The following is a 72089-nucleotide window of genomic DNA, read 5'->3' as shown; positions in this document are numbered from 1 at the left end:
CATCTGAATCCAGCTCCATCACACTCAGGAGCACAAATTCCAAAGTAGGGCCCACTTGCATTGAACTCCAGAACCATCTGACATGACCATAGAACATGTGTGTCTCCATAACCCTCAGGACCACCAGTATCTGAGGTTGTATCTACTTTGGCTGTCTCTGGGATCCTGCTGAGGCATGCATAATTGTAACCCTTCTGATGATCTTCCAACTCATTTTGAAGTTTCTTAGCCATGTAAACTCATTTATCTTTACTATTTCCCCCTTTTATTCAAGGTCTTTTTCTAGTTGCATCACCAACTGGGGCTTGGTAGTAATCCCTCAGCACCAGGGAGTCTCATCCCTGGGAGCCATGTCCCATGCTGGGGGGAGGTAATACATTTATCTGCTGAGTTTGGCTTAGAGAGTGGCCACATTTGAGCAACATGGAGGCTCTCAGGAGGTAACTCTTAGGCACCCTGCAGCTCTAGGCCTAGTGCATATTTCAGGCACACAGGCTCATAAGCATTGTCATCAGTATAAAGGGCTCTTTATTGGACCATCCTACCTTGTTGGTCTTTGCCATTGCACCTGGGAGATTATTGCTGTTCCATTGGGGAATGTGACAGAGCTCCCCTGGGTAGGAACTCAGCACTACCTCAGTTGACATTTGTAACTGTAACTACTTTGAAAATACCCAACATATATCAGAACATTTTTATGTCCCCTATATACATGCCCTGGAGAACTCCCTGACAACCATGTGTTGCCCATCAATGACACCCCACACCAGCGCTCCTCCCCTCTGTGATCCAAAACTTCTTAAAAAATGAAGTCTAATGTATTGCCAAATTCAATTAGTAGGAAAATGAAATAGTATTGATAGGTTTAAAGATTACAAATAGAATACATTATGTATTAGTCAGTCAAAGGGGTGCTGATGCAAAATACCAAAAATTGGTTAGTTTTTATAAAGGATATTTATTTGGAGTAAGAGGTTACAGATACCAGGCCATAATGCATAAGTTACTTCCCTCACCAAAGTCTATTTTCATGAGTTGTAGCAAGATGGCTGCCAATGTCTGTGAGGGTTCAGGCTTTCTGGGTTCCTCCCTTCTAGGATCTTGCTTCTCTCTGGATTTAAGTTTCCTTTCTTCCTGAGGCTTGCTTCTCTCTCCTCTATGTGCTTACTTCCCAGGGCATCAGTTTAAGACTTCAGCATAATACTCCAACATCAAAACTCCGGCATTACGAATCCTCAATACTGTCCTTTGTCATGCCTTTTATCTGTGAGTCCCCACCCACCATGGGGCAGTGACTCAATGCCCTAATGACATTGCCCAATCAAAGCCCCAATCATAACTCAAAAATGCCCAGGTACAGATCAGATCACAAACATAATTCAATATCTATTTTTGGAATTCATAATCATATCAAACTGCCACACATAATAATTTAGAAAAGAAAAAGAAAGTAAAAAATTAATAGGGGTAATAAAAAATGAAATATATCATAAAACTTTGTTTTTGACCTTTTGCCTTTCATCACTGTAATAGATGTTGTCCTGTATGTACAGAGGCAAGACAATCTCTTCCATTCCTTCCTCAATGTCTACATCCTTTTTTTTTAACTTTTAATTTTGTCTTCAGAAAAGCTTCAGATCACAGTAAAGTCACATATACAATATAGGGGACTTCCGTATACTCAACATCAAACCCTTTTCCCCTGTCCCCAGTGGTGATCTTTTTATATGTGGGTATTATAGTCACTACAGCTGATGTATAGATATTGAAACATGATACCATCATTCCTTTATGGGTTACATTATGTTTTACATTTTAGACTGTATACTTCACTAAATTTTAGTTACATTATGGTTTACATTATCATTTTCATTTTAGACTATACACTTTTATAAATTTTTTGTGAAATTTTACATGGCCTGTATCCATTGCTGCATGATCTTGTGGAACACTTCCATTGCCCTCCAGTTACCCCTCTTCCATCTATTCTATTCCTTTCTCCCCCTCCCCTTGTGGTCCACAGTGACAACCAAGCTTCACTGCTTGAAGGACAGGATTCAGATACTCACAACAATGCTGAGGGTTTGACACACTATTCTGCCCTCCCCCATTGGGGGCCACCCATGCTCTCAAGAGACACCCTCCCCTCTGTTTGAGAACATCATACCCCCTCAGGATTGGGGTACAACACCTTCCCTCTCATTTTATGGGTCTCCAGCCACTGATATAACACAGTGTGACAAGATGAGCACTCACACACTCCCAAGAAGCCTTCAGCAGGTGCACCCACTGCCCGATGTCCTTCATCAAACACCTGAAACAAGTAACCCATCCTTACTATGTTTCCTAAATAGTTTTCTCAACATTATAATTTCAACCATGTACTTGACAATCTCCATGTTCACCTGCTCCCCCAAACCCTCCCCCCAATTCCATGGACCATCTGACCCATCCTCCCAACCCTAGCCCTTCTCAAGCCTGGAAAGCCCAACTCAATAGGATCCCTATGCACCCGTCTTACCCATTCACAGCCCAACTACTTCCCTCCGCTTTATGATAGATTTTGCCCATGTAGGTATCAACTCACAACCTTCCTCTTGCCCCCTCCCCCATTTTCCTGTAAGCCTATCATCCAGTCTTTAGCTCTCTGAGACAGCTTGATTTGCTTAATTCATATCAGAGAGGTCATGTAATACTTGTTCTTCAATGCCTGACTTGCTTCACTCAACATAAGGTCCTCAGGATTCATCCATGTTATCCCATGTGTTAGTACTGCATTCCTTCTTACAGCTGAGTAGTAGTCCATTGTATGTATATATCACATTTTATTTATCCATTCATCTGTTGATGGGCATTTGGGTTGATTCCAACTTTTGGCAATTGTGCATAATTCCGCTATGAACATTGGTGTGTATATATCTGTTTGTGCCCTTGTTTTCAATTCTTCTGGATATATACCCAGCAGTGAAATTGCTGGGTCATAAGGCAAATCTATAGCTAGGTTTTGAGGAACTGCCAAACTGTCTTCCAGAATGGCTGGATCCTTATGCATTTCCACCAGCAGTGAATGGGGGTTCCCATTCCTCAACAACCTCTTCAACATTTGTAGTCTTCTGATTTTTTAATACCTGTCAGTCTAATGGGTATAAGATGGTATCTCATTGTAGTTTTGATTTGCATTTCCCTAATAGCTAGTGATGTTGAGCATCTTTTTATGTGCTTTTTAGCCATTTGTATTTCTTCTTTGGAGAAGCATCTGTTCAAATCTCTTGTCCATTTTTTAACTGGGTTGTTTATCTTTTTGTTTCTGATATATAGGATTCCTTTATATATACTGGATATTAGGCTCCTATCACATATATGGTTACCAAATATTTTTTCCCATTGGGTAGGCTGTCTTTTCACTTTCTTGATAAACTCCTTTAAGGTGCCCGCTTTCTCTTCTTATTACTTTGTCTCCCAGTGCAGCAGGACATGATAGTCTGTGTGATTGGATTCCTCTTCACCTCTCCTGGTCATGTTGAGTTCTCTGATGAAATTCAAATGGGACTCTGGTATCCAAACTCATGGTGGAGAAATAACTCTCAACCCTCTTCCAGTTGAAATTCTTAACTTAATTCCATATATAAAGGCTCTTTTTCCAAATAAGGTCCTATTTACAGGGACCAGGATTTAGGGTTTGAACATATCCTTTTTTCGGGAATATCATGAAACCCAGTACACCGAGCAAATCTCTCTTTTTGTGTGGACTTAGGGTCTCTCCAGATCAACTAGTTTTGGTTTCATCACAGTCAGTACAATATTCTCTGGGAAGTCAGACTTCTTCTACTAGGGTTGAAGCTTCAAAAGTCTTCCATCAAAAAGGTGGAAGTTATATTGTCTTTCACAACCTAACCCCAGAAATCACTAATGTAACTTCTGTGTATGCTACTGATAGATTTAGTCAAAAAGGCCTGTCCACTTTCAAGGGTAGAGGACACAGACCCCATCTTGCAATGGGAAGAGTATCAAAGTCACATTGTACTATGGGCATGTGCAATACTAGATAGTGCTATGGTCATCATTGAAAAATACGATCTCCTATACAATGTACCCTCATGGACTCCAGATGCAAGTGAGTGGGGACAAATTATCCACAGCCACAATTCCTACATGGTGTTGGTATGTGTGTGAGAGGAAGATAAAAAATTAGGTAGTCTGTGATGGAGCTGAGAACAGAAAATCTGCAAAATAGCTAGAAGGCATTCACTAGAAAACACAGCAGGTAGATTTCAGAACAGCAGCTGAAATAGGGAGGGATTTTGTCTTTTCCAAGAGTAGGGGAATGTGAATCATCTATCATAAGAAAAAAGGGGTTAGCTCTTATGAACTCTCAAAGCTGAGCTGCTGGTGCTCTCTTCTAGGAAGGAGCCTATACTGGGTGGGGGGTGGGTAGAATTTGCTGTAAGTGAAAACAAAGTTGAGTAGGAGAGTGGCATTAAAAATAGGGGAAAGAGATGAGAGAAGATAAAAGTCAGAGGGGGGACCAGAGGATGTCTCAGGAAGCAAGTTGACATAATTTAGTACAACACAAACATAGGACTTTGGTGATCAAAGACGCATACTAAGCCTAAACATGCACTAGATTCAAGAACTTGGCAGCTTAGGTCAGCACCTTGGTTGACAAAGCCTGGAAGAGAGTCTTAAAAACACACACAGATCCAACAGGCACAGACTGGGCTGTGCGTTTTGGCTCAGGAAGACCAAGACTTAAGAGAAACACCCAGAGGCAATGAGTGATCTTCTTTTGTTTATTTGCTTGTTTCCATTTTGTGTTTATGGATATGACATAACCATGTGGATAATGTCCTCTCTGGAAATAACAATCCCATTTTTAGCCAGACCAACAACTCTGATTCGTTTGTTTTGCACTCATTCATTCATTCATCAAATATTTATTGAGCCTGTATTATGTCCAGGGACTGAGACAGGAGTTGGAAATACAGCATCTTTGATTCTTTCTTCTCCTGTACCCTCCTCATTCATTCACAGTCTAATCTTGTTTTGATCCTAACTCAGACCAACTCTAATTACTTTGACTGCCACCTGGTCTCTAATTCTTTTGCTATCAAAGCTTGGATTTGGTTTCCCTGGAGTTTGACTTTTTGTTCTCCTTAGTGTTTTTTGTCTGGCTAACCCTATTGCCATCTTGCTCTATATTGTGGGAGATCTCGCCACCCAAGAGTAGGACTTTCAGTCTCTGGAGAAGTCAGTGTTGGTCTCTTTCCAGAAGAGGTAGTAAGAAGTTTTGTGTAGACACCATGGGGAGGAGATTTTTATATGAGAAACAATGATTAGGGATCTACTAATGTGTTTGGCAAAAAGGCAACATCAGACCCAGAGAAGAAATATAATTCTCAGATTTTAATAATAGATATACCTTACAGAGCCTAAAAGCATAGAGAGTTAATATATCCCTATTGTATTTCTTAATATCATGTCTCAAGAGAGGTTTTTTAAAATCCTAGAAGACAACACCTATTTGATTTTTTATGAGTACTTGAAGTGTTAACAGTCTGTGTTGTTGACTGAAGAGAGAACCACCATATGCTTCAGTTATCAGATATGTGAGTGACAGAGTTGGTAATTGTGACTATTAAGGAGCCTAATTAATATTCTTGCCTGAAATTAATGCCATTTCATTTTCATGTGGAAGTGGGTTTGATGATTACCAGGGAATAGGACCTATATTTATTTTACTTAAAAAGTAAATTTTAATCTGTTCTGAAACGTAAGATAAGCATATATTTCTATGCCATATTACATTTGAAATATTGATTTTTATATTAGAAATTGAAAAGAAAATGCTAGCAAGCAATAGCCTCACTGAAAATAAGTCTTAGAATATCCCTCATAGACCTGCTAATTTTGAATGGAACTTAGTATAATTCTCCTGACACTGCTGAGTTAATCACAATAAATTGACTCCATGCAGAACCATTTAACACTGCCCTTTTAAAATTTGGAGGATGAAAATATAGTTTCAGCAATTCATGCTAAGTTGTTCTTTCTGACAATATTTAGCTAAAAGGTTTAATTGCTTCTTAAAGCAGCACCTTTTAATAGCACTTAAACAATGCAGTCAGTATAGATACAGGACATACAGGTGACAGCAACAAATCACCCATTCGACTCATTGAATGAATCATCTGTCACTTAAATGCATATGTGGGAGAAGGGGAGGCAAGCTAGAGGGGATTCTATTCCTCAAAACATTACTTACTCATTCTGAATCTTGCTGAAGAGTTGTATCACTGTACAGGATTTCAGATATCATGAATATATTCAAACTTTCATTGGAATTATAAAATTTACCCTAAAGACAATTTCTGATCAATAAAAAAATATTAAAATATTTTCCTCAGTGAGATGAAAAGGAGTAGAGTTTCGTGTGGCCCTCGTGGGGTATTCTGTGAAGCCCTTGGGCATCTGACCTCTAGTATGGAGGTACTGTTTTTTCATTTGTAAGATGCAGTGGAGACTTAAGGACTGCTATTTTCCAAGGCCATAGAAATTTTTAGAAACCAGGGCTTCTGAATTCTAGCCAAATCTGTTTCCATTAAAGGATATTATCTTAGTGTTTGATGGTCAAGTCCTTATGCTTTTCACATAAATAGTGAGTAAGGATGGAGTTCGCCTCTGGTCTAGGGTCCTTTTTACTGAGGATTGATGTCAGGCCCACAAACTTTACTTTGAGAAGTACAGATGCTTGTGTCAACCTCTTTCTCAAGAGGCTTCCAAATGTGTCATCAAAGTCAATCTTACCACCATTATCCTCTCCTCATACTGCTTCCACCCCCGCCTCATTTTTCGGAGGAGTGCAGTGTCTGCGAATAACTATAGCTAATAGCTAATATTGAGTGCCTACAAAGTGCCAGGCACTGCTCTGAAGGCCCAAGAAGGAAATTTGTTCCTTTTCTCCCCTCTCCAGTGGAAAGGAAGGCACCAGGACAATGACCTGTAATATTTACTAGTGACCATGAGGAGGTGGAAGAAGTATATTAGTTCCTGGTCTGGTGTTTGGTATCTCAAAGAGTGGTTGATTTGGCCTCAGCTAGCAAAAGTGGTGGACTGGGAAGTTTCAGAGGGATGGCAGGATGGGGCACTGATAAGCAGAAATGTACCAGTACCACCCTTGCTTTTCCTGTTCCCGAGGAAAACTGACCTGGATATACACCTAGGGGTATAGGATTTGGCTATTATTAGGGAAATCACAGACAACCATCAAGTAGCTATGGCCCAGATTTTAGCGACTCACACCTCCTTCTCTGGAGAAATCACAAACACATGCCAACAGGCCACCTCCTTTTCTACTGTGTGCCATTCCACAAGCTGGAGGGATGTTAAGTCTAATGAAAGGCCCAGGCAGACCTTAAACCCAAAACCTGGAAGGTGAAGCCCCCGATGCTTTTCAGAACAGGAATTCTCAGTGACTGGGCCCTCCTGCCCCCCAGGTGGATGAAATCCACACTGGAACAGTAAGATTGGTCTCTCTTTGCTGGCACAAAATGGGGGCTAAATCACTGCCATCTACTAACCCATACCCACCCTGTGAGACTGGCCATTGTAGGACTACTTCCCCTGCTCTTTTGGATACTTTGTGTTGAGTAAGTGACAAGGAGATTATTTTTCCTTTTTGGACTCTTTACTCCATGCGAGTAATAAAGGGATCATTTGCTGAGAGTTTCTCTAGGGCCCTGAACCTGTGTTTCCACGACACACCACTGTAGCATCTCTCCCCAAAGGTGTGGAGGTGAAATGGGCCTGGAAATTGTAGTTTAAGTAGCAGCAGTATAGCTTGAGGCAAAGTGGAAAGCACGTCAGAGAAATGTGGAGATGCAGCTAGCTGAAGTTGGGGGCCAGAGATGATGAACATGTCTTCCATGGGATGAGCAATGTCAAGAAAACATTTCTGGCATGAGTCTATCATCAGCAGAGCCTGCAAGAACCCATCTATAGAGGGGTGACAAACCCCCCTTCCAGGCTGAGTTCCTCTCTGACCTACAGCTAATTCAGCAGACATGACAGAGGTTCACAGCAGATGAGCAGGTTGACAGCTATCTTGAGGCAACACCATTCACAGAGTGATTGGCTGTACATGAGGGAACCAGATCGCATCTGCAAGCTATTAGAATCTCACCTCCTCTGGGGCTCCAGGGATACGAGGGTAGGAATGGGATGAGGAGAGGGGGCTTTAGTATCATGACAGACCAAAGACCATGAAGCAACTACTGCTTAAAGAGCAAAACTTACTGAAAAATTCTTGAAAATAGGCTGAAATTACTTTAATGTAGCTTGCTTTTAGGAAGGTGGCAGGGGATGATAGAGCACAACTGTCAGTTTTTAGGAAATATATAGTCATTATTTATATCACAGCTAATAAGATTCACCACTAAGTGCAAACTAATAGGATTAGAGGTCCTACAAAATATTACCTCATTTAATACTCAAACTCCACAATGTAAAACCTGCTTTCTCTATTTTAACAGATAAAGAAACTGAGTGTAACAAAACCAAGATCACACAGCTAAAGAGGCAGATTTGGGACTCCAGAGTATCTGAAGTTAAAATGATTTTTTTTTTCACATTTTAAAATATATGCCTATCCAATTGACAACTTTGTCATAAATGCAATTTGATTTGAGTGAGTCTCATGATGTCATCTGATATCAATTGCTTTCCATACATTTGACTCATTCTTTCATTAAATATTAAGAAGTGATTTTATTTGGCCACTGTTCATTTGAAACTGCAAATTTTTCTTTCTTCTGAGGAGATGCAAGAGTTGAATTTTGATTCTCAAAAGATTTGACAGATGTATTTGTGTATGCTCTAAGCAGCACTTTAATCTTTTGAGAAGAGCTTCGGAAGGGGAACATTTTTCTTGCTAGATTGTTCCAGTTTCATCCAGTTCTCTTGCTAAAATTATTTCAGCCCTCATTTTGTTAAAGGTTTTTTCTTTCTCTCCTCTATTACTTCTGTTAGACTATCTTTGATTAACCCTCAGGTTTCCTTCTCTTCTGTTACATTATATAAAAAGAATGATTGTTTGCACTTTAGTTTCCCATCTAAGAATTTGTGGTCCACCTGTAAAATTGTTATGTCCTGCAGCCAACAATAAACCCTATGAGAAGCACTGGGTTTTTAATGGGTGTTTTCTCTGGAAAATCATTTATGTTATCTCAGTTGTCAAGTTAGAAAATCACCTTTTTGCTTTTGCCTTGATCATGAATGGAAAAACCACTGGGTAAAATGTTGATGGAAATTTTACAATAAGAAGTCAGGCTTTACCAATCTGAAGCAACAGATATGTCTTATCTTTAGCAGTGCAATAGATATTCTATTCTTTTTTATTTTATTTTTTAAAGAAAGTTAGATTACATAAATGTTACATAAAAAATAAAGGGGATTATTGTATGTCCCGCTCCCTAGCTCTCCCACATTTTCCTGCATCAACAACATCCTTCATTAGTGTGGTACATTTACCACAGTTGATGAACATATCTTGGAGCATTGCCACGAAGTGTGGATTATAGTTTACATTGCAGCTGACACTCTCTCCCGCACAGTTGTAAGTTGTTAGAAGATATATAACGGCCTGTATCTATCATTGCAGTGTCTTTCAGGACAATTCCCAAGTCCCGAAAATGCCCCCAAATTACACCTATTTTTCCCTCCCACTTCCCTCAGAACCTCCAGTGCCCACGGCCTCTACATTAATGATGAGAGTTCTTCCATTGTTAGGATCACAATAAATCTATAGTAGAATAACAGTAAGTCTACTCTAGTCCATTGTTCATTCCCTAGTCCTGAGGATTCTGGGATGGTGATTTTATATCACATATAAAATATGCAGACACTCCTCTAAAAAGTTATTACACTAGAATCTAATGAAACTTATAGAACTCACTTCCCACTTATAGAAAATATAGAACTGAGGCGCAATTTAAACTAGACCATCAGGGAAAAAACAGATGAACCTGGACTAGGAAATATTCTAGAGAACAAGTGACCCAGTCCTTTCAAACAGTGAGTAGTGTGAATAGTAACGGAGGGTTAAGGGTCACTGTTTTAGATTAAAGAAGACTTAAAAGGCATAAGAAACAAACACAGAACATGGAATTTGCTTGGAACCTAATTGTAAAATAAAGCCATGGACATTTGAATATGGAGTGGCTATTTGCTGATATCAAGTATGGTAGGCAGAATTTTAAGATGGCCTCTGTGACCTTTGTTCCCTGTTGTTAGTCCCTGTCAATAAGATATGTTACATAGCAAAGATTAAATTCGTTGGGTGGAGTAATATCATCACATAAGTCTCTTTAAAAGCAGAGTTTTCTCTGCCTGGGAACATAAGAACTCAGAGATTTAGAGTGGGAGGGGGATTTGAGGACCAGGATCTTGCTATCACCTGAGAGGGCCTGGGAGAGAGGGCACATGGTGAGGAATGGCAAGGCACTCCCTGAAGATGACAGGGTCCCTCAGCTGGCAGTCAGGAAACGGGACCGCAGGCTTACAAACACAAAGAATTGAACTCCGTCAATTACAGGAGATGCCCTGAAGTATGAGCTCGGAAGTGGAGTCTTCCTTAGCGCCTCAGCCAAGGACACAGCCAGCTGTGTGAGCTCTGGATCTGAGAGTCTAGTTGAGCCATGCCAGGTTCTTGGCCTACAGAATCGCAGAGGTACTAAATGATGGTTGTTTTAAACCACTAATTGCACACAGCAATTATTATTAATTTTGTTAACAATAATGGCACTGTGATTTTATAAGCAAATTCTCTTATATATACAGATTCATACTTACATGTGTACAGGTAATCATGTCATTGATGATAATGAATTTGATTATGCTCACCATAAAAAAAGCTGTCTTTAGTGAAATACCATTTACTAATCTTGTTGGTCTAACACAAATCACACTTTTAGTTCTAAGGGTTCACAAACTCTCTGTGGCGGGTTGAATCATGTTTCCCACAAAGACATGTTCATGTCCCAACCCCTGGTTCTGTAGGTATGAACTAATTTGTAAATAGGGTCTTTTAATATGTTATTAGTTAAGGTATACCTTAAATACAATAAGGCTAAAGTCCTAATCTGAAAAGGACACAGAAGTAGGAATCAGAAGAGGAAACAGAAACCGAGACATGGCTCCATGTGAGAGAAGATCGCCAGAAAGCCAGCACCACAACACTCCAAAGTGGGAGGAAGCTGCTCCTTGAATTATGAATTTCTAGCCTCTAAAACTGTGAGTCAATAATTTCCTGTGGTTTAATCCAGCCAGTGCTATGTTTGTGATACCAGCCTTGGACAACTAAGACTCAATCCTTTATGTTCTTCACTTTACACAATAACCTGATAGGAAGATCAAGCCAATTAGCCATTTAACATTTTTAATCACTTCTCCAAAACTATATTGTTTGCCAGCTTATCTAGCTTTATATTGCTTCCTGGACAATCTCATTTACAGAGTCTCTCAGTACACAAGAATGCAACTCATTTAAGAAAAGAGATTTACACTCATTTAAATTAGGAAGAGTGTAGGGTGGTACCGTGTGGAAGCGCAGCGACAGCAAGGGTTGGCTCGTCTCCAGGCGCTGGTGCGAGTCGGAACCGGGTGGCGGGAATGGGCGTTAAGGCCCTCCGCTTGGGGTTCGGGCGTACTGCCCGCCCCTCTGCCCAGCTGCACCCGCTTCCCCCTCGGTGGCCTAACCCTGCCTCTCCCCCGAGGGCCACCGCCGCGCCATGACAACCCCGCCTCGCTGCTGCCGAGAACCCTGGCTACCCCGTCTTCTGCCCGCAACCAGTGATGCACCCCTGCAGGAACCTATCAGCCGTCTGCCGCCCCCGGCCACGCCCCCTGCCCCTCCCCCGTCTTTGCCCTATATTAACCGCTGTACTTCCTGAATAAATCAGACTTGCGCACAGATCCTGGTCTCCTTGGTAGTCTTCTTCCTACCGCGCGTCCTCCGCACCTTGCCGGCCCCGGAGCGCCTTCTCGGAAGGCCCCTCCGTGTGTTGCAGCCCTCCGCCCGAGCCCACACCGCCCCTGCAGCGGCCCTCCGGGTGAGCCCACACTGTGACAGAAGAGAGTCTTGTAATTTCCTCTGCTATCTGTGACTTTAATCTCCTTTTACAATTAAAAAAATTTTTTTTTCTTAGTTCTTAGTAGCATTCTTCTTGCAGGTGAAGACAGAAACAAAGTAGACACCCAACCATTTTTCTTTCCCTCTGTCAATTATCAAATCTACAAACAATTTCTGATTTCTTTTTTACATAACTAAATGGCCCTTTAGTTGTATGAGTGTTATTTTTTTGAAAGACCAAGGTATTTGTTTCTGACATAGTTAAGATTGCTCATATTTACTTTTCTTATGCTAGTTAGTGTTTTTTTGGTGTAAGTTGCTTTCTGTGTTTACTCAAGAATTCCTGTTTTTCAGATATATTGATAATGTCCTCATTCAGGAGATATTTTTCAAAGTGCTATCATGCCAGGTATTGTGCTGGGTCCTGAAGGAACAATGATAAATAAGAAGACTACGGTGCCTGCTCTCATAGTGCTTCAATGTAGTGAAGGAGATGGCTCGATGAAAGTCAACAGACCATACATAACATATTTATAACTTTTCATAAGTGTAGTGAAGGAAGGAAGCATAGGAAAATATAAATATGAGGACTTCTGATTTAGATAGGTGGATTAAGGAAGGGCTCTCTAAGAGTCAAACTGTTTCAACACCTACTCTGGGGCAGACACTATTCTAAGTACTAAGGACACAGTACTGAATCAAACTGACACAAAATATTGGATCTCATTAAATATCGCCCCTGTTTTATTGGTAAGGGGGCAACTAATTATTGCAGTGTCAGGATTTTATGCTTAACATCTTCCCAGCCCAGCTGTTCTTTCTTCTTAAGGCTCAGATTGATCTAATGCCTCTACTCTCTGAACAGTTTCAAGTTCTGTTTGCTAAGTGGGAGATATTGTGGAGAGTGGATACTTGGGAAGTAAGCAGTCCTTTCTCACCTACCTGGCTTGTTCATTTTGTAGTTAAAATATTGATTTTGTATTAAATTTCAATTATAATTAAAGGAGAACATGATGATTTTATGTTTATCAAAACTGGTCATTGATATTTTAGTAACAAGCTTCTATGCAGGGTCAAATGCTGTGTTTTACCATTATATACCAAGTATATATACCAAGTGTATTTACCATTGCATGAAAATAAATATTTATAGTCCCCAGTCACTTTTGTGTAAAACATTGACAATCAAGAAAGGATTATTGACAATATGCCAAAAATCACTGCAGTGCTGAGTAGTGTGTGAGTACATGTATGTGTAGATATGTTTTTATGCATGTGTGTATATGGGTATATGTTTACAAGGAAGTTCAAACAGTAGGTGACTTGAATTTGTCTTCAATTTAATAGTCAATGAGCACTGAAAAAGTGCTAAGTAGTACACAAGGTTCAGGGAAAACAATCAACACTTCCTCAAGGATTTTCACATCTCTGGTAATGGAAGATATTGTCTATAGCTTTATCTTCATCTGATTCCAGCCTCTGACCTTCAGAACCTCTCTTCTCTCTCCAGGCTTTTTTCTTGTGCCTATGACTCCTTGACTCTGCTGTTTATAAAGGACTCCAGTAAGCAGGTTGCCAGTAAGCAGGTTGAGACCCACCCTGAATGAGGTGGGCCATATCTCAAGGTAAGACCTATTTGCCCAAAGATCCTACTCACAATGGGTCCACACCACAGGAATGGATTAACTTAGAGAGCATATTTTTCTGAGGTCCATACAGATTCAAACCAGCACATATGGTTATACTGGTCTCTTAAAATGCACTGGGATATGTTCCCTCTTCTGTTTACTGAAAGGATTTTTACAGGATTGGTGTTATTCCTTTCAACATTTGATAGAATTCAAAAGATAATTCACGTGACCCTGGATTTTTCCTTCTGGGAAGCTATTAATTATAAATTTAATTTCTTTAGCAGACAGAGGGCTATTTAGATTTTCCATTTCTTCTTGATTGAACTTTGAGGCAATGTCTAACTTTCAAAGAATTAGGCACTGCACCTAAGTTATTGATTTATTGTCATAATATTATTCAGAACATTGCGTTGTCATCCAAATTTCTTTTTATTGTTTCTATTGCTTTCCATATTCTATTTTATTGAATCCTGTTCTTATTTCCTTTCTTATTTTTTCAACTTCATAATGTGGAAGAGTATATCATTAATTTACACCTTTTTTTAATATAAGCAAATAAATCTGTAAGTTAATGTCTGATGCCATCTCATGCATTTTCTTATTCCTCATTTAATTTTTCACCTTACAGATAATTTTGAAGTCTGCTGTTTAATTTCCAAATATTTCTAAAATTTCCAGATTTTGCCAATTGATTTGTAATTAAATTTTTTTGTTATTGACGATATGTTGTATAATTTTTAATCTTATAAATTTATTATTTTATAGCCCATAATATGAACTTTATTGGTGAATATCCTGTGTGCTCTTGAAAAGAATGTTCATTCTGTTGTTGGGTGGAATGTTCTAAAAATATCAGGTTGGTTAGTAAAGTTGTTCATGTCTGTGATATACTAGCTAGTGTTTTCTTCATTTATTCTATTCATTACTGAAAAAGGAGTATTGTGAGTTTTGACTATATTTGTTATTCTGTTTGCTTCTCCTTTTGCTTCATATATTTTGTAACTTAGATAGTAGTCAAATAGACATTTATAAATTATGTCAATTATACTTCATAATTATATACATTTATCATTGTTATAGCTTAATGCTTTTTAGGAAATAAACCTCTATGTTCCTAGTATTACATATTGTCTTAAGTTCATTTTGTGTAATATTAATATATAGTAAAGGTAATTTTAGTGAGATTAATGCTTGCATTTTCCACCCATCTATTTTCAACATTATGTGTGTTTTTATTTAAACTGTGACTCTTTTAAATAGCATATAGTTGAACACTCTGTTTTTCATAAAGTTTCACCATCATTGCCTTTTGATTGAAGTGTTTAGTCCTTTTACATTTAAATAAATTATTGATATGATTGTATTATAGCTTCCATTTTGCCATTTATTTTCTATGTCTTCATTTATTTCCCTGTATTTTTCTTTTCTTGTCTTCATTATTTTTAAAGATTTATTTTTTTAAAAAATTTATTTCTCTCCCCTTCCCCTCCCCACCCCCCAGTTGTCTGCTCTCTGTGTCCATTCACTGTGTGTTCTTCTGTGTCTGCTTATATTCTTGTCAGTGGCACTGGGAATCTGTGTCTCTTTTTGTTGCATCATCTTGCTGCATCAGTTCTCTGTGTGTGTGCGGCACCAATCCTGGGCAGGCTGTGCTTTTTTCACATGGGATGGCTCTCCTTATGGGGTCACTCCTTGCATGTGGGGCTCTCCTACATGGAGGACACCCGTGCGTGGCACAGCACTCCTGTCCTTAATGTGCCTAAACCTAATAATAAGAGTATCAAAGTATATGAGAAAAACTGATAGAAATGTAAGGAGAAATAGATAAATGCACTAATATTATTTGAGACTTTCAATACCTCTCTTTCTATAATAAGCAAACCAAGCAGGCAGGAAATCATTAAGGATAAAATTGTTCTAAACAGCATCATCAATCAACTGGTCTAATTGACATTTATAGACACTTTATCCAACAGCAGCAGAACACACATTCTTCTCAAAATCACATGGAACATTCACCAAGTTAGAGTGCATCCTGGACCATAAATCATACATAAACAAATTTAAAAGTTTAGAAACCACTGTAATTATGCTCTCTGGACACAATGGAATCAATCTAGAAATGGGTAACATAAAAAGAATTAGAAAATACCAAATATTTAGAGATTAAACAACACACTTCTATATAACTCAAGAATCAAGAAGACTTAAGAAAAATTAAAAGTACTTTGAAATGAATTAAAAGGAACATACAACTTATCAACAGGTATGGGATGCAGTAAAAGCAGTGCTTTGAGGGGAATTTATAGCAAGAATGAATATAACAGAAAAGGAGAAAGATAAAAAATCAACAATCTAAGCTTCTATTTTAAGAAACTAGAAAAAGAAGAGCAAACTTTATCCAAAGTGAGCATAAGAAAGGAATAATAAAAATGTGAGCAGAAATTAGAAATTGAAAAGAAGAGAACAACAGAGATATTAATGAAACTTAAAGCTTGGTAAATCTCTAGCCAGGCTAACCAAGAAAAAAAGAGAGAAAATACAAATTAATAATATTAGAAATGAAAGAAGGACCATCACTACTGATCCTATGGACATTGAAAAGATAGTAAAGGAATATTATGAATAACTTTATGCCCATCAATTTGTTAGCTTAGATGAAATGGACAAATTCTCTGAAAAACACAATCTGCCACAATTTACACAAGGATATAATCCAACTATATTATTATTAAAGTAATTGAATAAACAATAACCTCTCAAAATCAGAAAACAACCAGTCCAGATGGTTTTATGGTGGATTCTACCAAACACTTAAAGAAAAAATTATACAAATTCCTTATTATCTCTTCCAGAAAATAAAAGCAAAGGGGGCACTTCCTACCTCATTTTATGAGGCCAGAATTATCATCTTACTAAAACTATAAAATTATAAGAAATGAAAATTACAGACCAATACCTCTCATGTAAATACATGTGAAAATCCTCAGTAAAATGTTATTAAAGATAATCCAACAAGTATAGAAAGAATTATACATCTCCACCAAGTAAGATGTATTCTATGTGGGCAAGTCTAGTTCAACATTTGAAAATCAATAAATGTAATCTACCACATCAACAGGTTAAAGAAGAAAAATAATATAATCATATCAATAGATGCCTACAAAGAATCTGACAAAATCTAACATTCTTTTATGATTAAAATTTTCAGGAAATTAGGAATAGAGGGGAAGTTCTTCAACTTGATAAAGAACATTTCCAAAAAACCTACACCCAACATAGCACTTAAAGGTGAGATATTAGATTCTTTCCCCATAAGATTGGGAACAAAACAAGGATGCCCCTTCTCCCTACTCCTATGGAACACTTGACTGGAAATATTAGCTGACACAGTAAGAAAAGAAAAGGAAAATAAAGGTATACTGATTGGGAAAGAAGAAATAAAACCGACCTTGTCTATTTGTCTATGTAGAAAATCCTAAAGAATGGACAAATAAATTAATTAGCAATTATAGTAAATTACATGATACAAGAATAATATGCAAAATCATTTGCTTTGTTATATACAAAAAATGAGCAATTGGAATTTGAAATTAAAAACACAACACATTTACATTGGCACCAAAATAAAATTAAATAGGAACAAACTTTTAAAAATTATAAGATTTATAGGAAGAAAGCTCTGAACATGAATGAGGTCTGTAGCAGTTTGAGATAATTTTATGAAAGATTATGTTTTTCAACGAATCTGTTCTTGTGGTTGTGATACCCTTTGATTACATTAAATCCCTTTGAGAGTCCTTTGATTAGATTACTTGATAAGGTCAAGTAATCTGGTGTCAGTGTCACCACTGACACTGTGGATGGTGTCAGTGATGCATGACTCAGGTTGTCTCTGCTCCCTACTAGGTCTGATATAAATGGAGGCACAGAGATACATAGACAAAGGAGAAGGACCACCATATTATATGGGTGCTGCCATGTGAGAGAAAGGGCTGCAGGAAAACAGAAGCCCTGGAAAGCCTCAAAAAATGAGGTCCAGGGAGAGGAAAGCCACATGCCTGATAGCTTTCAGCTGAACTGGGGAAGAGAACAGAACAGCTGAGACTGTTAAAGAAGACACAGAAAGAGATGAGCCCTGTGCCTGATAGCTGACAGCTGAGCTTAGGAGATAGGCTCTGAGAGATGGATTCTGGAGGAGAAGGCAGAGATCTCAGCAGAGATCAGTTGCCCTCTTTACCATGTGGCAGATAACTTTGTTGAGAAAGCATCTTTGCTGAAGCTTTCATTTGGACATTTCACAGCCTCGGAATTTAAGCTTTTATGCCAGATAAATCCCCTTTATATAAACCAACATATTTCTGGTACTTTGGCAAACTAATATAAGGTTACCAAGAAGGACTGTGTAAGAATAAAAAGAATCCTGAAGGCAGATACTTCAAAATATCTAGATTTTGGGGATAGGAAGAGTAAGAAAAAGGAGCAAAAAAGCAGAAAAGCAGTATTCAGGTGTAGGCGTAAGTAGTGACTTGATGGTGATGGTATGCATTGAAAGGTGCCTCAAATACCTACATTATCTCAAAGTCTGATGACTTTTAATCATTTAGTCATTCAGTTGCTTGCTCACTTAAAAAATATTTATTTTTTGAGTTTGGCTTAGAGAGAGGCCACATTTGAGCAACAAGGAGGCTTTCAGAAGGTAACTCCTAGGCAATATATAATACTTGACTAAGTTTTAATTTCACAAGAAAAGGTTCATAACTATAATCATCAATATCAAGGGCCTAGAGTATTGCTCTGCCCTTCTTCACTAGGCGCTGCCCACGCACTTGCAGGATTCTTGCCGCTCAATTAGAGAATGTAGCAAGACTTCCCAAGATGGGAATTCAATATCTTTCATTATTGTGAGGTCTCCACCCACCAAGACAATCGCCCCATGAACACTTGAACATATTCATATGTCTTACAGGCATGTCCCAGGTATACCCCTCCCCACATATCTCTCCATCACTGACTCCCCACACCAGTGATCCTCCTCTGTCCCTTCTGTGATTGGGACATTGGAATCATTGTGTTGACATTGCAATGATGGACACAGGCCATTATACATTTTGTCTTGCCCTATAGAATTGTGTGGGGCAGAGTATAAACTATAATGTAAATACAGTCCTTGGTTAGTAGCAATGCTTCAATATGTGTTCATCAATTGTAACAAATGAACCACACAAATGAAAGATGTTAATGGGGAAAGTGTGGGGCATATGGGAAACACCTGTATTTTTAATGTAACATTTATGTAATCTAAAACTTCTTTAAAAATAAAAACTAAAAAAATTTCATTGAATTCCTATAATATGCTCAGCCTTCTGGTAGGTATTTAAGACCCAATAATAAGCAAAAGGAAGACACATAATCTATGTCTTTAAAGCATTTACAATCTTGTGGAGGATGTGGATATTTAGCAGATATTTATCAAATATCATGAGCATAAATATTTTAAAATTCTGATAAGAACTATGAGGGAAAGAGACAGGATCTAAGGGGTTCTGGATCAGAGGAATGAGATTCAAGGAAGATCTTTCTTCAGGTTTTACCTTTGACCTCAAGGATAAGGGGTTTTGAAGGAGAGAGATGGAATGGTAGCTTTCAAGATTAACTATATGTTTTCAAGTTTATTATTTTAAAGACAGTGAGAAGAATTAATCACAAAGGTCTTCACTTGACTTGAAAGGTGCTTTGAGCTATGAAATCCTACATTTTCCAAGAGTAGACCATTTTGATCCTCTTCCTGGGAGATACCAATCACATTTATTTGGATAATTAGAACATCATGATAACTGGCCAAAGAATCCATCCTGGGGTGTGGTACAAAGCACAGAAAATTTTTGCCTGTGTTATGTAACTTGCTCAAGCTAATACAGTCAAGGCAAGGGGATGGATGCTTTGGGCAATACTGTGCTTTCAAGGCTTCTTTTTTATGGACCTTGAAAAGTCATCAACCAAGACATTACTCATTAACTAAGAGTCAATGTAATACTTTACTTCCTTGTTGATTGTTATTTTCTTCATAACACAGTTCTCAGTACATACCTGATTTGGAATAGGTAAATAGAAAATTACTATCACATATGAAGGTAACATCTTTCAATCAATATTTAATATGCAAAAAAAACATGGATTATTTTTATATAAAATATATAACAAATATGGATCTTTCAGAAAAAGTTCTACTCAATTATGTCAACAGATTACCAATACTATTCTCTACCCCTCAATTAAAACAATAATTGTCATTTGGTAATTAAAAAGCACAGTTGACAAACAATAAGATAAATGATTTAGAAGCATCATGATAAAAGAGTGCACAACAAAACTGACAAATCCTTATTTTTGAGTTACTAAGACATGGCTCATTTTTCAAATGTAACAGGGTTATTTAAATAGTGGGCATTTGTTCATGGGATATTTGGGATGTGACACTATGAGAAAAACCAATAAAAAAGCCATTCTATTTTTGAGGACTCAGTAGTAAGGAAAGATGATTTTTTAAGTTGGCAGATGTAGGGAGTGAAACTAGGACAACATTAGAAAATTATTTTATAGGCAAAAGAGATTTTAGAAAAGGTTTTGTTAAAGAAATGTCAGATATGCTCAAAGTTGTCAATAACAGGACAGATGTAAATCTCTTTCTTTGAGATGGATCACTGCAAAGCTGAGAATATTTCAAATGCACAAAGAAAATTATTATTTAAATGAAACTTATAGTCAATTCTTTCCATGATTTTAAAACAAATGTCAACAAGCACACAATTATTTCTCTGTTAAATTTGGAATTTTATGAACATGTAATGCAACCACCTCTAAAGTCTGGATTTTGAACAACTGTTAAATAAAACTTCAGGTCTTTCAGTACTTTTTATTTTATTAAATTAACTAACACACATTACTGGACCATAGTGTCTTTTAGTTTTCAATTCTCTGATAGAGTAATCTTTATTTACTTATATCTCTGGAGTCCTGGTTCTTAAAATAAAAAAGGGAAGACATTTCCAAATTGCATCAAACCGAATAAAGCAAACAAAACAAAACAAACAAATCATAAAAACACTAGTCACGAGAAATATGAGACTTTGCTTATGATTCTTGATTTAGAGTCTCTGACTATTGCTTTTGTCTCTTATACAACTTTTGACTCTTTTTATTTTTAGATGCCAGAACATTTTTTTAACCTATTGCTTACTTATTGGAAGACTTTTTCATAAAAATAATACACAGAGAATATAAAACTAATAAAACATCTATCTCATGCCCATCCTTTCTTATCCAATGAGTGGCAAAATGAAAAGGTGACTATGGAATAATATATACATAGAGCCACATAGCTTAATTTAAAAACTGGTATAGGAGAATGGGGTTCAGAAAGTCATGGAAAGGCCTGATTCCAAAATTTATGCCATCTCATTGGAATATCTTGATAGCCACATAATCATACCCTGGACTTATTTTAGAACAAAATTGGTTAAAGAATGATTATAGGAGACCCCAAGGGAAGGGAAGATTTATTAGCAGTTAAGGGTGAAGGACAATAACTTAAGTTTTTATGAATATGGAATTAAGCACAGCCCTCATCTTAAATTTTCAGATTCATCTTGTAGGGGAAATCAGGTTGGGGTTAGATGGGGAGGAGTGAAACGGGTGCAGGGTTGATTGAGTATGTAAAGATGGAGGCTGGGATTGTCTGCTTTGTAATCACCTGCCTTCCAAAACACTTTCCCTTGATGACTTGTTACTCCCAACTGCATTTAATGGGAGAAAACAAGCATTTCATTTCAACATCTTAAAACAAGATTTAAAAAGACTCAGGAGACTGACCTTACAACGTACTGATTTAAATCAATACAGGACTGAGATGAGGTCTGTTTGTTTTTTCTAAAAGTCCATTTTGATGGAGATTGGCTGAGATCCTGAGCTGGGTGGGAGGTCTCATCAATGGGAAGGTCTGATAAAACCCACAGCGGAGGTGACTTAGGTGTCAGCCTGTATTCACCAGCTTCACAGTATTACCTACCTCAGATTATTTCCCTCTTCTGTTTATTACCTACCACTATTACCTGTCAGATTCCAACCTGGTCTGGACTGATATATGGGATATATTTGTGAGGTTAAAACTCTTTCAGAAAATTTGCTAAAGGAAAAGAAGTATAAGAGCTATTTATTGTTATAAAATACTGGCCTTATGATTTGAAAGTCAAACCTCTCAAGCACAGTCAACTAAATGATATTATTTGTCAGATACTAAGAATTCACTGAAAAATACATTTTTATAGTTATAGAAATGACTGAGCTGTTCAGCCCCTTACATTTGATGCCATCCAGCCATGGATGTTTGCATTTAAATTTTAGAACTTTGGAATGATATGAGGGGATTTTATGACTTCCTTGGAAACTTAAACACTCTCTTGTACAAGCTAGAGTTTCAAATTTCTTGCTTTGACGAGTAACTAAGGTATTACATAGTAGATGATACTGCAAACTCAGTTATTGTTTTCTTGTCCTCTCAGTCATTTTTTTGTTTAGGTATTCAAATGATGGGTTACATTTTTAATTTTTAAAGGTTATAATGCACATGACTGTCATACAAATAGAGAACAAATATGTTTCTAAGAAAAAGGAAAGAAGCAGGACTCTAAAGTTGATTCAAAGGGTATTTGAGAAATGGTATTTAGAGACCTTTTTGAAAATGTGTTGGAATAATATTGTAAGGTTAATGTCCCATAAGACAATAAAGCCATAAGTTTAGGGGTTTTCTTTTCTGATAAGAAGATAATATTTGCATTTTTACTGACAAAAATTTGAATTAACATCTAACTTCTTAATTCTGAGACTTAAATCAACAGTACATATACAAGTCAAAGGAACATTCACCTAGGAATATAAATAGTCCTTGGGTGTGTCAGTTAAAATATGACTTAAAAACAATCTGCTGCCTTTCTTTCGGCTTATTTCCATACATCTGTTTTAAAAACATATATCCATATAACATGTGTGATGTTACAAAGAAAGGAAAAATAAATAAACTGTGTCATTTAAATTGCTACTGTTCTGGACTGTTTATTGGCCTAGGATATATGAGCATGGGGTATGAGCTGATTTCCATGAGCCAAATTATCTTTACTTCTATTGAGGGTCCTTGGCTGGTAATATCCAAGAAACAGTGGGAAACTTCAGGGTGTCTGCCCCATTTATTTGGAGATTGCATATAATTTGACCTTGAATTAAAATGTATAAACATAGGAATTACATAGGTGTTGAAAAAGAACTCATGAAAATTTGTAGGCCCCATAAAAATAATTTTAAGGAAAATAATTCTAATATACTGATTTTTTCTCCCAAAGATTTTATTGTCCAACGGCTTTCATCAAAGTGGTTAGGATGAATAAAATTATTCTAAGAGCTTATTACTGAGGAAACATTTTGTTCCTCCTTTTAACAAATATTTAAATGTTAATAAGTGCAGAATACTTGTTTTGTAGAAGAAACAAAGATGAATTTATTCATACAACAAATAGTGACCAAACTCTTAATGTGTACCAAGCATACTTTTGGGAACTGCTTATAGCACCATGGACCAAACAGAAAAAGTCTTAGGCTATAAGTTGAGCTTATGTTTTATGTAGTGTGAGGAGACAAAAAATAAAATAAAATAAGATATATTTGTAGAGTACACTCACTATAACATAATGTAAAGTAAGTTTTAATTCATTAAAAGGCCAGTCCCTCTCGGTGTGAAATTTTTGGGCTGAAATTTTTCTTTTCAATTGGGTGTGCTGGCACGCTGTACACACAGCTTGAGTTCATCAGAGAAAGAATCAGAGCCTGCAGGAGTTGTCATCATAACCTCTAACTATTGACCTGAGGGGCTAGGAATATATTTTCTGCTATTTAAAGTCTCCATGGTTGATATGGCCATCAGACCTTCAAAATGGATATTAAATATTAAGAAGTTGTAATTCCCAAGCATATGTAGGTACCTAGGATATTATTAATCATCTCCTGATATAGAGAACAGTTACCTCTGCCAGTTGCATTCTATCAATCAATGGGTTTAATAAAGTTCTAGGTACTGACTTTTTGTAAATTTCCACATTAATTTTAAAATCATTGTCACCTCTGTTTGTTGTAATGGAAATGTTATGGAATTAGATAGTGGTAAGGATTGCTGCAAAATTCTGTGAATATATTAAAAATTACTGAACTGATATTTTAGAAGGATAAATTTCAAGATAAATGAATCATGCATGAAAGATGTTATAGATAAAAAAGAAACATACGAGTCACAATACCCTGCATACAGCTTCTCAAGAAAATGATATAACCTATGGTCATATCTGAGGCTTTCTAAAATGTCCTGGTAAAATTACCAGGTCAGTGCTGAATGATGACTCTCATCACGGTAAGTATTAATGTTGGATGCTCACTTTCTTCTCCACTCTTGGGGTCATAAATAGCTAATAGATATTCTATATCATCCTAATAGTAGAATGGTAGTATGATTTACTAGTTTGAGCCCATGGTAGAATAATAAGTACCCAACTTAAAGAGCTGTCTAAAAATGATATATATCTACACCATAATGTCCCCATGAACGTGGGAACACTATTTTTCCGTTAAGCTAAAAACAGAACAAAGATTTAATGATTTACATAAGGTCACATAGCAATTTGATAGTAGAAGAGTCATGAATCTTTGTGTCATTTTCATCCATGTATATTGGAAATCTGTCCATTTTTTTTAAGTAAAAAAAAAAAATTAAGTCAATTATCAGGATATTTCAATGTAGTCATTGATAGGTCATGGATTGCAAACTAGTGGCCCATAAACCATATGAAGGTTGTCTGGTTGCTTTCATTTGTTGGCAAGACAATAACCAAAAGCAATTATTATATCAGGGTCTTAGTTCAAGGTACTGGGTACCCATTGACTATTTCCTTCCCATTAAAATTAGTGTGTTAATGTCCCATCTTCCAGAATACGCAAGGTTTCAGTTTGAGACACCCTTTCCATAATAATGTAAAAACACTGTTATCTTTTAGGTGATTATCACACCAACTAACCTGACAATAAGCCCATCTTAGAGTTTGTCTGTCATACTCTCCTTACTTAAAATAACTAGCCTGATTTATGATTAACTTCTCACAAATCTGCCTTTTATTTATTCCAAATTTGATAAATTTTAGGGAATTCAATATTGTTTACCAAATATTCTGGTTTTCCCCCTGAAGTTCCCCTCCTTGTGGATGAATTTATGTCATTGACTCTCAAACTTAAGAGTGGTCATATGCACTTACCTTGTTTAAATACATGTTGACAAAAGTGATTTATATCACTTCCAGACAGAAGCTTTGTGATCTAAAACATGATCTGTTGTTTTTCTTTTTTTCCTCAACTATGCTTATAGGTCACTACTAAGGTTTTTACAGTTTTTCCTTTCAACTTTGAACGTCCTCCTCCTGTTGATACTCATTTTCTCTTTCTCTTCTAGAGCAAAGCCTCTGGCATGGCCTGTTTGATTTTGGTTGTTGAAGAGTGTCTCTCTGAGTTACTTAGCAGTCAGCTAGTTTGGGATACACTCCACTGTTAGCCATTACCTTGAGCTTAGAATTTCTAAGTAGAAGAGAAAGAGAGTTAAATTAGGATCACATCCTTCTCAAAAAGGAGAAGATGTGTCTGCTAGATGGAAGGTCCATAGTGCCAAGTGGCTAGCTGAAATGGAATCCCACTTCCATCCCTTCATCTTGATTAAGGAGGAGGTGAGTGTGATCCCTGAGGTACCTCAAAATCTGTTCCTATCATCCATGTCCCATCTGACCTCCTGATTCTGAGTTTGCTTAAACAGTGCCAATCTATATATGGATGTCAGTTCTGTTGCTATTGTTGACTATCCATTTCCCTAAAAGGTTCATATATTTTTTACCTTTATTTAAGCAGTCGCTGTGCTGTGCTCTATCTAAGATATGAGCAATGGAGAAACCATCTGTTTTAGTTTGTTATAGGCTGCCAAAACAATATACCAGAAAACGGTTGGCTTTTATAATGGGAATTTATTAGGTTAAAAGCTTACACTATTGAGGCCATGGAAATGCCCAAATCAAGGCATCATCAAGAGATGCTGTCTTATTAAGTTGCAGCAATGAGCGATCAGCCACATGGCAAGACAAAAGGCCAATTTGCTTGTCTCTCCCCTTTCCTCTCAGCTCTTCAGCTTCATGCTGCTTGGTGGTCCTAGCCTCTTGAGTGCCTCTTTCTGTGCTTCTGGGCCCCATTGATTCCAGCTTCCACCTCCAGTACTCTCCTTTCCTGAGGCTTTTTTTTTCTCTATGTCTGTGACTTTTTCCTGTTTATAAAGGACTCCAGTAAGAGGATTAAGACCTATCCTGAATGAGGTGGGTCACATCTTTAGATCCTACTTGCCAAAAGATCCTACTTAAAATGGGTCCACACCCACAGGAATGGATTAACTTTAAGAAGATACTTTTCTGGGGTCCATACAGTTTTGAACCATCATGTCACATTTCCCAACTTACCAAGCCTTCTGCACACCCACATCCAGGATAAGGTGTCAACCTTTCTTCTCCCTTTCTTTTTCTTACTCCCTCCTGAAATCCATGTGCAGGGAAATAAACTTCTTTCCCAGATGCTAGTTCAGATAAATCCTTTCATTTTTTTGTGTGCTATTTTCATGTTTCTTTCCATTCAGTCTCATGCTGGAGAGTCAATTCCCCTCCTTTCTGCAGCATGACTGTGGCTTGTGGGAAGTGATTAAACAGCCTTTGCACAATGGGTTTTCTCTGAGCCTGATGCTAGGCCTTGACAGACAATCAGGCAGGGAAAAGGGAGCCAAGGTGGGGGAGCAAGAACAAGGGGGCACCAAACAGCATGAGCTGGAGCCCATGATGATAGCCCAAAACTAGTGTCAGGTGTTTGGTTTTGTTTTGTTTCTCAATGGCCTCTGACCTTAATGGAATGGGTATCCTGTAGGGGCTGGGGTCCTTTTTCATAAAGCTGAACAGAAACACTTGGTGCCAAAGTTGGAGAAGCCAAAAAAGGATTCCAAGGATGATGGAAGTGTTGCAGGCCCAACTGTGCCTCACATCAGTGATGTCAGACAGTCAGTGACAACCTGTATGAGTTACAGAAAGGCTGCTACTTTACTTTCACTTTTGCACCAGAACCTCTTATGGTGTGCCCTTAAAGGAAACATCTAGAAGAGGGAAATATGGGAAATGTAGTTGCCCAGCCAAGGTGCCATCTTGCAAAGCACCACTCTGGATCTCATGATGGCCCAGATCTTCTCTGAGAAATAGGTTTCCTCTTCCTATTTCTGGACAATTTCCTACACCAGAGATCAGAAGATTTTCAACTTCAAAACTTTTGCCTCTCTTTTTGTCTTTTCTGAGGCTTTTGTCTTTCTGAGGCTTTAAGTCTGAGTAACTTGAAAAATGATAGAAGTCACCCTCAAACACAGGGGAAACAAGAGACAAAGACTGGTTTTGAGAGTGGCAGAATTTTCCTAGAATCAAGTCTATTGTATTTGAGTTGCCATTAGCCTTGCCCTCTCTGTGAAAATGAAAATTTTAAAATTTTTGAGTATTTACCATATTCTAGAAGTACCTAAAATATACATCTTAATATCTTCCATGTGATAGATACTGTTTTCCTGTTTTAAAGATGAGAAAATGCATCATCAGGTTTAAGAAACTTGCTCAAGTTCACAGAGTAAGTAACAGGTGAGCCAGGATTTGAAATCAGGCATACTAACTCAGGAACCCATGGGCTTTCATGTGTTTGGAACAGTTCCCTGCTTTATTGTCAAATAAATCAGAGACTTGATTCTAGCAAACTTTTCTAGCAAGTTTTAGAAGCTAAGAGTAGCAATGCTTTATATTAATAGTATTGTTGGAAATTCTGTCTTCATTATTCAATAAGGTATATTTCCTAAGATGCTCACTATCAAATGGTACTTGCTGATAAAAAGAAAAAAGAAAGAAAACTGTTGACAGCATAACAGAAAAATTTGAGATAAATTTAGAGGAACAGCAGAAAGGAAAAAGGGCCAATAAATTTGACAGGAAGTTTTCTCTTTAAAAAAATATCCATTTTATAACACATCAGAAGAAATAATTTGTCTATCTTGTATTATTGGAGATGATCATAATTTAGGCTTCTGGTTCTGTATTAACTTTCTATTGCTGTGTAACATATTACCGTGGATTTACCATCTTAAAACAACACATTTATTATCTCAGAAGTCTGGGTATCCTCAGATAGATTCTTTGCTTAGAGTCTTACTAGCCTAGAAAATTAAGAAGTCAGCTAGGTTGATGTTTTATCTGAAGGTTACGGGCAAAAATTTCCTCCCAAACTTTTTGTCTTATACCATTGAGTATGATGTTAGGTTGTTGGTAGAATTTTTTTCACTGGAGTTGTTTTACTGAAGTCCCTTTTTCCCTACTGACTGTTGACTGGGGGTTGTTCTCACCTGCTTGGGGGCCCTAACCAGTCCCTGTACAAGGTTGCCTCCATCTTCAAAGCCTACAACAGTGTTTCAAATCTATCTCATGCTTGCTATCACTCTGAAGTCTCCTTCTGTTCTCAGTTGAAGAATCTCTGCTTTTAAAGTGTCCATGCAATTAGATTAAGCCCACCTGGATAATTGCCCTTTACCTTGTAATGTAACACAATCACAGGAGTAACACCAGGTGGTGGTCATAGGAACTATCTTAAAATTCTACCCATCACAGGTTTTATAATCTATGACCAGATAAAAGGACTCAAGGTTGTAGTTTGGGGCTAATTAAGACATGCACTTACTTCAACTTAAGAAATGAAATATAGCAATGAAAAAAGATTGCATTTAATGGGACTATTAAATGGAAATTTATTAACTCTTCCCAAGAGGCTCATCAAAATATATGACCTACTTTTTGTAATTTGGTCAGACGCAAGAATGAGTCATGCTTAATTCAGGAAGGTTAAAAAACTATCAAAGTGAACTTTGTTAAAATGTCATGGAATGTACATCTAGAAAACTTTGCTTGGTATCTTGCCCTGGTTTGCCTTTCTAGAGGCTTTCCTAATATTCCTGACACACATCAGCTTGAAGCAGGATATAGAATCTTCCTTTTCCTTTATAAATATATATATGTACAGTTTCCTCATTTTTGCATCTGTTTCCATGATAGATTCAAATATGTTGAAAGTAAAACAACCAGTGGCATTGAATATTTATACTGAGGTTAAAAGCCACAAACCGTTTCGCTGAAAAGTGGGAGAGTCCAACATGCTAAAATAGTCAAGTCAATTTAAGAAACCTTCCTCACTTCCCTTTTCATCTAGACTCTCATCTTTGTTCCTGATTGGCTAACGGCACCTCCATAGCTCTTGAAAGGAATATGTGATCATGAATATAGCAATTATCTTAAGTGGCAAGGCATTCATTTTAAGCACCATTGAGTATCTAATGATTCCTTTCAAGAGCTCTTGGGCAGTTCATTCAATTACCCCAGCAAGGTGGTACCAGCAGATAATTGCCTCAAATTTATACTGGACTCAGATAAAGTAAAACTGACCTTGGTTTTATTCTATCTTAATCTCTCTTCCATTCTCCCTCATCCTTTCCAATCTTAAACTTCTTTCAAGCTCCTCCCATCTACCCACCAAATAATTATTGTTTTCTACTTCTTTAATATATGCTTTTATCCAGCTGATGATAATTTAATTCATTTAACAAGTTCTGTTACTTTCTGTCTCTTTAGCATCTAGATCATCAAGATTCCTTGTTACAGTCAGAGGCACATGTGTTGTGTTTAATTAGGAAACATTCCCAGCTCTATAATTATAGAAAGGAAAAAAATTAAGGTACCTCATTAGATAAGCAATGTTACAAATAAGTCTTTCTAGCTTAATAAAAAACTTTTTATTTATTTTTGTGAATCAAACTTCCAATCCTGAAAGCTCTTCCTATGTCATATACTCATTAGTCTAGACACGGTATTTTTTATAGATAATGTTTACTGTGTGCTTTCTTAGGGCATTCCATGACTATTTTCATTTACTTTTCTCTACAATATGATAAGGCAATATTCGCAGGATATGACACAGAGGTGTAATGAAGTGAAATGTCTTTTCCAAGTTCATATGACTACTTATATTCAACCCACACACTCTAATTCTAAAGCTTTAGACATCAATTATAGTACCTGGCAACACACACATTCTCTTTAGGAAGGGACAGAAAGATAATGGATGGGGAAAAGGGTACGGAGCAGGGATATATAGGAACTTTACTCCTTAAAGGAAAAGGAAGGTAGCTGATTTTCAGGACATCCCAGGCTGGAAGTGGAGTAAAAATAAATTGGAAAAATGAACCTTTCCTCAACTTGATAAGCAAGATGTTGTCATGGCTTGGTCACTGAAGCTTCTGAAGACCATGTAAGAATAAGGAAAGAAACCATTAGAAAAATGCAAAGGTCTGACACAGGATTAGGAAAAAAATATCTTCTTGAGACTTTTTTAATGATCAGTATCATGAACTGCGCAGGGCCTGAGAAAACAAGTTAGTCTGCCATAATTTCATGTATACTAGCAGAGGACATGAAACTACTGGGTCAGAAACATAAGATGGTTAATTACTCAAGGCAAAAGGAATATCCAGGGCATAGCATTTGTGCCAGTTCCCTTAGCCCTGATTTCCAGAGGGTGAAGGAGGCCATGCTGTGGGTTGAATTATAAAGGAGACCTGAACTTAAAGAATCTGCTTGTTGGGAAACGGACTTTGGCCCAGTGGTTAGGGCGTCCGTCTACCACATGGGAGGCCCGCGGTTCAAGCCCCGGGCCTCCTTGACCCGCGTGGAGCTGGCCCATGCGCAGTGCTGATGCGCGCAAGGAGTGCCGTGCCACACAGGGGTGTCCCCCGCGTAGGGGAGCCCCACGCGCAAGGAGTGCACCCATAAGAAGAGCCGCCCAGCGCGAAGGAGGGAGCAGCCTGCCCAGGAATGGTGCTGCCCACACTTCCTGTGCTGCTGACGACAACAGAAGCGGACAAAGAAACAAGACGCAGCAAACAGACACAGAGAACAGACAACCGGGGGAGGGGAGGGGAATTAAATAAATAAAAATAAATCTTTAAAAAAAAAAAAAAAAAAAAGAATCTGCTTGTTTATAGTGGCAGGCAAGCCTGCTGGAGCTCTGCCTTTAAGGAGACATTATCTCCATTGTTCTGGATGATAAACAGACCTGCTCTTTGTTCCTGAAGGACGCTTCATATCTTCCAAGCCTCTTTGTTATACAAACACATTTGAAAGGACACTCAAAAACAAATATAGTCAATGTTCTGCAGATGAGATGTGAGACATGCAGAACTGTGAGAGACCGCTGGAGAATTGTGTAACAATGCTGTTGAGATTTGCATGAGACATGCAGGAGCAGCAGCTGAGGCCATTTGCTCTCAAGTACTGATACAAATGTTCAAGCCAATTTGTGTTGTCCTGGATTCTCCTCTTTTCTTCACTTGTCTCCATCAAATCTACCAAGTCTTGTTGATTCTACCTGCAAAGAAATTTCTGGTCTAGACATTTTCTCTCCTTATACTACCTCATTCGAATCATATTGCTTTCTCCTATAAGGGCCTCTTGATGTTTTTTAAATTACTCATTATTTTTTTTCTCTTTCCTGACCCCTTACAGTCTGTCTTCCCTAAGGCAGCCAGAGTGATCAATTACAACCTTAAATGGGATCATGGCATTCCCTTATTAAACTAGCCTAATTTTCCTAGGGCTGCTTTAACAATGTACAAGAACTGGGTGACTTCAAATAACAGGAATTTATTGTCTGGTTGTTTTATAAGCCAGAAATCCAAAATCAAGGTGTCAACAAGAATATGCTCCCTTTAAAATCTGCAGGATACCAGTGGCTTCCAGTAATCCATAGCAAAGCTCGACCTTGGCCTCTCTTATGCAGCTGTCTGTGTTCAATTTCCTTTTCTTATAAGGAAACCAGTCATATTGGATTAAGGTCCACCAGTTTGGCCTCATTTTGAATAATCACAGCTTTAAAGATCTTATTTCCAAAGAGTGTCACTTGTACAGTACCAGGGATTAGAACTCAAACATATCTTTTTTCCTGTGTGGGGAAATGATTCAATCACTAACAAAGCCCTTCCATGGTTTCCAGTTGTACTTAGAAAAAACTCCAACCCCCCACCTGCAAGGCCAACCTCGTTAAGCCCCTTCTGAAGGCCTTGGCACTTGCTCTATTTACTTCACCTGGGCTTCTTTACAACTGTATCTTTGCGTGGCTTACTCCTAATCACTGAGATCTCAGTTCACAAACTTCCTCCTTTTCCTATCCCTCACTTTCTCCACCAGCCAGATCTTTCTCTACATAATATCATCCTAATCCGTATGTTTATTCAATGTGTTTTTGACTGTAATTTAATTTTCTGCTTTCACAAAACTACCCTTAATGTACCCACTTGAGATCAGGGACTTGAAATCTTTTAATCACTGTTAGAGTCTTAGTCCCCAAAACAGTCTTACTATTTAGAAAATATTTGCTGGACAAATATAAGAACATAGCTGAGCCCAGGATACAGGGCTTCTGGAACTTCTCAAGGTTTCTGTTTTGTGACCATTAAGGATAGGCGAGTCTTGTGCACTGTGTATTGTCACCCCTGTCAATGATAGTCATCTTAGCAGCAGTAGCAGTAAAGTATAAATTCTCTGAGTGGCATAAGACTTCTGCACAACTTCAGGGCATTCAACCAAGGCGAGTTGCCATAGCAACCTGGAAGCATGGTACCAACAGGAATTGGTGGAAAATCACAGTTGCTAGAAAACCTGGGGAATCTCCCCTTTCCAAAAATGGCAGCTCCATTCCTCCCCACCCAATACACATAATTTCCTGTTTGGCTGCTTTTTTTGGGGGGGCGGGGTATAGAAGAGAGAATTTTTTTTTTTAAGATTTGTTTATTTATTTTATTTCTCTCCCCTTTCCCCCCTGCCCTGGTTGTCTGTTCACTATGTCTATTTGCTGCGTCTTTATCCACTTCTGTTGTTGTCAGCGGCACAGGAATCTGTGTTTCTTTTTGTTGCGTCAGCTCTCGGTGTGTGCAGCGCCATTCCTGGGTGGGCTGCACTTTCTTTCGCGCTGGGCAGCTCTCCTTACGGGGTGCACTCCTTGCACGTGGGGCTCCCCTACGCGGGGGACACCCCTATAGAAGAGAGATTTTGAAGGAGCTGTAGTACAGAAGTAGAGAATAACTGTTTTTATTTTGTTTTTTTTAAATTACTTTGCACCAGTAGCTGGTAGCCTGGAAATAACTACTTAAATTCCTGCCTGCATTTGATTTGTGTGGTTTATGGGTAATAATGTTTGTCAGTCAGAGCCAAAAACTTATTTTGCTCTGGTTCCACAGAAGGCAGAAGTGGAAATCCAGCAATAGGATAATTGAAAGTTAGGGTTAATATTAACTTTTAATAATAATTTAATAATATTAACTTTTACCTCCTAATAAAAATAGTAATTTTATCAAAACCTACTTTTACCTTTGTCTCATAGCTTCCAAAACAGCCTGAGTGATTTTTAATTGTATTCAGCAGACAAGTGTTCAATCATTTTAATAAGCACTGATAAAATATGTTCTAACAATGTGGTACTGATGTCACAAAACACACTCTTGATTTTTGAATTAAGTATCATTTGTTCCCAACCTGAGAAAACTTGGAAACAGAGAAGGGGTACATGGAAATTCAATTCACTGAGATGCAAAAGTTATTCTAGAGTCACTGTGGAAAGTAGTGAGAATCCTGAAGAATATGTCAAGTCATTAAATATCTTCAGAATGAGAGGAAATTTTGAGTTTATAAAAATCCTCCTCATGTGTTTGACAGAGGTGATTTGGAGGCATTTTATTATATGGCTGCTATTTTTCCATCCTGTCCTCATAGTAATCTTTTTATTCAGACTAATAAAGAGGCTTTGTCACTCTCTCATTTCTCTGCAATCTAGCATTTTTGCCTTCATTAGGAAATCACAGCCATGGTTACATGAGGTTTAAGTTTTCTAGCAGTGCCGTAATAAATTACCACAGACTTGATGGCTTGAAAAAAATAGAAATTTACTCCCTCACAGTTTTGGAGGCCAGAAATCCAAAATCAAGCTGTCAGCAGGGTTGGTACCTTCTGGAGGCTCTGAGGAAGTACCTGTTCTATCCTTCTTTCCTAGGTTTTAGGGGTTGCTGGCAATTCTTGGCTTTGCTTACTTTATAGCTGCGTAACTCCAATCTTTTACATGGTCCTCTGACCCTGTCTTATTTTTTTTTCTCTTATAAGACACTCATCATTGGATTTAGGGCCCACTCTAATCCAGAGTGATCTCATCTCACTATCCCTGGCTTAATTATATCGACAAAGACCCTTATTCCAAATTAGACCACATTATGAGGTTTTAGGTGACATGAATTTTGGGGGGACATTATTCAATTCATTACAGAGGAGAAGAAACTATTTCAAAATGTCTGAAGCAAAAGAAAATTCTACACACATATGTGAAATTGAAACCTTAGAAAATATACTTTTTTTCAATAGCATAAATAAAATACCTCTAAGTATTAAATATTTGAAAGTATTAAATATTTTAAGAATAAAACACTTAAGGAAAAATTTAACAAAATATGTTCAAGTCCTCTAGAGAAAGTTTCTAAATAATTCTGGGGGAAATTAAGAAAATTGTAATTATATAGAAATATATGTCATGCTACTGCTTCAAAAACTCAAAATAAGATATCAGAACCCCAAAATTGAACTATAGGCCCAAAGTAATCCAATCAAAACCCCCAGTACACTTTCTAGAAATTGACAGACTGACTCCAAATTTTATATGTTAATTTAAAGCAATTAGGTGAATAAAATCAATGTTGAAAGAGAAAAGAAACTTGACTGTTTGTACTACCTAATTTCAAGTCTTACTGTAAAGGCAAGTGTTCAAGTATTTTAATGAGTAATGATAAAATATGTTATAGTATAACAATGTGATACTGTTGTCATAAAAAAATCATTCTTAATTTTTGAATTAAGTATCATTTATTCCAAACCTGAGAAAACTTGGAACTGGAGATGGAGTACATAGAAATTGAATTCACTGAAAAGCAAAATTATTTAAGTAATCAAGACAGTGTGACTTTGGCTTAAAGATAATCATAAGACCCACATATATGTGCTCAGTTGATTTTAACACAGGTGCCAAGACAGCTCAATGGAAAAATGATACTTTTTCCAACAAGTGAATGTTGTACTACTGGATATTCAGATGCAAAAAAGGAAGGTTGACCTTCATCTATGCCACATAAAAATTTAACTCAAAATAAATCATAGACATAAACATAAGGGTGATAGGTTAAAATCTTATACAAGAGAAACTAGAAGAAATTTTTAGAAATCTTGGGTTTGTCAATGATTTCTAAATTCAAAACAAGAAGCATGGACTGAAAAATGACTGATGAGTTAGACTTTTCAAAAATTAGAACTCTTTCATTTTGAAGGTCACTGTTGTCAGAGTTGGGGAGTTGTTGCTATGGATGGGTAGCATGAAGGAACTCACTTATAGAGATGAATGAGTACTGTAACTTGATTTTGATAGTGGTTATGCAAATTTGTACATGTGATAAAATTGTAAAGAAATATATAAATACACATACCACCATAAATTAGTACATAAAATTTGAATAAGATCTCTAGTTAATGTTATGGTACAAATGTCAACTTCTGGTTTTGATAAGGTACTCTATGTAAAATGCTAATAATTGGGAAAAGGAGGTAGAATTTGAGTGAAGGACACATGACACTTCTGTGTGCTATTTTTGCAAATTCTTCTGCATCTATAATAATTACAAAATATGAATTTTTAAAACTCTAAGGATTACATTGTGATCAACAACAAAATTGACTGTTAAGGAAATGAAAAATCAAGCTGCACACTGGGATAAAATGTTTGCAAAACGTATATCCAGAATATATAAAAGAATATATTAAAACTCTTAAGTATCCATAATAAAAATGCAAATATTCTGATAAAAAAAGGGCAAAAGATTTCACAGACACTTTTGTTAAGAAGATACGGAAATAGATAATAAGCATGTGGGAAGATGTTCAATATAATTAATCATTAGGGAAATGCAAATTGAAACTACAGTGATAAACTATTACATACCCACTGGAATGGCTGAAATTACAGGCTGAAAAAATCAAGTGTTGACGAGGAAGTGAAACAACTGGAGTTTTCATTAATTAAATTACTGGCATGAGTGAAAAATGGCACAACCATCTGGAAAAATAGTTTGGCTTTTACAAATTGTATACTTACTATGTGACCCAGCAATTCCACTACTAGATATTTATTCAAGAAAAATAAAAAATGTATGTCCATATAAAGGCTTGGTATTTGAATGTTAATAGCAGATTTATTAGCAATAGCCAGAAACTGGAAATAAGCCAAATGTTCTTCAACTGGTGAATGAATAAGCAAATTGTAACATTAATTCAAGGCAAAACTACTCAAAAATAAAAATAGCATACACGACTGATAAAACAACACCATGGGAGAAGCTCCAAACTGTTGTGTTAAGTGAAAGAAGCTGGACTATTACCACTATGATTTTATTTATATGAAATTCTCTTAAATGAAAACTAATAGGGGTAAAATGTAGATCAGTTATTGGAGAGAGGAGATTGACTGCAAAAGGCATGAAGAAACTTTTTGATTAATGAAAATGCTCTCATTATGCAACTATAACATGGTTACACAACTATATGTATTCATCTAAACTCAATAAATTGTATAATAAAATTAGGGAATTTTTAAAATGTAAATCATACTTCAATAAAGCTGACTTTTAAATAACAGAAAAGGCAGAAGAGGAGATTGGATCACTGAAAATTTAAATATGAAAATTGAAATGATCATTCAGTTTTTCAATTGGAAGAATCTGAATGAGTTTGCAGGAAGATAATCCATGAGAAAAGACAATGAATAATAATCTTTGAGGTACTTTAACTTTGGAGCTTAATTCTTTGTTTTGCTTTTTGCCTACAAAGAGATAACACCTATAATTTCCCCTCAAAACAATGATCTCCTGTCTTAGCGGGCCTTTGCCCTATAATGTAAATGTGTTCCAGGCTGTCTTATTTTCCTTTGGCTTCTCAAGCAAATACCATGCAATGGGCCAGCTTAAGTGATGAAAATTTATTAGCTCATGACTCTGAGGGTAAAATTAAGTCCAAATCTGGCAATTCTAAAGATTTAGAATAAACTGAAACAAATTTCAAAGAAGGGCCTCAATATGATGGCAATCAACAGTAAAACCCTAGGAAAGTTAGAGAAACGGACCAACAGAGTAAACTCTTCAAGATAAACAGATGCCTAGATGTCTGCAAAAAATTATAAGGAATACTAAGAAACAGGAAGATACACCTTAGTAAAAGGAATAAATTAAAATTTGGTGGAAACATAGAATTTGGAACAACTAATCAAAGATGCACACAAATGTCCTAAATCAATTCAAGGAGATGAAGGAAGAGATAAGGAATATTAAGGAGACACTGGGTGAGCATAGAGAAGAAACTATAAACATACAGAGAAAAATAAAAGACTTTATAGTAGTGAAAGGCACAATAGAATAAACTAAAATACACTAGAATCACACAACAGCAGATTTGAACAGGATAAGAAAGAATTAGTAAATTAGAAGATCAGATCTCTGAAGATCAGATAGAACAGATAGAGGAAAAAATGGGGAAAAAATTGAACAGAGCCTCTGAGAACTGAATGACAGCACGGAACACACAAATCTATGCATTATGGGTGTCCCAGAGGGAGAGGGTGGAAGTAGTGTTTGAGGAAATAATGGCTGAAAATTTCCCAATTCTTGTGAAGGACATGGATGTACATGTCCAGGAAACACAGTGTAATCCAAACAGAATAAATCCTAAATGAACTACTTTGAGAAACCTACTAATCAGATTGTCAAATGCCCAAGAGAGAGAATTCTGAAAGTAGCAAGTGAAAAGCAGTCCATTACATACAAGGGAGGCTCCATAAGATTAAGTGCTGATTTCTCATCTGATACCATGGAGGCAACAAGGCAGTGGTATGACATATTAAGGTAATGAAAGAGAAAAACTGCCAGACAAGAATTCTGAATCCAGCAAAATTGTCCTTCAAAAGTGAGGGAAAGGTGAAAATATTCACAGATGAACAGAAATTGAGCGAATCTGTCAAAAAGACTTCTGCCCTACAAGAAAAAGTAAAGGGAATTCAGCAAGCTGAAAGGAAAGGACAGGAGAGAGCAGTTTGGAGGAGAATGTAGAAAAGATCTTTAGTAAGAGTAACTAAAAGAGTAAAAAGAGAAAAAAATAATATATGACATATAAAAGCCTAAATATAAAATGTTTGAAGTACTGCCTTTATAGAAATAACACTGAATGTTAATGGATTAAACTTCCCAAATAAGATACATAGATTGGTAGAGTGGATAAAAAGTATGATCCATCTATATGCTGTCTACAAGAGACTCACCTTAGACCCAAGGATGCAAGAGAAAGGTTGTAAAATGATCACACAAGCAGTAACCAAAGAAGAACTGGGGTAGCTGTACTAATATTGGACAAATAAACAATAAATGAAAAATTTTGTAAGAGACAAAGAATTTAATATAAATTTTTATTTTATTTTATTTTAATAAAAAGGGCAATCTACAAAAAATAAAGAACAATAAATATTTATGCACCTAACCTGGTATACCAAAATACATAAGGCAAACACTGACAACATGAGGGGAGAAATAGATGCCTCTAAAATAATAGTGGGGGACTTCAATATACCACTCTCAGCAGCAGAAAAAACATCTAGACAGAGGATCAATAAAGAAAGAGCAATCTTGAATAATATGATAAATGAACTAGACCTAACAAACATATACAGAACATTGTACTCCAAAACAGCAGGATATACATTCTTTTCAAGCGCGCATGGACTGTTCTCCAGGATAGACCATATGTTACATCATAGAACAAGTCTGAATGAATTTAGAAAGATCAAAATTATACAAAGCACTTTCTCTGACCACAGTGGAATGAAGCTGGAAAAAGTAAGCCCATATCAAGGTGTCATCAAGGCGATGGCTTCTTTCCAAACTGACGTTCCTGGGCTGGTTGCTGACAATCCTAGTTTCTTGGCTTCTCTGTCATATAGCAATTCACATGGTGGCCTCTTCTATTCTCTCTTCTCTTCCATGTTTTCTTGAATTTCACCCTATTCCTTCCCATGGCTTTTTCTCTCTAGCTGTCTGAGTTTCATTCTGCTTACTAAGGTCTCCAATTTTGGGATTAAGACCTATCTTGCGCTACACCCTAACTGAAGTAACCCCATCAAAGGTCCTGCTTACAATGGATTTACACCCAGAGGAATGGATTAAGATAAAAACGTTTTTTTTTCTGGGGTACATATGACTCCAACAACCACATAAGCTTTTCTATCTCAAAAAAACCTTAACTTAGTATTTCATGGCAATTATTACTACATAGTTCTTCTTCCAGCCAAGAGTAGTTGGAAAAAAAATCTTCATTTCTCTGTTTGTTCACTTCTTAACCTATGAGGATTAGGCTAGTACCTATACCCATCACTCTACTGAAGTCATTCACCAAATATCTATTAATTCAACAATTACTTTAATTTTTCACTTTATTACTCTACCGACATGCTACCATTGGATTCCTTAATACCATTATTTCTTAATGCCCCTTCTTTCTTGCTAACAGCTTCTTTCCAGGTTTATCTTTCTGCCTCTTCATATAAATGTTTGTATTTCCTGGCAATGGGATAAAGTCCTTCTTCTATTCTTGCTTTTTACACTGTTCCCAAGCAATAATTTCCACATCTATAGCTTTTAATAACAGCTTTTATATCAGTGAATCCCCAGTTTCAGATTTCTCTCCAGAATTTTTGAGTCATGTACACCAATGTCTACCAAAAGGCATCTATTAGGATAGTCTAGATTATGCTGGAATAACAATCAGCATCAAAGGTTTAAATTGCTGAAATGAAAGCATGGTCAGCTGTGCTCTAGTCTACACAGGACCATTTGTGCCCTAGATGATAGAATGAATGCCATCTGGCATTATTGATATAGGAAAGAATAGAACCCAGGAAACCCCACACTGACTCTCAAAGCTTCCACCTGCCAATATCACTGGCCATTTCTGCTCATACACAACTGGACAAAATTACTCCTCTTTCCATGCCTGACTCCAAGAGAACAGGAATATGCAATTCTACCACTTTCCCAGAAGGCATCTGGGAATATTTGATGAATGGGACTAATGACCACCTCAAATGACTGTTCTTCAGGTCTTTGCGTCACTCTATATCCCACATGCAAAATCGAACTCATAGCCACTCCAAGTCACATGACCAAGCCTGATCCTTACAGGGCAGGGGTCCTTAATAAACCCTGTATAATTATGAAAGCATATGCTCTCCCATAAGTCTTTTTTTAAATGTTTTTTATTTTTGAAAAATATACTTTGATTACACAAAGTGTTATACAAAAAGGGGTAGGAACTCAGCACCCCCTCAGTTGATGCTTGTAACTGTACATTTTTTAATGTAACATTTTTTATGATGTATACATCTTCAAAAAATACAAATTACAAAAATGATGGGGTGGCGGGGTGGGGAGTGGGGTATATGGGAATCTCTTAACGTTCTTTGTGATCTATTAACTTTAATAGATGACGTGTACAAAAAAAAAAGAAACAGATTAGGTATTACCATCCCCAAATCCTCAAGATTGAGGAATGAACAAACATAAGGCGGGAATGCAACAATGAGCTAAAGTAGACATTATTAGTCTAGAAGGGGAAGAAAGAACTTGTAACATTGATATAAAGGCAGTGGACACCAAAGGTTCTGAGGGTCTTTCTCCTCTTTCGAGAGGAGAATAGGTGTAACATGCAGCTTTTATAGGACATTGGAATTGTTCTGCATGACATTGCAATGATGGATACAGGCCATTATAGATTTTGTAAAAAACCTATAAAATTTTGCAGGGCAAAGTGTAAACCATAATGTAAACTGTAGACCATGGTTAGTTGCAATACTTCAATATGTGTTCATCAATTGTAACAAATGTACCACACTGAAAGATGTTGTTAATGGAGAAAAGTGTGAGATGGAGAGGGATTTGGTACATGGGAATTCCCTATGTTTTTTATGTAAATTATATGTAATCTAAAGCTTCTTTAAAAATAATATTAAGTTAAATTAAAAACAAAAAATAAAAAATAAATGAAAAAAATATATAAGGGATTCTTATATACCCCACTCCCCACAACTTCCATCCTTTCCCCTATTAACAACTTCTTTCATTAGTGTGGTACATACATTGCAATTGATGAACACATTTGGAGCATTGCCACTAAGCATGGATTATAGTTTACGTTGTAGTTTACACTTTCTCCAACTCAATTCTGTAGGTTATGGCAGGATATATAATGACCTGTACTGTCATTGCAATATCATTCAGGACAATTCCAAGACCCAAAAATGTCTCCATATTATACCTCTTTTTTCCTCTCCCTGCCTCTAGTGGCCACTGCCTCCACATCAATGATATAATTTCTTCCAATGCTAGAATCCCAATAAGTCGATAGTAGAATATGAGTAAGTCCACTCTAGTCAATATTTTATTCCTCAATCCTGAGAATTCTGGGATGGTGATGCTTACTCCATCTCTAATCGAGAGGGACCTCGATCCCATACAGGAATGGATAGGACTCTCTTGCTTGCAGTTGTAGACTCCCTCGGTTCCTCAGTTATTGTGGTTGTCCAGCCTCACGTCCTTGTTAGTTGTCCTGGGTGAGTCCAATTAAGTGGAGAGTAGGTGTTGCAACTCTGCTGAGGCTCAGGGCCCAGCTGGCATATGGACAGCCCAAAGATTCAAGTGTCTTGAATGAACACTTACCTACTTCAGCACCAACTTTTGGTTCAATAAAAGGGACAGAAGAGGCGCTTGGAGAGAAGTCACATCTGAGTCCAATCCTTACACACTCAGGAGCACAAACTCTGAAGTAGAGTCTACTTGTGAGGCTCAAAACTCCAGAGCCATCTACCATGACCATAGGACCTGGGTGTCTCCGGAGCCCTTAGGAGCCCCACTATTTGGGGTAGTATCTACTATGGCAGTCTATGAGATCCTGTTGAGACATGTGTAAGCGTTTCTTCTGGATGACCTCCTGACTCACTTTGAAGTCTTTTAAGCATATAAACTCATTTGTCTTACCTTTTCCCCCTTCTATTGAAGGTCTTTTTCCAGTTGTATTGATAATTGATGTTTGTTAGTAAAACCTCAGTGCCATGGAGGCTCATCCCCAGGAATCATGACCCACACTGGGGGGAAGGTAATGCATTTATATGCTGTTTGTCTTAGAGAGAGGCCACGTCTGAGCAACATGGAGGCTCTTAGGAGATAACTCTTAGGCCCCCTACAATACTAGTTTAAGTTGCAATTTCAAGAGCAAAGATTCATAAGCATAATTGTTGGTATCAAGGGTGCATCAATGGACCATCCTTCACTAGTCATTACCCTGCACCTGGGGGATTGTTGCTATTCCATTAAAGAATGTGGCAGAGCTCTCCAGAATGGGAATTTGATATACTTTTGGTTATTGTGTGAATCTTCACCCACTGTGACAATGCCCCATGAACATTTGAACATATTTATGTACCTTCCCATAGGTCTTTAGTATGAGGAAGATGACAAAATCCAACACCGGTCAGAACCAGTCTTTGTGGAGCTGAGGCTTGAACAACTTTGCAGACCTCTTTTAAGAAAAAAAAAAAATTCAAAGTGAAATATGATATTACATAAAGGCCCTGAAATTGAAGCTTCATCATATTTGAGGTAAATCCACTTCTTATAAAACAAAGAACAATATCCTTACTAAAAAGTAAAGCAGTGTATGGATCCATAATTTCCAGTATTATCTTTTCAATTAGTGTGTGGTCAGCAGAAATGCAAACCCAGGGTGGCCTGGCTCTTACACACTTATCTAAACCATAAATTAGAAGGCAACACTCTAGATGGAAATCTCTTCCACCATCCCTCCTTCTCCTTCTCCAAGTGTAAATCTAGGAGAAAACAGCTTTTAAAAATTAACATAGTATAGACTCTTAATGGAAGGTGGTTTTTGCAGCTGTCTTTAGATGTTTTGTTTTTTCCTGAGAGAGATTTTCCTTTTGGCTGAATATGGTTTGTAGTTAGTTCATTCTTCTGAACTAAAGGACCTCGGACAATATCTCAGTAATGAATTACTGGAAATTTTTTGGGTTGAATTGGATTAAATTGGAGTGAGTAAGTTTGGATTTTAGTGTGATTATTTTTATTTAATCATGAATGCACTTTATGCTTAGAGTCCTTTTTATATTTTTTTATAACCATTTCAACCTTTTCCTCTCATTCAAGAAACATAGGACCTAACTGAATCGTAAAAATACCATACAATTATTTATAAATAATGGGTAAATGCACATGCTGTTGGGAAAATAAAATATGATGAAACAGCCCATACCTCAATACAACCAGCTTCAAAATAAACTTAAAACAATACAACCTCTAGATCCCAGTGTGGAGCTGGCCTTGGTGTGGAAGTCATTATTATTCCATAGAAGGCCAAGCAATAGATTTTGCCTATGCCTGCAGAAAATTGATCATATAAAGGACATGTTCCTTCCCCAGCTTAATTTTCAATGCTCTTTAAAACTGCAAGGCCAACACATTTGACTTTAATTTAGTAGTGCCACAATATGCTTATAAAAATTAATATTATCTTAACTTGTAGTGGCAATGTAAAAAATCATAGGAAATTTCCCACAAAATGGCCTACCTTCGTGATTGTTTTAATGGCATTCATTCTCTTATAACACACATTCCTCATATTTATGGCTCATTTTTGACACAAATTGCATATCTCTTCCAATTTTATGAACTAGAATTTGATAAAAATGGTAAAATAAATAACTAAAATGAAGATTTGCAAGCTAAGATAGCATCTTTAGAGCCCAAGTCCTGGAACTGCAGATGCTTTAAAACAGAAATCTTTCTCTAAGAACAAGAACAATACTAAATTTGAGACAATAGTTTAAACACTATGATGGCTAATTAAAATTTACTTCGGTGTTTGCTTATCAGCATTTTTACTTTTGTCAGTTTAATGAACAATGTATTTTAATAGATGCATTAATAATATGATGCTAGATAAGATTCATTTTCCATTTTTCCCCAAAATTTGACTTTGGTAAAAATATTAAGATCTCAATGTAGCAAAATATGTTTTTTTGTATCAAAAGTATGACTCTAAAACTAAAACATCACTCAATTTCTGTTCTAAATATTGATCTCTTATTCTCAAATTTATTTCAGTATTTCTAGAAACTGACTGTACTTCAAGTTCATACCATTGCAAGAGATAATAAATTTAAAGTCAATGGTTTTCTAAACAAAGTAGCATTTCCTTTGCTTGATCCTCCACTACTTTTGTCATATCCTACAGATTTTTACTTCTTCCATTTTCTGCATAATTTATAACCTTTAATTGTATTCTTCTCAATCTTCAAATTTGGTCAATAAAATATTTTATTAAAAATATGAAGAAAACACTAACAATCTTGAAACTTGCAATCTTCTATTATAGAAAAGCTAGGAGATTATTATAGCCAACTAATAATATCCTTCGTAGTCAATACATTATTTTTCTCTGCATGAACTTGAAAATAAGGTCAGCTAAGTCATGTACAATGTCAGCCATTTGACCCACCTGAAGGATAACCATGTACCCTAGGATTTTCACATTTTTACCTACTGAAATCACCCAATGAATCTTTTGAGATTGGGAAAAAAAATCAATTTCAAAGGAGAATCAATCTTTGGTTGATTGGAGCTGGCAATCCCAGTATTGTTTCCTTTGGGTCTGCCCTAGCCTGCATTAAGCACAATGAGAGGTAATATCTATGGATGAGTTGCCAATTGCCCCAAATGCCTATATGTTTTTCTCCATTTTAAATACATAATGGTAATCATTTTTTCTTCAACAATGTCTTAATCAAACACTGGGGAATAATGAAGTACATGTGTCAATAATACCAGGAATTCACTGTGGTATAGAGTTATTACAGACTCAATTTAGACAAATATACTGGGTTGTAATGTAACCATTTTCATCATTTCAGTTATATCTTGGATTAGGGCTTTTGAGTAAATTGTTTCTACTTTTCTTCCAGATTGAGACACATACCTATAATGATGACTCTTTCGTCACATGGACTGGGGATAAGGAATGAAATCAGGTTGTAGTACACTTTAGCTCCATCTTATGACTAAAGACTTTCTTCTTTAGGAAGGACATGAAAGAAATTTTTAGATTCCAGATCAATGTATAAAACTTGATCAATATATGAACCCATTTGGGAAGCTGACTGGTTTTTGAAGTAACTCAGACCATAAATTGAATCCTAGGTGGAATGTTTAATACTTTAAAAATCTTGGGTAATGCACCTTAATTTTACTGAATCTCATTTTCCCCAGTAATAAACAAAATTGGGTATACATAACTTACAGGGTCAGTGTATTTTGTTTTTAATGTAAAGTAGGTGATAGAGTACCAAGTATAGTATCTGCACAGAGTAAATGCTTAAAAACGAATACTTTTCCTTCTTTACTTGCTTGCATCTAAAGCATGTTTGAGTGTAGTGGTGACAATTATGTCACCTTGAGTTGTACTGACTATCATTTCAATTTGGTTGGAGAACAGACATTTAAAGAGAAAGCAAAACATTGGGGAAAAGAACCTAAAGAGGAGTCATAGATTTGCGATATAGCTCTACATCCACTACTACTTAGAAATTAAGCCTTCTTGTACCTATCATAGTGACAGTGTTTGGGTGAACATTCCCTACCCTAATGTCTTCAGTCTATCACTAAGTTACTCACAAAATAACAGCCCATTTAACTTGACCTGAAGTTATTATTTCTGGTGAATCACTCAGTTATTAATTAGCTCATTAATGGATCATTTGATGGTATTCAAAAAGATTAAAAAGTAACAAGTTACTGGATAGAATTTCTATTTTATTATAGTTTTTTTATTCTTGTGTGGAAGATTTGGTGTCTACTGTGCTGGCTTACTGGTATCTCCCGTAACAGAATGCCCCTTTATGGCATACTCTTCCACCCCATCATATTTTGTTAATGGTTCTGCAACTGGGAATGCCTTAGCTTGTCTACAGTAACTTTTTTCATTTGCAGTTCAGAGGGAATTGGGATAAATACTTTTTTTGTCATACAATTTTCTTTTTTCTCTCACTAAAAATGATTTTAAAAAACTAAGGCTAATGGCAAATAGAAGTAGAAAACTTAAGAAAGCAGAAGGATAAACAGTTTTATTTGAAGTACTACATTAAAAATTTATAACTTGGAAGAGATTTTATATTGAATACCAATGAATTTGCCCTTTTGATTTTTTGTACCACTATTCAATGGGATTATGGAAATGTCTTGATGTTCTATATTGCTCAGTATTTTAGAGGTAAAAAATGGTGGCTAAATAGAGTACTTAATATGGACATTGAATTAAGAGGTTTGCTGATACAGAAAAGAGAAGAATCCGTTCTTTGATTGCTTCAGTTACAAACATCATGCACTTTTATAATTGAGTAGCTACATACTTGCCCTTTTAAGTATCTGAAATTAATAGCTTTTTATCAAATCAACTTTTTATGCTTGAAAATAGTTTAAATATACTTGCATAATGAAATTATTGTTTCTGTAAAGAATAAAATATACCCAATAAATAGAGAAACATTAAATTATGCTACTTATGTAAGTAATTTTTCTATTCAGTGCCACTTAGGAAAGAATATGTAAAACGAGCATGGTTTATTTGCTTCCAGAAAGGCATTCTAAGAACCTTTTGATGTCAAGAGTTCCATCTGCACTTTATAGATATGCATTAATTTGTCCCAGGATTCTGTTCATGAAAATAAATGCAAATATCTAATTCACACTGCATTTTAAACCTTGGGACAAAAGAAATTAAACACTTTGGTGGGACATGAGTCATAGAATTTACTAGCGTTAGCAAGGTTTAAGAATCAATTAAACAATCAGACTGATTTTTAAATGCTGCAATAACAATTTTTGCAATACAAAAATAAGGAGAAAAAGGTTTAACTTGTAGATCCCCCCAAAATATGAGGAATCCTAAAGGAATAATTAGGGGTGGTGTAAACTTAGTTTGCATTCCTTTTCAATGAACTTAAATTCTGAAGCCGAGGCTAATTTAGGCCAATCACATCATCACTAGAGCAGGCCTGACCACTCCAAATTATCCAAACAACAGCCAGAGAGAAAACTCCAAAGGGATACACTGGGTGTTGGTCAGTGTGAGGTCATGGAAGCACCAGTCCTTTTGCCATGGCATTTGGCTTTGTTTCTGAATGTCATGGATAGTATTCCAGCTCTTTCTCTTTTCCAGGAATTTCAGTATTGCACCGTAGTGCTGCTGTGATGAAACACTCACTTCAAAAGCGCTCAATATATAATGAAATGAAAAATATACTAAACAAGGAAGATTGCAGAACTACTTGAGTGAGGGCTTCCTTTCATTAAACATTTACATTTTAAGATATTAATGCAAGTAAAATAAACAGTTTTGGTTGGGTGATATGAAGAGGAGGTGAATTTGAAAGGAGAAGGTTGGAGAGATACTTTGCATAGAGAAAAAGAGAGGAGTATGGAAAATACAAGGGTAGGTGTTTCAAGAAAACACCCACCTATTCTGCACCATCCTGTTGTGTGGACTCTCGCCAGTCCCTTGTTCTCTTTCTGGATCAGTGCTTCTCATAGTGGACGGGTACTGGGGGCTACATGCAGACAAGATAAGTAGAAACTCTAAAAGAATGAAATTCGACATTCCTGGAACAGCCATATATGTAGGATCAGTGCATTCATTTTCTTGAAAAACTTTAGACAGATGGGGTGTCACTGGACTTTCCTCATGAGATGAGTTCTAGAGGAGTCACACACATTTCACTGTGTGGTATTTTATGGTGAGTTTGTCAATTGTTTAAAAACAAGAATACGTTTGCTTTCATCAAACCAGAATCTATTTGTTCAAACCAGAATCCATTTATTACATCAAAAGATAATTTGAATTTAGCTAAAGTTTATAGAATACATTCTTGGAACTCTCTGCTGATGCAGGAGTAAAAATGAATTTTTAAAATGCAGAATCACTTGCTTTATTTGAATAAAATTAAAATATGAATAGGCTGAGCTTGCTGTAATTGCTTTGAAATCTCTCCCTACTTCCCACCAATATATTTCAATAAGACCAAATTCTCTAGAATCAATATTTTTAAAACAAAACCAAAAGAGATTTATATACATTATTTCTAGAAAACAGTCTTTTTAATCACTCTAACTTGAAATATTTAGGTCAAAAAGTGAGAAACAAGTTCATTTGTCACATTAAAAACCATTAAATATTATATACACAGTGATCATTCAATTGGTGTGTATACATGTTTATTATGGGGAAATCATTATGTCACTCACAAGTTTTGATTAAGTATGATTGTAAAATGACAAAAATTGCCCGTGTACATACTTTAAATAAATAAGGCACATAGAATTTTAATTCTTTTTTCACTGTGACATCTTCTGCTATTTATTGGGCTTTGTCTTTTGAAAATATATTTTAAAAAGTAATGCTTAAAATTTATGTGTTCATTTTTTCATTGTATTTTACTAGTAATTCATTTTATTGTATTCTGTATTGTAAAAATCTATCAGTTCACAATGGAATTAACACCAAAATAAACCAACAAACATGAAAGGTTCTTATACAAACCCTATTCAAGTTGAATATATGAGACAGAACTAATCCATGGCAATTAGCTGGATAACCAACACAGTCATCAGCAAACTTCAGCAAAGTCTCTAATGCCATTATTGCACTATTCATTTGTGTAGCCTCTATCGTTACATCCCAGCAAACCAGGAAATACTCAATGACTGCTTTGCTTCCTGCTCTTTGGTTTAACCAATGTATCCCTTGAGGAGATTGATTCTCTTGTTTTACTGACATTGTGCTATATTGAGAACTATTTGAAATTTGTGAGCCATTGGCTTTGTGGGATTTGGAAACCTTTTATATAATATAGAGATTAGGCGCTTGCTATAATAGGACTTGGTCTGTAGGAAATTAAATTATTCAAAGACAGGTTAACGCTTTTGATTACTTAATGCTCCACTCAGTAATCTGAGCCTCCTCTTGACATAGAGGTGCAATGGACACAACCAATCCAATGTCCACATAGAAGAGGTGGCATTGGATTGGGAAAAGTGGACATGGTGGACGATGGGTATGGGGAAAGGCAGGAAGAGATGAGAGGTGGAGGCGTCTTTGGGACATGGAGCTGCCCTGGATGGTGCTTCAGAGGTAATCACTGGACATTGTAAATCCTCACAGGGCCCACTGGATGGAATGGAGGAGAGTATGGGCCATGATGTGGACCATTGACTATGAGGTGCAGAGGTACCCAAAGATGTACTTACCAAATCCAATGGATGTGTCATGATGATGGGAACGAGTGTTGTTGGGGGGGGGGGGAGAGGGGGGGTGGGGGGTGGGGCTGAATGGGACCTCACATATATATTTTTAATGTAATATTATTACAAAGTCAATAAAAAAAAATGCTCCACTCAGTACAAAGACAGAAAATGGCTTCCCAGTTCCAATGAACTTGCTGTCATCCCAAGGTTCTACCATTCCCTGATAATCCAATCACTGGGATCATTCCTCTGGATCATGGCATTGCCTCCACAAGCCTGTATTTTCTGCTTGTTTTACCTGGAAGGAGTAAACATTCACAAGGGCTGGTGAATCAAAGTAGCTGAAGTATTACTTAGAAGGGAAGAAGCAACTTGTTTTAATTTCCTACGCTGCTAAAGCAGATAGCATGAAATGGGTTGGGCTTAAACAATGGGAATTTATTCACTTATGGTCTGAGTCCAAGAAAATGTCTAAATCAAGACATCATCAAAATGCTGCTTTTTTCCCCAAAGACCAGCTACCGGAGATCCTTGGCTCCTCTGCCACATGGCAAGGCACATGGTGATATCTGCTGGTTTCTCAAGACTTCATTACTTTCAGCTACTTGCTCCCATGTCTTTCTCTTTGTCTGGATTTCATTCTCTTATATAGGACTCCAGTAAGAGGATTAAGACTCATCCTGATTGAGTTGGGTCATATCTTAGTTGAAGGAGACTCATCAAAAGGTCTTACTTACAATGGATGCACAACAATAGGAATGGATTAAATTTAAGAACATGTTTTTCTGGGTATTTATAGCTTCAAATCTACTAGAGGCAATGTCACAGAGAATGGCATTTTTAGTAAAGGCATGTTATGACAAAGCCTGGGGCATGGATTGTTGCTTGAGAAGAATGAATAGATTTACATCATTTGTGAACTATAAGGGAAGCAGGAGATGCCTGTACATAGTACAGTGGGTAAAATCATGGACTGTTCATTGGACTGATCTCCTTCCAAGTCTTCCTACCTAATCTTGCCAAGCCTCAGTTGCCTCAATTGTGAAACCTGGGAAAAGCTGTGCCTCAAAGGTTTGTGAGGCTTAATTGATGGAATTCATATTAGTCATGCGGTAAGTATTCAATAAAGGTATTATAGTCACTATTATTATATATTTTTCCATGGAACAGATGAGGTGCTTGAACACGTGCAGCTCCTGATATACTGTTCGTCATTTAGGAGTGCTTTGAACTGCAAGTAAAAGGAAACTCAAATTAACATGCCTTAAACAAATAAAGGTTTGTTTAACTCACAAAACATTAACCCAGAGGCAGACAGTTTCTCACATTGTTTCAGATGCTCAGCAACACAGGGAGGTGATCAAAGTCTTTTAATTTTCCTCTCTACAGTCTTCAGAGTGTTGGTATTTGCCAACATATTTCTTGCCTCACAGTCACCAGATGGTATTTTTATTTCCAGGAAATAAATGCAATTGCCAGAAAGAAAGAAGGGAAAGTGGCCAAAAGCTTGTGCCTAGGAAGACTTTATTGCTTTATGCAGGATGGTAAGCTGCTGGGAGACGATTTTCCATGAATATATTATGTTTCAGCACTCTCTAGACCTTCTGAGCAAAGGGCATGTTTGAAGCGCAAAGGTCTTCAAAATTAGAGGCTTAGAAATGTTGTTTCCCTTCCCCACTGTTCTGGACACATTTGCTTACATTCCAAGGTAATAAACCTGGAGACCTTACCCTTTCCTCCCCAGAGAAAATCTGTTTACATTTCAGAATAAAGATAAGCTGTCTCTGTCTATCTTCCTCTCTTTCACACTCTTTCTTTCCTGATAGGAGATTGTCAGATTTCTTATATAAGCTCCCAGTATCAAATTTTGTGAGTTCCTCTTCTGTGGTAGAGTCAATTGCATATGTATTTAAACATCTGGGGTCATCATCACAGTGCTTGAGGGAATTATGATGTAGGGAACCTTTGCAAGATATTTCTCTGGCTCCTCTACTTTGCTATGAATATTAAACCATATAGATTTCTGATCCAAACACCTTGTAGTCATCTGTCAGAAAATGTACATAAAACTATAATGGGTTAATTTATTGGCTTAAAAATAGGCTTTTAGTCTTCATAGTTTCTGATTGAAAAGGAGCAAATTCTCCTCATCAAATTTTCTCTTATAGCTTATTTAGCAGAACATGGTAAATCAATGGCAATGAAGGGTGAGATTAAACAACTAGTTTAGACCAATCATAATTTATCTCCTGGTTATCTTGGAGTAGCACCCTCCTTTCTGATCAAGGTATATCTCTGCCCGCTTTGGGAATATGTTTTTTTAAAAAGTATTTGCCTGTGGGAGTGTGAATAACCCTTGGGTAAGCAATGGATAGTGTATCTGCCATATATTGTGAATCTAAGAGTCCGTTAAGAGTATAAGTATTTGCTAATACTGGACACTAAATTCCTTTGTGTCAAGGGACTCTGACTAATTTATATTTGGAGCGGCATAAGAACTTAGTCTAGAGTCTTTAATATAGATGCTTAATATAGGTTGAATTGATGAGTGTATTTATGTTAGTTTATAGTATCTGTACTAGTTTCCTAGGGCTGTTACCACAGACTGGGTGACTTAAAACAACAGAAATTTATTCTCTTAGAGGTCTGTAGGCCAGAAGTCTGAAATCAAGGCGTCGGCAGGGCCATGCTCTCTCTGAAGGCCCTAGCGAAGGATCCTTTCACTCCTCTTGCAGTTTCTGGTGGCCTCAGGTATTTCTTGGCTTTTGGCAGCAGTACTCCATATCTGCTTCCATCTTCACATGGTCCTTTTCCCTTTGTTTCTCTGTCTCTTTGTCTCCTCTCCTCTTCTTACAAGGACACTAGTCATACTGGATTTAAGGCCCATCCTACTTCAGATTGATCTCAAATTAGTGAGTTCCTTCTGGACAGCCTTATTTCCAAGAAAAGTCCCATTCTGAGGTACTGAGAGCTAGTACTTCAATATAACTTTCTGGAACAAAACCAATCCCTAGCAATATCCCGCTCCTAAAACTAAAAATAAGTATGCTCAATTAATTAAAATACCAAAAATATTTAACAGAAAAAAAGTGATAAACACAGAGATGTCACTGAATAAGAGAGAGCTCTGTTTCCTGCTTGGAGTGATTTTAGGAGTTTCCCATAGTGAAAAAGTTCCACTGAATTATGATAACGCCATTTTACATAACTATTATCCTGCAGTAGTTTCAAGGTTGGTTTAGATGTTCCCTTTCTTCCTGCTACACAACCACTTTAATATTTTAACTTCAAATCCTGTATGATTTATAAACTGTAGCTAAAATGTCAAGGATGTTGTCAAGGAAATGTTCTATATTCTTTAAAAATGTATTTATAGGCAGAACAGAATAAATAAGAGGTCATGTATTTATTCTTTGTGATTTTCTTGTCAAAATTTATGTCATATGAGGACTAATCCTATTGTCTGTCAACCTGCATTGGAACACTAAGCTATGTTCCTCCAGTAGTTATGTCCTATCAACAATATACATATTTGAAATAGAAAATTCTTGGGCAATATTATTAATATAGTAAATGATGCAACTTAAGGCAACTTGGCTACAATATCCCTGCATAACTGAAGTATTATTTAGAATATGAAGTAAATTAAATTTTTTGTCAGTCACAACAAAATAAGTAGCACAAAAAATATTTATAAATGATCTCATTATCATATATAATAGCAGGTATTCTGATAACTTTACAGCAAGAAAAGATTTTGAATATTATTTGTTTAATCCCACGTTAGCCACAAATAAGATTCATGGCTCATTGAGGCCACATGGCAGAATGGCAATACCCATGTATGATAATACCAGCCTAGATCAGCAAGATGTTCCTTATCCTGGGATAAGTTTTCCTTGGCAACATCCAGAGGCTGAATCTCAATCAACAGTGGAATTTGTTCTTTCTTTTGTCCTTACCTGTTGACCGAATGATCAAAATAGCACATATTCATACTGTGAAATATAAAGGTTCATTGTAAGTTTGTGAATCATTCCAAAAGTCAGTGTTGGCTAACCCAGCAAACTGCTTTCCCATGATTTCTCAGGAGGTTTCATTCAACTTAATTTTTTAGGTTTAAATGAGAAGACATTCTTCTTCATCAGATGAAGTTGCATTTCCTATGCAGAGGGAAACCTCAGGATCATGAATACAATAACTTGCATATTTAACTAAATCAATACATGACCAAACTGAAAAAAAAAGTCAGTTCCACATCAACTAATGGAAGGAAAGAAACTGACATTTTTTGAATGACCTTATGTAAGAAACAGTTTATAGATGCCATTTTATTAAGTTCTTTCAAGAACCCTATAAAATACATATTGTCATAATCATTTGATAAGTGAAGAGAACTGACATTTGGAGAAGTTAAGTAATCTAAGATTCCCCATATTTTATATGGGAATAGTAAGTAGGGATTCTAATCCAGACCTGTCTGTCTTCAATGTCTTTTCCATGAAATAATGACCACCTCTCAACATGCAGATATTTCTAATTGGAGGAGAGCTCTACTAAATGTAGAGTTGTCAAGAGCATTGCTGTCTAGTATTAATAATCATAGGAATGTCAAAATTATACAAATACTCCAAATCTAAGAAGAGAATGTTAACTAGAGAAATAGTCAACCACTGTTCTTGAGAAAGTGAGGTGCTGAGGACTGGAACAGTATCTGATGCTGGAAGGCCTGAGGGAAGAAAACATTTTACCTAAGTATTTTCAAACCATGGCAACCAAGGACACGAAACCTGCTTGATTTAATATCAGTGGTTAATTATCAAATGAGTAATGTCTGGTAGCAACAAACTCTTTAAGTGGACAGATGTCAATCACTATTCATTTCTTGAATCATACACAGTCCAGCCGTTTTTCCACTCTAGTCACTCAGGGTGGAAAGGGGTGTTTGTGTGGGATTGTCTCCACCCTGGCTGTGCCTGGAAGCCTACAATGATGGAATGATGGCTATTCTTTCATGTCAGTTAAATTGTGGCTTCTGCTCTGAGGCTGCATTTGTGGAGATGTTTTTTTTTTCTGATATTACCTAACCATCCATCAGCAGCCAGAAAAGGTACATATAAAGTAACTCACACCTTTGATCACTGCTGACCTGATATATACTAGAGTGGGGGACAGGAGATGAAAGGTTTGGTTTTCCCTTACCAGTTATTCCCTAAGCCTTCCTTCAATGTCAAAGGACTGACTCCAAAGGAAGGTTAAATAATTTGTTTTCCAACTATACCCTAGAAGCAGAATATAACTCTATAAAACACTTCATCCATAAAGGGCAATTACTGTTCCACTCGTGGGATAAAAAAAGAACATCAGTACCTCATCACTATAGAATGCTTTTTGCATATTGAAAGAAGAGTTATAGTCACCTCTGGGGTTAGAGATCCCAACACTGAATTTTAAGCAACATATATGCTATGGAGTCAGGCTGCTAATTGGCTGGACAGTCAAAATTACATGCAGCCAGGAAAAATGTCAACTTTAAATTTCTCAGATCTGCTTCAGAATAGAATTAAGTGAAAAGCAATTTTTATCAGAATTAAGCCAATACTGTAGGTTTAAAATGGAAGAAGTTAAAATGATAGGAGAAATGGGCAGGTATTTAAATGAGCTTTTTAAATGCTTACCATTCGCTAGGCACAGTTATTGTCTTACTAAAGTATTTAATAGTTACAACAAATCTAAATGATAATTTTGTTTTGCTTTTGTTGTTATTGGTTTTTATTTTTATTTTAATTTTATAAATGAGAAAACTGAGTCCCAGAAGATGAAATAACTTGTCTAGGTTTCCAGTGTGCATGTGTTTGAGTTGGGTTTTAATTCCAGATCTTTCAGATTCCAAACAGTGTGTTCTCATTCTTCCAATGTATTGAGACAGTTATCCTGTTTTATATATTCCAGATCCTCCAGGATTCCACAATAATGGAGAGAAATATGACTTCATAAAACTCCTTACCCGATTCCATTCCTTTCTCAAAGAAAGAGGAGCATCAAGGTCATCAGATGGCTCTTTTCAGAACTCATGCAGGATTGTGAGCTGTGAGTCATGTACCACGTGCATCAGAATCTTCTTGGGAGTAAGTAAAAGATGCAAATTTCCTGGCTATATGCCAGACCTCTGAATCAAAGTCTCTGGGAATTGAGACCTTGATCTTGCCTATTTAGCAACATTCCTAGGAATACATATAAGCACAAGTTTAAAGAGTCACTTTTCTATGGAATGTGAGAAAATGGGTTGAGTGGAAGAAGCACTTCTTTCCTGGTCCCAGAAAATATGTCAAGAACACTAGGACAAATCTGAATATCATATAACAACCAGATATGCCTGGAGGAGACTCTCAGAGGGGTAGGTTAACATCTATTGAGTGCCTTTAAGAATTAAATAAATATTTTAAAATGTATATTTAAATATAATTTTAAAATGCTACAATATTAGCATTGCTAATATAAAGCATAGCTCTATTGCTATTATATTTCCTCTTGTTTTTAGTCTTCAGGGGCTTATTCCAAAGTAGTCTGTTCTTTCCTCGGATTTGCCTGTGGAACATTCAAAATCATGGACCCTACGATTCCAAGTTAAAAAATAGTCTCCTCTCCTACCATGTGTTTAATGATCTATTTGAAGAACCACCATTAATATGGGGCAAAACATGGTTGGACATCATGTTATCTCAAAATAAAAGTGGGGAAGGAAAAAGGGAATGATTCATGGAGGCAGGGACCTACAGCTGGCAGTGGGAGCACATCAAAGTCCAGTTTTGTGTTTTCCTCCAGAAACTCACATCAACATCAACTGTAATAAGTTCTTCTCCTGCTCCTAAGGGAAAAATATGCACATACTGGGGAACTGTTTTCTTCCACGAAATTCTACTTTAAGGCTTCCTCTGCACAAAAGAAAGAGGAATTTATATACAGGACATACAAATGGACTATTGTTTAATACCAGCTAGTCACATGAACCCAGATAATTTCAGAAAAGAATCATGGTTTTTGATTTCTTGGTAATAGCAATATTAACTACAGTGTATAGTTTCTATAATATTGTAATGGATAGATACCAGATAAATACAATGCATGCATTTAAATAATTTATGCATTTTATATAGTACATATTTATATGATTTATCTAAATGTTGAAATTGTACAATTAATGATCAAATATTTTAGTTAAGTAAATAATAAATATTAAGTTTTCGGCATTTCTCATTGAGATTTTTAGTATTTCTATTGAGATTCACAGCAGCTGAGATTAAACATTGTTCTACCACAACGCTATTTACTCTGAGATATAGAAAAAAAAGATAAAATATTTAAATAAACAAATTACTGCGTAGTTTAGAATGATCCAGTAGATTTTGTTTTTATTTTTTATGTACTTTGTTTTCTTTCAGGATGATAATTAACACTAAAAATTTACATATCATGTAAAAATTAAACACAGCTGTTTCATGAGAGAGAAAGAAAGAGAAAAAAAGAGAGAATAGGTGAGGACAAACATTAATGGACTGAAATATTAGTGTAGTGGGTTTATAATTTACAATGCCTCCACTCATATGCTTTAGGGCTTACATGGTCATTTTTAAGCCTCTATTTTCTCATCAATATGATGGTAGTTGTGGGGCTCAAGTGGGATATAGTATACAGAAATGTTACTACTAAAGCTCTTTGCAAAAATTAGCTTGTAACAAATGTATAATGCCTTGGGAATTAACAAAAAAACTCAAATTGGGTGGCTGGACAGGGATCAACTAGCTGTATTTTGCCTATTTATAGGAGGATAAGATGTCAGAAATTATACCCAACCAACAAAATGGCGTGTTTGCTGACTCTGCAAGGAGAGAAAATACATTGGCCTTCCTCCCAGATTCTCCACCTTGACATTTATAAATGGGAAGTGAAAAGTTTAGGTTGGAGAATCAGGTTTATTTTCCATTGGTTTTCACTTTCCTATTTAACATATATGACATGGGGTTAACTTAGTAAATTGGTCTTTAAAAAAACACAGCTCTTTTTTGTGAAAGGAGACAACTTAAACAACCAATTGTCATTTTTTATTATTAGCCTTGTCAGTTTGATTTTAAAACTGGTTTGCTCTTAGAATTATATCTGAACTTTCTGTATCAATTCCAAATTAGCACTACTGATATTGAAAAATCATGGGTCCAAATTGAGAATGAACATCTACATCTTTATGACAGCCAGAGACCAATTGCAAGTTATCATTAGATAAATAAGATCTCCTGTCCTAGAAACGGTGACATTTGAAAGATGGATTGGATTTTAATATGAAGAAAATCTCAAGAATCAAACATAGGGAATGTCTCAATATTGATTAAGGCAGAAAAGTTTAGGAAATGATTTATGATCTAATCTGACTATAGGGTTGGGATAGAACATAGGGAAGAACCATTTGGAAGACATCCTTGAATTCTGTGTTCAGGGGTTTAGTTTTTATAGGATTGGCAATAGGAAGATAAAGAAGATTTTGGAGTGGAAGTAACTTGATTAAAACTGTAAATAGAGTTTTGTGTATTTCTTAGCCAGCAGATCTTCTGGAATGAATGTTGGAACTGTGCTGCTTTTGTTATAGTTCTGTATCTGATATATACCACAGGGTCAATCACACAATAGGCTCTCACTGACCATTTCTTGAATGCTAAATAAAGGAAGGATACTCTAATTGTTTTGCAGAGGATGGACTAAAAAAGAGAGGAATGAAGAATTAAGGGTAATTTGTACAATGATCAAGGCATCTTTTGAACATAGTGAAATACAGATGATGTTTCTGTCTAAAACTGTACAAGTAAATACTGTAGCCAAAGGTAATGGGAAGCTATTTAAATTAATTAAAATCAAATGAAATAAAAATGCTACTTCTCATGTACTCTAGACAAGTTCAAGTGCTCAATATTCGCATGTAGCTAATGGCTACCTTATGGGACCACACTGTTATAGAATATTTCCATCATTCATGTAAATGCTATTGGAAAGTGTTGATCTAGAAAACATTTCTGAATGAATCAGTCTTTTTCTAAAGCATTCCAGTACTTGTACTTACTCTTTTTTTAATGTATCATCTCCTTTTTCATTTATTGTTTTGAAGCGCCATCAGGCAAAATGAAGGCATTTTACATATCTCTACAAAGCAGGGAAAAGTAAAAATATTCCTTTTTTAAAAAAAAATGATGAAACAAAGATATAGACCAAATGATGCCAGTTCCGTGTGATTTAAGGATAAACTCTAAGGATGAACATGTTGAATATGTGACTATTTCATCCTTTTATGGTATGTTAAATTGCACACCTATTTATATATTGAAGATGACTAAGAAAATAACTGTAATCTTTTATATGGTGTCAGAAAGCTGTCAAATCAAAGGCAGTGTCATATTGACAGCATGAACAAAAGAAAACACTGAATAACAACCCTGTAGTTCTGTAAATTTTTCTGCTTTCACTACTTTTCCTGTTCTTTTACAATAAAAGCAGCTTAATAGAGAAGAGAAATATACACACATGTATTTGTATAATACATACTTTTCTTGTCAGTAATTTGGGTTAGAATAGAGTGAGAGTAGCAATGACACTCTCCTTGGATGATCTGGAATGCTAAAGCAAAGTTATAGATTAGTTCCAACTTGTTTTCCCAGACTATCTGCTTCCATGCCAAATCCTGAAAATGCCAAAATCATCTTCTGCCCAATCTTTAATCAAACTTAATTTGATTTTTAAAAAGATATTAAAAAAGATATTAAACAAATATCTTTATTCTCTTTTGTTTAATGGGGAAAAAAGTACATTTGCCTTTCTAAAGGATATAACTGGAAAAACAATTTTGAAATAAAAAAAAATCAAGTGGGTTATAAGTAGCATATTCAGTCTAAGAGGATCACCAGAGAGATTTAAATTTCTGGCTAACCCAAAGATTCCATTTTACTTATTCTCTTTGAATAGAAACAGATAACTCTCTTTTGTTCACTATCATTAAGGGCTCTGGAAACTAGAATTAAATTTCTAAGTACATATCAGAATATCAAATCATAAAACATAAATCCATTCTTTTATTAAGCAAACGTTTCTTAGGCTCCTATGTGTAGTCTACTGGGCTAAAACAAAAATCATACAACCAGTGGTGAGCTGAGATATTAATTCAGTTCTATTTGCTGTCCAAGAATGAACTCTCACTACCAGTCCATACCACCTTCTCTGCTTCATAAAGGTACTGAAAGGGGTTCCATGCAGACCCAGCTATTTCTTAAACTTGGAGTCTTAGACAACCTACTCTACTAAGACTCAGATTCCTCATCTGTACAAAGGTAATTACAGTACCTACTGCTTGAAAAAATTAAGATAATGCCGGCTTCTTATTGTAACTGCACATAGAAAGGAGTCTGTAGGTACAATCTGTTATTATTTACTTTAATGTGTGAAAATCCAAATTAAAGTAGTAAGGAACTTATTTAATATCTCATCTTTTTGGAAACTACTACTTCTCTAAATTCTTTAAATGGTTCTGATGGGGCATGCTTTATACCAGGACATCCCTTAACCTGTGCAAAGGGATGGGAATGTGATACCACCATTGTTAGTCATAGGAACTCATCTTTCTGGAAATAGCAAAAGGAAATAAATCAAAGAGTAAGCAGATAATGTGAATCTAAGTCCTTCTTTGGTAAAATAAGTAGAAAATCTATCTCTGCTACATCTAGAACTGCTCAGATTGGAGAATGTGAATGAGGAGCTACATCAAGCAATTGTATTCCTCCCTGAAGATAGTATACAAGCAAAAATAAGAGCGAAGAGAAGAAGGGAGTGTCCCAGTAGCACTCACTTCTGCTTCCAGTTCCTAAAGCCATGCTTAATGTACTTCTTCCAAATGTCGATCACAAATATTGAACTAATCTATCTACCTTTCAGCTTAAGCTATTTGTAGCAGTTTGATATTATTTATGAATTCCAAAAAGAAATCTAGATTATGTTTGCAAACTGGTTGGTTCCTCTGACATGATAACCCTTTGATTGTATTAGATTCAGCAAGACGTCTGATTAAATTATATTAAGATTAGGTCTCTGATCCAACCACATCATTAGAGTGCAACTCAGCTTTGAGTCCCAGCCCCCTTGGGGATAAAATAGACGCTCACATGAAAGTAAACAAATGGAGAAGGAGATCACAGAGAAAAGAGGAAAGAAAGAAGGCTCCATTAGACTTGGCGGAGGCTGTGGTAAGAGAGATGAGCCAGATAGTCTACAGCTGACCTTGTGGAGAGAGCAGAGCAGCTGTGCCTGGAAAGAGATGACCTCAGGAAGAAAAACAAGGTTTATGATAGCCTACAGCTGAGATTGGAAGGAGCTGGGACCACCGAGCCTAAAGAAGAAAGAGGAAGGCTGAACTTATGCAGATATCACCCGCCATCTTGCTTCAATACATGGCAATAGAATTTGGGTGAGGAAGTAACCTTGAATTATACTCTTTAGACCTAGTGACTGTAAGCTTCTACCCCAAATAAATACCCTTTATAAAACTCAACAAATTTCTGGTACTTTGCATCAGCACCTCTTTGGCTGACTAATACAGTAGTATAGGTTCCTATAACTTGTAAATGAAATAGTCCTAACCAACTCAAATACTGTACCAGAAGTTAGTGATAGAAGTGACATATGCTAAAATGTGAGGCTGCTTGTATAGCATCTGAGACTGGCCTTTTTGGCAATCTTTGTTAAAGCATAACAAAAAGCTGGTCAAATTGTCTCTTGAATCCTGGAACTTAAACACTTCACCCCCAAAGCTTAAACGTTAGTGAAGTTAGCTAAAAAGTAGGTGGGATGTTGGAATATCTTGATGGTATCCATCACGTTTAGCAAGATCTTGAATAAAGGGACATGCTTAGTAGATGTTGACCCATTTGAAAACACAAAAGAAAGGCCATAATGTTTTGATATGAGAGAACTTTTCAAGTTTGTAGGCTACCATCCAAGAAGGCTGGGCATCAGACTATTCATATGAATTCCACAATTATAAGGTTTGAATACTCATTTCTTAGTGAAAGTTAGTGGGACTCAAAGCAGGGAAATGGAAAACACAAGAGACAGAGAAGATGGATGAATGATCCCATGAGTTCTTCAAAAACACTGTGATGCATTACTTTCCTAAGAGTTTCCAAGATAAATATTGTCCACTATGAGGCAGCCTGGGAACAGAAGGTAAATAAATCTGCCTTACTCCTTGCCTTGTTTTACATCAGCCAGCAGAGAGTATTTAAGAAAATATTTACAACTAAAGGCTCTGCAAAATTTTATGAGGAAAAAACTTAGAATATTAACTAGGATATTGTAATAAAAAATGTACACTATCTTAATAATATGTATTATTATGTGATAAGATTCAAAGCATTTTTGCTAAAGATAGAAATCCAAAATATGCCAGTATCCCTTATTTTTGGAAACCTTGTGCCCCTGGGAGGGGGATCTGTCATTCCCAGAGCTAATCTCCATCAGGTAGAGGAAAGTGATCAGTCTTAGCCAAACCCAAAGCCCTGATAATAGGTAAGGGTTCAATTATGGCAATAGATACAACCTGAGAGCAAGAGGCCCCTTCCATCACCTACATTTGTTAAAATGTAAAAAATATAAATGTAAGGTACTGCAACTTCTTTCCTGCCATATTAAAAGAGTCCATTTATAGTATTAGGGCAAGTGGTGGAAGCACAGATCAGAGGCAGCTCAAGAGAAAGGTCACAAATGGCAGTGACTCCCAGTTTTAGTCCTTTAATGTGGTTTCTGTAAACTTTATTTTGGTCATGTGAAGTACTTGAAATTTTATTGCAGAGAATATTTTATCTATTTTGTTTGAAATAATCTCTGTTGAGTTGTTAAAATCCTGACAAATATACATGCCAAGGGACTCACATGTAAAAGTTAACCTATGTTAACAGTATACAAAAAAAAAAAGGTTAATAGGCAAAATGGTGTTACTGGCTTTCAGAAATAGGGGAGATCCTTGTGGCATGGAGTTATGCAAGAAGGAGAAGAAGCTTGGTTTGGGAAGGTTTAGATAAGGAGAGGGACATCCTGGGTTAAGGGTATAAAGTGAAAAGATATTGCGACATTCTCTGTGTTCAAATAGCTGCTATCTATAAAGTCTTTCTGAATCTACTTATATTCTTCCCAATTAAGAGTTAATTATTTTCTCATTTCAAAGTTCTTCAAGCAAAAATAAAAAGAGGAAAACCATCCATCACTTTATTCAGATAACTTTAAGTGATACCACTCTTTGAATCCCACAAATGGCATGTCTATTTGCACTAGTGAATGCTATTACTACTGGACTCAAATAATTCTTGGATAAGACATGATTGAGAGGGATTCATGACATACCCACTTCTTCACCTTATTTAAGTATCTCAGTAAATTATCACAGTCTCTTTAATGAATGAATATGCCATTAGAGCACCTGGCCTACCAGAGTGATATCAGGAAACTTAGGTGGAACCTGTCCTAGAATAGGTCATTACTGTGAACTTCAATGGAGAAGACTGACTCCATTGAGGGATAGTGGTGCCTGACTTTAATAAGATTTTGTGGCTCAGAAAGCATTTTAAAAATATATTCCATTTTTTAACACCTTTGTCTTTGCATAACTCTACAATTAGCGATAGATGTCTTTGGTTTATGTTATTAATTTCACACACTTCTTTTATAATAAGTCACACAATTAATGATCAGTTTATGAACACTGAATGTGGATTTGTTTATGAGACCAAAACCCTGAAAAATTTGACAGGGGTGGGGAAATAGGAGAAAGAATGATAATTGAGCATGATTCTCCTCTAGGGGAGGCTGACACTGGTGGACTGTCCTCCTTGGCAACCTGAATGTTCCTATGTAGTTCTGAAAAGATGGAGTCTCCATCCAGAAGAAGTCCATAGAGCAAAATGTTTTGATTCAGTGAAGATTATGTTTTCTGGGTATAAAATTTCGCAGAAGACAAGCTCAAAGTTGTGGTCATGATTCAAGTCTGCTGCTGTAAATAGATTTAAATTTGACTCTTGCTTTGTCACAATAAAACTGGGTGATGCATCAACTTTAGGAAGACAATGGTAAGAGTAGGATTTGTCAGTGTGTCCTGCACTAATCCCAATTTATGGCCAAATGTTTCCTGCATGAAATAGGATGGAAAAATAAAATTATGAATATATTGCATTGTTTAGGAGATTGATAGCATGTCCAAACTGGGAGAAACTTCTTGAAGTACACAATGTACTTATATGTTTGCTATTTATTAAGCAATTAAATCTATATGCCAGGCAATGTATATGCTTTTTCTCATATTATCCTATTGAGTGTCTCAACAACCCCATGAAGTAAATGTTTTACTATACATTTAGGTAAGAAGGGCTTGAGGCATAATGGATAAAGCAATTACTCAAAGTTGCACAACTAAAAAAAGTCAGAACCAGAGTCAAACACCTTTCAGGCATGATTTAACATATATATTTCCAGTATAGCTGAAACGATTGGTTGGTAAATTGGACTTGGGATATAAAAGAATGAAAGAGGTAAAAAATTGCAAGAAGATATTTTGTCTTTACTAAATGGAAAACAGCAGTTACCATTTGTTGGAATAGGGAAAAATTGGGAAGGATCACCTAAAAAGAACATATATTTTATTTCCAGTGTCTATTAAAGGAGCTGTCACATAGAAAGTTGGATATAGAACTTAATGAATTTGATGGAAATTTCAAGGCTGAATATATAAATTTGAGTGCTACCCATTAAAAAATATTACCTCTATTCAGATATATTAATATCCTAGAGGGGTTGTAAGTAATTTTCATAAGCTAGATGGCTTAAAACAGCAGAACTTTATTCACTCACAGTTCTGGAGACCAGGAGTCTGAAATCCAGGTGTTAGCCAGGCCATGCTAAACTCTTAAGGCTCTAGAGAAGAATCCTTCCTTGCCTCTTCTAGCATCCAGGGTTCCCAGCAATCTTTGGCCTTTCATGTCTTGCAGACTCACTCCAATCTTTGCCTCTACTGTCACATTGCTTTTTTCTTCCAATGTGCTTGTGTTTCTGTGTCTCTCATCCCTCTTCTTATAAAGATACCAGTCTTATTGGATTTAGGCCCAATCTTAACTCAGGATGAACTAATTTTAAGTAATTATATCTTCAAAGATCCTTTATCCAAATAATGTATCATTCACAGAGACTAGGGATTAGGATTTGAACATATTTTTTTTTCGGAAGGGGGTACAATTCAACCCACCCCATCAAGGCCGGGAGGGGATTATTATCAGTGACCAAGGCAGGAATGCTAATAGAGAAGGGCCTGAGGCTGAGCTGGTGACTCTCCACCCTTCAGAGGGCAGGAAGAAAGCCCCAATCTAGCAAGAGATGAATGGAAAACTGGCCGTGGGTGGTGTCACTGCAATCAAGTGAAGAAAGCATCTCAAGGAAAGAATGACCAAATTTGTCAATGCTGCTAACAGGCCCATAACAGTATTGAAGTTCTGATCCTTGGACTTGGCTACATGGATACCATTTGGAGTTGTTGCTGTAGGTTTATAAAATTAGTGAGTAAAAAATTTCCAGAATCTTAGGAGATGGCTGATATGACAAAACCATTTGACTGGTTTCAATACCAATATCTCTGTGGTTTGGGATTAATATTTCATATTACAAGAAGTCACTTCCAGGAATAGCAACAATCCCCCAAGTGCAACGGCAAAGACCAAAGAAGAATAAAGGTCCAACAATGAGCCCTTGATGCTAATGACTATGCTTGTGAGCCCATGCACCTGAAATAAGAACAAGGCCTAGAGCTGCAGGGTGCCTAAGAGTTACCTCCTGAAAGCTTCTGTGTTGCTCAAACGTGGCAGTCTAGAAACCAAACTCAGCATGTAAATGTGTTGCCTTCCCCCCAGCATGGGACATGACTCCCGGGGATGAGCCTCCCTGGTGCCAAGGGATTACTACCAAATACCAGCTGATGATATAACTAGAAAATGACCTTGAATACAAGGATCAACTTGGACCAGCAGAATATCTCAGTCTACGTATAATACCAGGAGTTAAAAATACTTTTTGACCTGAATCAAGGGGGAAATGGAAAGGACAAATGAGTTTATATGGCTATGAGTCTCCAAAAAAGAGCCAGGAAGTTATCAGAGGGGTCACCCTTATGCACACCTCAGCAGAGTCCCAGAGACAGATAAAATAGATACAATCCCGGGTATTGGTTCTTCTGAGGGCTACAGAGACCCACAGGTTCTATGGTCATGCAGATGGAGTTCAGTGCCATGTCAGTCGGCCCTATTTTGGAGTTTGTGTTTCTGTGTGATGGAGCTGAACTCAGATGTGATCTTTGTTCACAAGCCTCTCCTGTTACTTTTACCAGAATTATAGTTGGTGCTGCGGTTTAATATATACCCAGAGGAGCTGAATCTCTGGACTGACCATATGATAGCCAGGCCCTGAGCCTCAACGTACTTCAGCTCCTACACCCTGGTTTATTGGACTTACCCCACTCAGCCAACATGGAGTTGAAGAAAGTCAACCACCACAATATGGAGCCAAGAGTGCCTACAACTGAAAGCAGAAGGATTGCATCCAGCATCCATGTGGAATCTAAACCCCCTCTTGATATAGATGTGGAGTGGACACAACCAATTCAAGGTCCACAGGATGAAGGAATAGAATAGGGATTAGAGTGGACTTACTGATATGCTATTCATGAACTATTGTGATTACTAATCAAAGAAAATGTGGCATTGGTGTGGAAAAAGTGGCCATGGTGGCTGCTGGGTGTGGGGAATGGGAGGAATAGATGAGATGTGGAGGCGTTTTTGGGACTTGGAGTTGTCCTGGGTGGTGCTGCAGGGACAATTACCGGGCATTGTATGTCCTCCCATGGCCCACTGGATGGAATGTGGGAGAGTGTGGGCTATGATGTGGACCATTGACCATGAGGAGCAGCGGTGCTCAGAGATGTATTCACCAAATGCAATGAATGTCTCATGATGATGGAGGAGATGGTTGCTGTGCAGGGAGGGATGGAGTGAGGGAGGTGGGAGGGGGGGTGTATGGGGACCTCATATTTTCTGAATGTAATAAAATAATAAATAAAAACATACCAATTGCATGCTAAAAAAAAAAGTCACTTCCCCTTAACCCTCTTACAGTTCTAACCTATTTGAAAATACTAAGAATAATTGCATAAGCAGTTTAAATGGTCAGGTGTATAGTTGGTTTTTTATTTACTTATTTATTTATTTTATTTTTTAAAGATTTATTTTTTATTTATTTCTCTCCCCTTCCCTCTCCCCCCAGCTGTCTGCTCTCTGTGTCCATTTGCTGTGTGTTCTTCTGTGACTGCTTTTATCCTTATCAGTGGTACCGGGTATCTGTGATTCTTTTTTGTTGTGTCATCTTGTTCAGTCAGCTCTCCCTGTGTGTGGCGCCATTCTTGGGCAGGCTACACTTTCTTTCGTGCTGAGTGGCTCTCCTTATGGGGCGCACTGCTTGGGCGTGGGGCTCCCCTACATGGGCGACACCCTTGTGTGGCAGGGCACTCCTTTTGCACATCAGCACTATGCATGGGTCAGCTCCACAAGGGTCAAGGAGGCCCCGGGGTTTGAACTGTGAACCTCCCATGTGGTAGGCAGATGCCCTATCCATTGGGCCAAGTCCGCTTCCCCAGTTGGTTATTTAAATGAGAGTTTGTCATTTTTAAAAAATAAAGGGCAGAGGGCAGAAATCTGCTTGAGTTAAAGTACTGGACTGTAAAATCTAATACAGTTTTCCATGAGAGCTGTTTCTATGAGACTTGGCTCATTCCTTCTTCCCTCCCTCTCTAGTAGCTAGAACCATCTGAAGCATCTTTTTAAAAAACCTTATGAGGAAAATCTTTTTTTTTCCTTATTAGTGCATTTTTCCTCAGGTGATTCTTTTATGCAAATATGCTAGGTTGGGATTTTGATAAGCAATTTAGGACAGACCTGTACGCTGGTGTCAAAGATACAGAGATTTTCAAAACTCAAAGCTCTGCTTGGGGAGTTGCAAACAAATCATCCGGTAGTACTTAAAATTACCTTTGTAGTTTGGAAAATGATTGTTAACCTGCACTAGGTTCAAAAGTGACAATTGGTAATTATGTGGACATATTTCAACTTAATTAAGTAAGGAAATGTAGTTGGCTTCCTTATCTTAATATCCTTCTTTTTCCCCCTGCTGGTTTGATGTCCTAATCTAGCTGAGAATTTTCTCTCCTATTTCTAGATAGAAATAGCCCAATGAATATTTATTAGAAAAGTTACCAGAATGTGTATAAATTAAACATTTACATACTACCTTTCCCTTTTTGTTAGGATTTCAAAATATCCTTTCTTTTCTTTTGGCAATATAAGTATATGATCATTGAAGAAAAAACTGAAAACATGTAAAAGGAAAAAGAAGAAAACAACAACACCTGATATGCCCTGAGCCAGTGATAAACTGCTGAGAATGTGCTCCTGCATTCAAGTCAAGATGGCAATGGAACCTCATGTTTTGGATCTCTCCCTGCTCAGATGCATAACAATGATGGCTAAAATAGAAACAGAGAACATTAAAAAAGACATTTGTATACCATAAAATTAATACAAACATCTTTGTAGAACAGAAATAGAAAAGAAATGTACAACATTGTGCAAAGCTAATGTTATGAGGGTACTGGGACTAGAATTACAAGAGCAAATGTGGCAGCTGGAAATTTTGGCTTTTTGGGACATGAATATAAAAGCTCCCTGTAAGAAGTAGGACTGTACCTGGGCTCACTGCTTGAAACCAGTAGCTGGAATACAGCTCTCAATCATAAAGAAAGACATCCTAAGGTAATAGTTTATAGTCTATGGTGTGCAGAGAGAAAAGAAATAACAAAACAGCATCACGTGTGAGAAAAGATGCTCTCTGGCTTAGTGGACTGATTCATATATGCTCAATATCACCAGTGGACAAGAGCCCTGAGCTCTCTAAAAAATTCTTGTTCTGAACTGAGCCATGGGATATGGAAGGAAGGCAAGAAAGAGAGAAATAGACACATAGAAAGAGATATCTTCTGACTCAACATGAGTCTTATATCCACACACACAAAAAATTAGCAGAAATGTATACTGCAAAATACAGGAGAGAGAAATAAGATAAGAGTTGATTATAAAATATATTCACTTAAATAAAATTTAATAGATTGAGGAACTCTAAACCAAATAAAATCAAATATCGAAAAATATAGAATAAATAAAGGATCAGATTATATTTAGGAGTTAAAACAGAATCTCATAAGAAAAGTCTGTAAATATCGAAAGTTCAGTTAAGCAGCAGAGAAAATAGAGAAATTGAGAAATTTCAATAGTCACATAATTGAAGTTCCTAAAAAAGAGAGAGATGACATTGATGCAATATTTATTTGAAGAGCTATTAACTGGAGAATTGTTCAGAGTTAGAAAAGAAATGAAAGATTAAATGGAAAGTACATTTTAAATATCAAAGAGTTAAAAAAAATTCTCACCTAGGCTCACTGCATTAAAACTTCAGAACTTTAAGGTAAAGAGAAGAACTTAAATCCTAATATTGAAAAAGACAGCTTATTTTCTAATTAGATTTACATCAAAATTTCATTAACAACAACAACAAAAAGATTTTGTAAGACAGTAGCATAATAACTTCAAATTACTCAAGGGTGGGTATTAGACATTTGTACCAGTTAACCTAGCATTCAATGGAAGGGCATGATAGAGGCATTTCTATAAGGAAAAACATTGAGAGTTTGTCATCCATAGACCTTTGGCATTATTACTCTTTCCAAAACAGAATTCCCTTTCTTTCACATTGATTTATCTTTCTTTATAGCACTTATCACTTTATTATATTAGATTATGTTATATTAGTATACTGTGCTACTTGATTTTTGTTTTTTATCTGCTCTTCTCCAATAGAATATAAGATCCTCAAGGGCAGGAGCTTTGTATCTTTCATTTATTGCTGTATTTCCAATGCCTCAAATAATAGATATTTAAAATAAGTTTCAAATTGTTAAAATTGAACTACTTTGTGAAATAACTCTGCTTAAAATAAAATATGGAAAAGAAAAAAAATCAATTTAAAAATCCCTTTATTATTTGTAGTTCTGTAATCTTACTTTACACAACTAAATTATCTTACACTTTGTTCATTGACACAGTAATATTTTATACCTCTTTCTACTATCAGTGCTCCATATACTTATCTATTAGTGACTTTGTATTGGGTTAAGTGATAACTGGGATTCCCTGACCCATGTGGCTGTTAAATCTCTGGGATAAATTATTTTAACAAAAGTTTATTATTAACCGTGTGCTCCAAATCTAAGTAAATTTAACTTGCACCCTAGCTATCACCTAAAACATCTTAATCTGGAATCCACATCTCAGGAGTAGATACTGAGCATTAGGAGTTGAAAAATCAGGGATATTATTGAACTTTAACAGGATAAATTGTTGAAAATACTTCCTAACTGGAGAACTGAGTGCCATTCAATCTATAAGCCTGACTACAGGGAGGGTGGGGAAACCATTTCTGTACATGAAAACTGGCAGAATCTGCCAAGGACTATTGAGCAGCACTCTAGGTCTTGAGACCCTTTCTACATGAAAACTCTTTCACCTGACCCCACTAGAATCTTGGGTGATTCTGCCACCAAAATATTGTTACAACCATCGTGGAGTGAATCTTTCATTTTCAAGGGGCTTGTTGGAGTGCTTGAAATAAACAGTGTTGCTTCTTGCAGTTTTTCAGGAATGAGTTATAATACTGTTTTTGTGCCTTCTTGCTAAAAAAATGTTCATTTATATAAAACATATTTTCATTGTAGCATATCACCTGATAGGCAATAGAAGAGAAGGCTTAATGCCTTCATGAAACTTTAATTACTAGAGACAATTTACATTTATCAAAATATCCTGATAATCACTGAAGCACCAAATTGAACTACATCAGTTCAAAACAAAGACTATATGTTGCTGATCCATCATCAGATGGAAAAATTGTAGAATGACAGGCTTTCTCAATGCTAAAAAGTTTCCCTCAGAAGGACTGGATGGTGAGCAGAAACTCTAAATCTCTCGTCCCCACCGAATATAGGCAGATCTAGGAGGAATGAGGAGTGAAGAAACATGACACTTATCATGAGGGACCTTGAACTAAAGCAATCATATCATTTACTCGCAATTTCAGGGTACTATAAAAAGTGAAACATATTAATAATAATGTCAGGACACAGGTTGAAACCAGATGGTCTCAATTAAACTGATGTTTTCTCACTTACATTATGTCATAATAAATTTCAGGCTCTCCTAAATTCCACTGTGATGATTAGGCTCATGTATTAACTTGGCCAGGTAATGGTGCACAGTTGTTTGGTTAACTGTGCACTGGCCTAATTGTTAGTGGAACTATATTTCATGGATTTAAATCATCAATAAGTTGTTTGCATTTTTGGCCGATGACTTCTACAATCAACTGAGAAGTTTGCCTTCAATAGTGAATCAGTTGAAGACCTTCAAAGAAGTGATGATTTCAGAAGTCAGAAGCCAGAATTTCCATTTCTACTTTAGCCAGCCCACTTCTCCTGGAGAATTCATTGAAAGCCTTCATCAGAGCTCCTGGCTTGCAGCCTGCCCTATGAAATTTGGACTTGTGTATCCCCCACTCACATGGGAAAATTTTTATATAATCCCTTAATATTAATAAATATCTCCTATTGGTTCTGTTTCTCTAAAAAACCCTGACTAATATAACTACCAATCAATTAGTGACTCTACCTTTTTGCTGTAGGTGCAAATAAGGCATGGAAAGAGGGCCAGAAACTGTCCTCTTGATAAATCTGCAGAAGGATGGAAATATTAACAGAAATTTCCTTCTCTGTAGTTAAAGGGGTGATATGGAGAAGGGAAGCAAACATTTATACCAATATTTATAGACATATAAACTGAGTGTAGTTTGATGAACAGATGATTGATATGTCTGCTTAAAGTGTTTCATAAGGTTATTCTTCCTTGGAAAAAATTAGATTGTCCCATATAGAATAGGGGTAGCATTGAAGGAAATGCTTTCCTCCCTTTCTTCCCCTCAGTTTACTGACTCCCAACTCTCCTTAGACTTGGCATGCCCTGAAAATCATATTACATGCTTTCTTTGGCACAGGTATTACAGAGCACTAGTACTGATCTTATTGCATCTTGGAAATCTGGTTTAGTCATCCTCAGGCAATTAGCTTAATTTATATTAATAGCAAAAGAAAGTTGAGTATTAAAAAAACTCTTCCTTTTGATTTCAGTAGAAAATAAAGGGAATTAGTACACCTGGTTTTGATGCTTCTGTATTTTCATAAAATCCTTATGGAAGTCCTTATGATGTCTACTAGATTATTCCCAGCCTTCCCATTGTCAGGCACATGCTAAGAGTGAACTATCCTTTGTGGATTGTTAGGGCCATATAAATAATTCTAACCAATGACCATGTCCTTCTACAACAGGCATTTCATTGT

At 36.6% G+C, this 72089-nt stretch overlaps 1 long non-coding RNA gene across 1 annotated transcript; it reads left to right on the top strand.

The window, feature by feature from the left end:
• The first annotated feature begins 13678 nt into the window (after positions 1 to 13678).
• LOC131280047 (uncharacterized) lies at positions 13679 to 45329 on the top strand. Its single transcript, XR_009187610.2, has 3 exons — positions 13679 to 13749; positions 42604 to 42769; positions 45145 to 45329. It is a non-coding gene; the product is annotated as an uncharacterized lncRNA (long non-coding RNA).
• Positions 45330 to 72089: the final 26760 nt, after the last annotated feature.

This window comes from Dasypus novemcinctus, chromosome 2 (genome assembly GCF_030445035.2).
Source record: "Dasypus novemcinctus isolate mDasNov1 chromosome 2, mDasNov1.1.hap2, whole genome shotgun sequence".
In the NCBI taxonomy this organism is placed as follows: domain Eukaryota; kingdom Metazoa; phylum Chordata; class Mammalia; order Cingulata; family Dasypodidae; genus Dasypus; species Dasypus novemcinctus.
Note: the sequence above shows the minus strand (reverse complement) of the source record. Positions and strands in the feature narration are given on the sequence as shown.